The sequence below is a fragment of the Rhagoletis pomonella genome, unplaced genomic scaffold (genome assembly GCF_013731165.1).
Source record: "Rhagoletis pomonella isolate Grant_MI unplaced genomic scaffold, Rhpom_1.0 Rhpom_scaffold_00003, whole genome shotgun sequence".
Lineage (NCBI taxonomy): Eukaryota > Metazoa > Arthropoda > Insecta > Diptera > Tephritidae > Rhagoletis > Rhagoletis pomonella.
Window position 1 is genome coordinate 80,261,799 of NW_023458557.1, and position 72,089 is coordinate 80,333,887.

General features: G+C 39.0%; 3 protein-coding genes across 3 annotated transcripts; all 3 read left to right on the plus strand.

Annotated features, from left to right (window-relative positions):
- Positions 1–1,455: 1,455 nt before the first annotated feature.
- Positions 1,456–1,978, plus strand: LOC118736391 (aspartate and glycine-rich protein-like). Its single transcript, XM_036466485.1, has 2 exons — positions 1,456–1,696; positions 1,791–1,978. Exons 1-2 carry the CDS (start codon positions 1,456–1,458, stop codon positions 1,976–1,978), a joined length of 429 nt encoding a protein of 142 aa, XP_036322378.1.
- Positions 1,979–52,311: 50,333 nt separating this feature from the next.
- Positions 52,312–55,253, plus strand: LOC118735611 (transcription factor SOX-3-like). Its single transcript, XM_036465462.1, has one exon. The coding sequence runs from the start codon at positions 53,510–53,512 to the stop codon at positions 55,226–55,228; it is 1,719 nt and encodes a 572-aa protein (XP_036321355.1). The 5' UTR covers positions 52,312–53,509; the 3' UTR covers positions 55,229–55,253.
- Positions 55,232–56,212, plus strand: LOC118736392 (AT-rich interactive domain-containing protein 1B-like). Its single transcript, XM_036466486.1, has one exon. The coding sequence runs from the start codon at positions 55,232–55,234 to the stop codon at positions 56,210–56,212; it is 981 nt and encodes a 326-aa protein (XP_036322379.1).
- Positions 56,213–72,089: the final 15,877 nt, after the last annotated feature.

Consider the following 72,089-nt stretch of genomic DNA (forward strand, 5'->3'; position numbering starts at 1 on the left):
TTTCAGCTGCAACTGGTGTTGCTTCAAATGCAATGGGAAGCAATTATGGGAAGAGAGCTTACGTAGAACAAGGGAGACAAAGAGCCGGTGCATATTCAGTAGTTAGTAGTGTTCAATTGTCGCTTTACTCATTATAACCCACAGCGAGAAATAACTCGAGGCACCGTGGCATCGCGCAGAAGCTTCTGCAAGGACATGTCCTTGTGCTTCTTGGTGTAGAGCAGTCGCTCTAAAGTCAGCTCTATACTATATTGGAAACACTAGAGTTTTATCTAGGAAAAACATTTGTTTCAGCATTCTAACCTTGTTTATGTGAATCGATGGATTTTTTGGGGGAAGGTAATAATTGGTCTTCCCTATCGACGTGCATCCTTTTGAGTGCGAAACTTATTTTTATGACAAAATTTTATAAAAGGCAACAATTGCTAAACTTTGGAACAAACTGCGAACCTGAAAACTATGTTCGTTGGTTGGAAAGCTTTAGCAAGATCCACGTTGTTCACTAATGGAGGGCTCAGCCCCCCACCTCAACTTGTGAGAGCAGAAACCTTTTAAGAATTATATTCTTGTACTTGGTTTTCTCTTTCCTAAAAAGCACTACAGCAGCCCGTTAGTCGGTTGGAGTCTCTCAATAAGGGTTTAAATATCTATTTAGGAAACCTTTTCGAAATCTAGTCATACATAGACGGTTTCACATACCCAGTCACTTCTCAATAATAGTTTAAAAAAAATTTGTTCTCGTTGGATACCGCAAATTTTAAAAATTTGCCATGTCGATTGGTGTAAAGAAATGTTGAATAAATTTAGCCGCTGCGGTTCAATGCACGTCTATGACATCGTAATAGGTGACGAATCTTGGATCTACTTATGCATATAAGCCGGAAATAAAACAGCAATCGACGGTATGGGTGTTTACAGACGAGCTTAATCCAATAAAAGTTGTTCGCGGACGAATCAGCTCAAGGCAAATGGTCGCCTGTTTTTTTTTTTTTTTTTGGAAAATCTGGTCCTGTCGCAACTGTACCACTAGAGAAACTTAAAACAGTCAATTCTGAGTGGTACGCAACCATTTGTTTGCCAGACGTTTTTGGATAATTAAGGAAAACCAACCGCCGAAGACGAAGCATCCTTCACCAAGCCAATGCCAAGCTCCTACGTATCGGCACACACAAGAGAGTTTTTGAGCACTCAAAATATCGAATTAATGCGTAATCCGCCTTGCAGCCCTTATTTGGCACCTAATGATTTCATTTTGTTCCCGAACATCAAAAATGAAATGCGAGGTCGACGTTTCCAATGCTTGAAGTAGCTGTTGAAGCCTTTATCCACTTCTGAGTGGCAAAAGTGCTTTAAAAATTGGTTCAAGCGAATGCAGAAGTGTAGGCGGTATAATGATAGTTAAAGTGGTAATTGGTATTGGTAATGATGGCAATCTTATTGGTTATGGTAATGAAAATGATTAAGGTAATTATTGGAAATGGCAGGAATAATGATAATGGCAATGGAAATTGTAACAGTAATGGTAATAATGAGGATAATGGTAATAGTATTGATAAAATTAATTACTATGGTAATGGAAATGGTAACGATAATGATGATGATAACAGCAATGGACATCTTAATAGTAATTGTATTAATAATGGTAATGGTAATGGCAATGATAATGATAATGCTATTGTAAATTGTAATAGTAATGGTAATAGTAACCATAATGGTAATGGTAAAGGTAATGGTAATGGCAATGGTAATGGTAATTACACTAATGGTAATGAATAAAGCAATGATAATAGTGATGATAAATGGTAGTGGTAATGATAATTTTAATAGTAATGATGTTGGTAATCGTACTAGTAATGGTAATAAATGTAATACTAATGCTGGCGGGGAGAAAAAGCAATACATTTTGTTGCTTGTTGGCAATCCTGGAAGTTTATATAAATGTATTGCTCCACCACATATGTATACATATACGCCATAAAGCTATCTCGTTGCTTAGCTAAAAGTCCAATTGGTTGACAGCTATGCTGCTTAGACCCTGGCTCATCGCTTTCCTTGGAGAACATATGATGCTTCTGTAATTTCCCATTAATACCTATGTACAAACATACACACGTATGTAAGTACATATATGTGAATAAGTATTTATAAGCATGCAAGTATGCAAAATTGCCGCACTTAATAGCAAACTTTAATACTTTCAGGAAATAAATAACTTTGCAGGGTTTCAACAGCACCAACATCGCACATTCATATGTATAGCGTGCCACATACCCTTACTGCCACCATCAAATACTTAGACCTTTGGTATCAGCACAGTGCTTACTGCTTAATCCAAAGATTCACGCGGTCGTGCACATTCGCATACACATGCCATTCCATATATCTACACCGCCATTGCCTGGATGTGTGACACAAAAGAACACCTTAACTTAGCCGCAGCTGGCAAACATTCCATTCGCCAACCATATTCGAGTAGTGTTAGTGGTGCTTCCATGGCAATACAAACATACATACATATGTATGTACTAAATGTTGAAGTGAGCTAGAGGCAGTGCCACATAGCGGCTGGGCGGAGGACGGACCACAGCTGAAGTAGCAAACGAGTTTGACACGAAATAAGAAACCTTAATTCGCTGTAAGGCTGAATGAATAAAAGGACGGCAGCAAGAGAAGAAGGCAAACTAACACGAGGCAGACGCTGGACTGGACTGGGCAGTTGGCAGTTGGCAGTTGCTAGTCAACCCAAAGCATTTAGGTACAAAAATATCTAGTGTTGGCAACGATGTACATGTGTATGTGTAACATGGCCGGCTCATTCGCGCCGCATCCAACTTGCCGCTAGTAGGCGAACTTTTACAGCTTTTGGCGTTTGTTGGCACATACTCTAACAAGCGCGCCAATGACTGTGGCTTACGTGGATCTATTTATATACCCATATACGTGTATTTGCAGCGGTGTTTATGTCTGTTTGTTGGCGGCATAATCAACTTCGCGTGTGCATTAGAGGATTAGATAAGCTTAACCACATTCGTTCGCTGTGGTATTCACGAGCATAGATGCCACCGCAGCCGCCGGCATAGCTCTCATTGCCACCGCTGACTAAGCCGCCATCTGACCGGCTTAACGTGTGGCATATGCGAAAATGAGTTTGAAACCAGCCGCCACATGACTCCTACAACCACTGCTGTCGCCATCGCAGTAAGAACGGACATTCGTGAGCGCCATCATCGCTGTGGCTAACACAAACACACACACACACACACACACACACACACACACACACGCCCACACTCACCAGCCATGCGACTTGCCAACAACTCGCCTACCTCGACTTTTCCATAATTTATTTTCACTTTTTTTTTGCGCGCAACTCGCCGTTTTGCTTCATTCGTTGCTGCCCTTTGCAAGTTTTTTCTTTTTCTTATCCTCCTTTTTAGCTGCTGGCGCTTAGCAAAGCGAGTGTCCATGCCGCCAATCCTATTTGTTAAATGTTTTTGTTTTTGTTTTTGTTGTTTTCACGTACATATTTTGTTGGCGCGACCACTTGCTGTTGCTGTTGTTGTTGTCACTGTGCTTATTTTTCGTTATCGTGTTTTTTTTTTTTTTGTGTTTGTTAATGCCTTTACGCGAACTTCAGCTTTTCTGCTCCTCCTTCTCAGCTGGTGCTACTCCCAAGCTTTAGCATACGACGTTGGCGCTTTGCTTTTGTTTCGGCATTCGCTGGCATAATGAGTAACGCCATGTTGTTGCCACGACACAAGCGCATGCCACTACACAGACGCACACACGCACATTCACTTAAGAACTTATAAAATATGGGAGCCGTCGTCATTTTACTTTTGGGTGTTGTTGCATGCGGCTTTTTTCATTTAGCGTATTTGTTGCTGCTATGTCTGAGGTTTTCACATTTTGCGGTGTTTTAAGAGCTGCAACGCTGGGCGTTGGAATTATATAACGCATATTAATTTAGATTTTAGTAATTTAGTGAATTTCAAAAATTTACGCCGTGCAGTTTATATTAAAAAGAGATAAAGCAGACTACTGACTTTTTTTGGAATTGTAAAGTTAAAGGTTTTTTGGTAATAGTAATGAAATGTGGTGGTAATGGTAATTGTAATGGCAATTAAAGGTAATCGTATCTCATTGCTATGTTCAATGTAATGGTAGCGGTAATAGTATCTAATGGTAGTGGTATAGTAATGGTAAAAGTAATGGTAATGGTAGTGTTTAAAGTAATGGTAATGGTAATAATGATAATGGTAATGGCAGCGGTAAAAGTAACTAATAGTAGTAGTATAGTAATGGTAATGGTAAAAGTAAAAGTATTGGTAATGGTAATGGTAATAGTAATGGTAAATGACAATTATAATTGTTATGATAGTCGTAATGGTAATGGCACTGGTAATGGTAATGATAGTCGTTATGGTAATGGCAATGGTAATAGTAATGCAAACGGCAATGGTTTAAATAATGGTAATGATAATGGTAATCAAAATAGATTGTAACGGTTATGGTATTGGCAATGCCATTGGTAATGGTTATGTTTACACTAGTAATAATATTAATGGTGCTAGTCACACTGGACGTCAATAACGCCTTCAACTGGGCAAGATGGGACGACATGCTGGAGGCCTTGGAACGGTCATTTAAAGTCCCAACAGACTTCCTAAATATGATTCGGGACTACCTCAGAGACCGTTGGCTTTTGTACGACAAGGTCAAAAAAAAAGGAGGCGGGGCGGGTACTTGGCCTAGACCTCTGGAACGCCACACATGACAGTCTGTTGTGCACGGAAATGCCGGAGAGCGCCTGCTTTGTCGCTTTCGTGGACGACGTGGCCGTCGTCATAACAGCAAGAAACATCAGCAGCTCAAGCTGAACCAGGTTGCGCGGAGCGTCAGTGGATGGATGAGCGATCACGGTCTGCAATTGGCTACAGCCAAAACATCTCCTAGCCAAAAACGAATCACAACAATTACAAGTTATGGTCGGACCTCAGCCCGTGGCAACTTTTATATCTACAAAATACCTACGGGTGAAGCTTGACAACAAACTCACATTCTGGGAACACATTCGAGGAGTATTTGAAAAAGCTGCGCGGTGGCTCTAAGATGGCTGATGGCGAACGTGGGCGACCCGAAGCCATGACGTAGGAAACTTTTGATGACAGCAGTTCAGTCGGTGATCCTGTACAGGGCAGAAATATGGGCCGACGCAATGGAAAGTCAAAAAATACCAGACTCAAATGTCTTCGGTCCAGCGCAGAGGGGCACTACGCATTGCTTCTGCATACCGTACAGTGTCCGCGGATACGGTTCTAGTTATGTTTGGCGTCATGCCAATTGAGCTACTTGCTTACGAGTGCCGATATAGGCCGAGCAGCTGCCGCGAGCAACTAACCCTGCAATGGCAACAAAACTGGGACGCGGCCACAAAAGGTCGATGGAAGCACAACCTGAATGCCGACCTTTAAACATGGATGAACAGACCACACGGGGAAGTCGATTTCTACCTGACGCAATTCCTCACCGTTCGTGGTTACTTCCGAGAATATCTTCATAAAATGGGCAGGGTAGACTCACCGTTCTGTCACTACGGTGGAAACGTCGAAGATAACGTACACCATACATTCTTCACTTGCGAGCACTTCTTGGTTTCACGCAGAATATTGGAAGAAAGATACGGAGACGTAACCCCCGAACAACGTAATTGGGGTAATGATCTCCAGTGCAGACGAGTGAGAAAAACAGTTTCGAGATACGTGAAATTCGTACCCCGTTGCAAACGAGAAGGCGGATGTCTACTGAGGACACCCAAATGAAACGCCCCTACAAACGAGCAGGCTTGAGGCTGAAGTAGCGCGCTCCTGCATCTGAAGACATACAGAATTGTGGTGCCAGATGTGGCATTCTTGCGCGGGCGGTGGGAGTTTGGGTATTAGTGGGAAGGTAGTATAGAGAATAGCTCTTCCGGCCGGTGCATAAAGAATTTCCCAACGAAATGAGATCAGTTATTCACTAGACCGCTTTGATATAAAATCTTAAATTGTTCAACTACCGAGAGTACCTGCTAATCTGCGCGTCGACAGAATTCACCAAACTGCTAGACTTCCAACCAGCTACTATGTAACTCCATTCCGCACAGTTTACCTGGCGTTCCTGGGTAGCCGTACGGCAAAGGTTCTTCCATTGGCTAATCTTCATATTGAAGCCTCTGAGCATTTGGCAAGCTACATGCTAGTCTGTGGTGCCTTGAAGCATTCGTTGTTGAAAATTCTGCTTTTATATCGTCGGAACTTGTTTTCACTTGGTGTTTATGGTAGCGTTGTGCAAAGCTGACAGCCGCTATTTGTTGACGGATATCGATCATTATTCGAGATCGAAGCACTTTTTGAAGCAGTAGCAAAATTTTTAGCAGCTTGCTTGGCTGTTGCTATGCAACTATTGAATACGAGTACCATGATCCGAGGAGAAGCGTCGGTTAACTGCCACTAATTGTAGCTTTGAGCGGGCAGGTTTCTGTTCGGTAACCATTTTGTTGGTAATGAACCGGTGTTTGTAGAGAAACGCAGATTCCAAGCCGACACACCTCGAGAAAGCCTTACGGATAGCAGACAAGCAGTACATCGTATGGGAAGCTTCTCACAACTTTTCACTTTTTGATTTCAGTGATTGAATACTTTTGGATTAGAATTCACGCAGCCCACCTACGGGTCTGGATTTCAGCATGATTCGCACTTCTATGAAACAGATCTGTGGAAGGAAGTAATGTCAGACTTTACTTCCATGGACCAAATAAATGGTAGTAATTTGATAACATAACTTCCGTTGCACTTATGTAGAAGTTATGTCGAAACCCGCCTATCTTGCGCTGAAAGTTTTCGTACAGTGTCGAAGAACCTTTTCTGATCTGAGACCAGCTAAGATATTCTGGATGTACATAGTTTTAGTCAGACCAATCATCACATACATTGTTATAGTATAGGGGCGCAGAACCGTCGTCAAAACCATGGTTTCGTTGTTAAACAGGCTACAAAGAGCATTTGTGCAGTTAGGTATTACGGGCTTCCTGAGTATGTACAACGTTAGGACCGGCTTTTAATGCTTTGTTGGATTTGGCACCTCTGGATTTAGTGATCCAAGAGGAGGCAATGAAAGCAATGTGTCGACTGCACTCTTTTGGTCTATCACACAACTATCGGAATTCTGGGTACATAGAGTTGTTAAGAAGGTTGTCACAGCAATACCCTAATGGCACCTAATGACAAGCTCATACCTGGAATCTCCTTGGGAAGAACGTATGTCGTTAGATTTCCTACAACAGCTCGGTGAAAACTTTCTATACCGACGACTCACATACTGAAAACGGTACTGGAGCTGTATGGCATCCGGACGGTAACTTCAGATGCTTTACTGCTTTGGGTGGTGAAATGGCAACGGCCTTTCAATCGGAAGTCTTTGCAATACAGAAAGTGGCAGACTGGATACTTGGCGAAAAGTGGCGCGGATAGTCCAGGAATGTAAGTTGGGGCTGAAGTCCGTTGCAAGGTGGAATGTGCTCGAACTTCTGTGGGTTCCAGGGCACTATTTACGGTGTTTAAGGCAATGAACTGGCTGAAGAATTGGCGAACTGCGGTTCTCTGGAGCGTCCAATTGAACCGGAGTCAATTTTACGGCCAAGCATAGCAAGAAAGATTGGGTACATCAAGCATCTCATAAACAAAACACATGCAATATAATCAAGTGCCTCCTGAAATGGTCTAACAGGGTGGTAGCAAAATTCCTTCTCAAACAATGAAGCGGTGATCTACGAGCCCTGATAGGACTAATTACGGGGCACATTACATAGGGGCGACATGTGGTCACCATAGGCATCATCGACTATCCACTGTGTACAAGATTTTCCCTGCCACTGTCCGGCCTTCGCCAGACTCAGATGGTACATTTTAGGGTCGGATGTACTATGAATCAACGATATACATTCTCTTTTCCTCAACAAACTGCTAAGATGCATAAAGAAGACTGGTAAGTTTGCAGAGGAGCAATGAATTCCCACCCCAGTTATATATCGCTATCCTCCAACTACTGTCTCTAGGCCTTAAGTACAATGGGCAATACTGCCTGAGTGCATCGAAAAATTTGTTTTGGGTTTTTTCGGTCACCCAAAACTCCGTTCCATTCCATTAAATTCCATTAAGATTATGATTTAGATTACGATTACGATTGTGATTAAAATTAAGGCTAAGAGCAAGACAATTTTGCAGAAAAATAGTCATTTATTCAGTCAGTCGCGCGTGGAAACTACACATAGTTCTCTCATTTTATATGGGTAATGAATTTGCAATTACCTCTAAAATAAATAAATATATAAGTGCTATCTTTATCTTTTAAAATTTTTTCTTTACATCAGTAAATATAGTAAGTTGTTATTACCAACGTAGCATTGTAATTACATTTACATAAATGCCAATTGTTTGCATAATTCACAGCATTATCACATAAATTGCCAGTTGATTCCCTATAATTCAACACTACCCCAATTCTCAAAAATTCAAAAAGAAAACCAAATTGTACGAATGCAAATTTTTACGCCCATTCAGGAATGCCGACGAAAACCATAAATGCACACGTATATATGTATATATAAATTAGGGTGGTCCTAAAAAAATTAAATGAACGTTTTTTTTTTCAGTCTCACGCCCACAATCGGTAATAGCACGGTCACAGACTCTTCTTCTTCTTATTTGGCGCTGTAACCGCCTAAGCGATTTTGGCCGAGTCCAAAACAGCACGCCAGTCATTTCTCTTCTGTGCTAACTGACGCCAATTGAAAATGCCAAGTGAAGCCAAGTCCTTCTCCACCTGGTCTTTCCAACGCAGAGGAGGCCTTCCTCTTCCTCTGTTCCCAGCATCGCGGCCCGCGTTGAATATTTTCAGAGCAGGAGCGTTTCTGTCCATCCGAACGACATGGCCAAGCCAGCGGAGCCGCTGAATTTTAATTCGCTGCACTATGTCTATATCGTTGTAAAGCTCATACAGCTCATCGTTAGATCGTCTGCGATATTCGCCATCACCAACGCGTAAAGGTCCGTAAATCTTTCGCAGAATCTTTCTCTCGAAAACTCCAAGAGCCGCCTCATCAGATGCTTTCATTGTCCATGCTTCCGCGCCATACACCAGCACAGGCATGATGAGTGACTTATAGAGTGTGATCTTTGTACGACGAGAGAGGACTTTACTTCTCAATTGCCTACTCAGCCCAAAGTAGCACTTGTTGGCAAGAGTGATTCTCCGTTGGATTTCAAGGCTGACATTATTATTGGTGTTAATGCTGGTTCCCAAATAAACGAAGTCGCCTACTTTTTCAAACTTGTAACTGTCAACAGTGACGTGGGTGCCAAGACGCGTATGCTCTGACTGTTTGTGTGCTGACAGGAGATACTTCGTTTTGTCCTCGTTCACCACCAGACCCATTCGCTTTGCTTCTCTATCCAATCCCGAGAAGGCAGAACAGACGTAGCCCTTGTTTTTACCGATAATATCGATGTCGTCGGCATACGCCAGCAATTGTACGCTCTTATAAAGTATTGTGCCTGAGCGGTTCAGTTCTGCGGCTCTTATTATCTTCTCCAACATAAGATTAAAGAAATCACACGAAAGGGGGTCCCCTTGTCTGAAACCTCGTTTGGTATCAAACGGCTCGGAGAGGTCCTTCCCTATTCTGACGGAGCTGGTGGTATTGCTCAACGTCATTTTACACAGCCGTATTAGTTTCGCGGGGATACCAAATTCAGACATCGCGGCATAAAGGCAACTTCTCTTCGTGCTGTCGAAAGCGGCTTTGAAATCGACAAATAGATGGTGTGTGTCGATCCTATTCTCGCGGGTCTTTTCCAAGATTTGGCGTATTGTGAATACCTGATCTATGGTGGATTTTCCAGGCCTAAAGCCACACTGATAAGGTCCAATCAGCTCGTTGACGGTGGGCTTCAGTCTTTCGCACAATACGCTCGATAAGACCTTGTAACCTATGCTTAGAAGGCTAATTCCGCGGTAGTTGGCGCGTATGGCGGGGTCGCCTTTCTTGTGGATTGGGCAGAGCACACTTAAATTCCAGTCGTCGGGCATGCGTTCATCTGACCATATTCTGCATACGAGCTGATGCATGCACCTCATCAGCTCCTCGCCGCCGTACTTGAATAGCTCGGCTGGCAGGCCGTCAGCTCCAGCAGCTTTGTTGTTTTTCAGCCGCGTAATCGCTATTCGTACCTCGTCATAGTCAGGCGGTGGGACAGCTACTCCATCATCATCGACTGGGGACTCGGGTTCGTCTTCCTCACTACTTTCAGCGCTGCTACCATTCAGTAGGTTATAAAAGTGTTCCCTCCATAATTTAAGTATATTCTGGACATCGGTCACTAGGTCGCCATTGTTGTTCTTACAGGAGTTCGCCCCGGTCTTGAAACCTTCCGTAAGTCGCCTAACCCTCTGGTAGAATTTTCGGGCGTTCTTCCTGTCGGCCAGCATCTCAAGCTCTTCGCACTCACGTATTTCGGCCGCTCTCTTCTTATTGCGGCAAATACGTCTCGCTTCCTTCTTCAGTTCCCTATAATGGTCCCACATGGCTCGCGTTGCGCCCGATCGCAGCGTGGCCCTGTAGGCGGCATCTTTTTTCTCTGCGGCTTCTTGACATTCCTCATCGTACCAGTTGTTCTTTCGGGCTCGCTGAAATCCAACTACTTCTTCGGCGGCGGTACTTAATGATCGGGAAATGTGGTTCCACTGCTCGCGTACGTCGGATTGTTGAAGAGTGCTCTCAGAGAGCAGGTGTGTGAGTCGAGTGGCGAATAAATTGGCCGTCTGTTGTGATTGCAGCTTTTCGACGTTAAGCTTTCCTTGCATTGTTGGGCGCACATTTTTTGCTGCACAGAGGCGGGTGCGTATCTTGGCTACAACAAGATAGTGGTCCGAGTCGATGTTTGGCCCTCGGAGTGTACGTACGTCCAAAACGCTTGAAGCATGCCTTCCGTCTATCACAACATGATCGATTTGGTTTCTCGTTTTTCGATCTGGAGACAGCCATGTAGCTTGGTGGATGTTCTTATGCTGGAACCTAGTACTACATATTACCATATTTCGGGCCCCGGCGAAGTCGATCAGCCTCAGTCCGTTATCGGACGTTTCGTCGTGGAGGCTGAATTTTCCGACAGTGGCGCCAAAGATGCCTTCCTTGCCCACCTTGGCATTAAAATCGCCAAGCACGATTTTGACATCGTGTCGGGGGCAGCGCTCATATGTACGTTCCAAGCGCTCATAGAAGAGATCCTTGGACGCCTCATCCTTCTCTTCCGTCGGGGCATGGGCGCAGATGAGCGAGATGTTGAAGAATCTAGCTTTGATGCGGTCACAGACATCACATATAAATTTTGCTCCCGATTGGAGTCGGTTAAGACATCTTCATATGGGTATGGTGAGATGTAAAAAAATTATTTGAATTTTTCGAGTCCCCATTAAGAATCTGAACTTAGCCCTTTGTGCGACACGCCTTAACCGTCACCAATCGGGATCAAAATATTTATGTGATATCTTCGATTATAGTAGCATGGATGTAGGTGTTGAGGCCAAGGAAATCTGAGGCAAAAATTTGCTTCAAACATTTTTTTAAGGACCACCCTAATGTAGATAGATGTATGTCGAAAGGCGTACAACCCGCACGACAATCGAAACTTCGGTTTACAATTTCACCAAACGCCCATCTAAATATGCATAAATATGCGAAGAATACCAAGAATTATGGGAACAGAACGCCCAATTGTGCGGCTGCGCGATCGAGATTATTTGTAGCGCTGCCCAAGTAAGCTGCTGTTGTGATCTAGTGATCTACGAACGATCTGCAGTTATCCTGATCGACCGCCTTGCGATACAACAAAAATCTGCATGCGTACGCCCAGTCGAAGCTAGGGTTGTTGTTATTGTTGTTATCCTGTTGCCTCTGTTATTGTTATTCAAATGACGCAGGTTCCCACGAGTGATGCGAATGAAATGCGAATGGCAAGCAAAGGATCCTCATTTTTTTTTTTAATTGTTATTTTTTGCATGCATAGGTATGCCGGCATTCGTATACAGTTCTTTATTTTCGAAATTTTCTTTTCAAGGATAATTACAGTTTTCGATTTGCACGCAGATACGCAAAGCGGTCGGAACAACCAACAACAACAACAACAACAACAACAACAACAACAACAACAAAAACGTGCGCTGAAGGACAGCAACAGTACAGTAAATGATTAGTAGCGCATATCTTACGATCGCTCCAATTTGGTAAGGATCGAGTTGCGAACGACGGACATACATAGATGCGGCTTACTGCTGCGGCCGGAGCTGGGCTGAGCGGAGGCTGTCGCTGAAATGCTAGCTGACTTACGTTTTTGCGCACGAAAACTTCCCCAAATGTGCTCGGCTGTCACAACCAGCGCTACTACGCCGGTTTTGATGGATCTAATTGCAAGCAAACAGCAACAGCAACAACAACAATAACGATAACATTTATAACAAAAGCAATAACCAGAAATTAATCGACCCTTTTTTCCGGCAAAATTTCGCATTTGTGCTGGCAGGCGGCGAAGAAGAGGAGGATGAAAAAAGAAGGCGAAAAGGAGCTGATAAACTAAAAAAAAAAAATAAATAAGTATGAAAAAACATCGAAGAACGAAACGCAGTAGCACCAGTAGCCGCTGCTAGAGCAGACGAAATTATAGAACTCACTTACATACATATATGTACATATGTATATTAGACCGCACCAGAAAAAAGATCGCCATACCACCCTAATGTCAGTAAAGTAAACCTTGTAAAAATTATTCAAATTTTGCGAAGGAAGTATTTTGAATTTTTCCACCGAAAGTAGGGGTCTCCTTTTGTCATTTTTCGTCATAGCTTCGGCATTTACAGTCGGATCTTAAATATTGATATATCGATGTTTTTGTCTTGTGAAAAAAAAATTTTTGCTCCAGGTTCACTGATCTCAAGAACTCCGTTCCACTACTTGCACACCATATCGCAGTGTTTATCACTCTAACGTACCACCCTAATGTCAGAAATTTAAATCTCTCCAAAAATCATTAAACTTTTGCTAAGCAAGTATTTCGATTCGAAGGCAATATCGAATTTTTAAATCCTAAAGTAGGGATCGCCTTTTGCCATTTTACGTAATATCTTCGGCATTTACAGTCGGATTTTAAAATATGATAATCGATGTTCGAGTAGAATTTTTTGTTCCAGGTTCATTGATCTCAAGTTGGTACCCCGTTCTAGTACTTACCCACCAGTATCACTTATCATTACCCTAACGTACCACCCTAATATCAGTAAATTTAAACTATCTCAAATTCATTAAACTTTTGCTAAAAAATATTTTGTTTATTTCAGTAGACCTATTAAAAAAATTATTTGCGAATTTTTTTTTCCAAACTGCGTTGCAAAAATATTTTCCATTCAGGGGTGTACGGCGAACTTTTTTTGTTTGCCTTTAAGGTGGTACGGTCTAATGTATATACACAATGTACTTATGCCTGCCTGTCCGTAAGTATGTATGTTTTCACTTGTAATTAGACTATGAGGCACGCACCGCAAGATTTTGTGGGTATTTTACAGCAATTAAGACGCTCGTCGCCACAACGGCCGTCATCAGACGGTGCATCAGGGTCTGCACCGGAAAACGCTTCTCAAATTACATACAGCCAGGCGCAGTGCCAACCAACGAACCAGCTCGTCAATCCCGCCAGCCATCGAGCGAACCACCAAGCCTGCGAACAGAGCAAAGGAACGCATGCGGCATATTTAGAGGCAATGCGAAATTTATTTAACGCCAATATAAAACTTTGTGAGGGTTCGTACGTTCATCTACCCTCGTTTGCGTCTGCATAAGATTGAGTATAGAAGAAAAGAAAGAGGGCAGATAGAAGGAAGACATCAGCAACATTGGCGGCTAAGTATGTATAGCTGATCGCTTGGAGCGCAAAATGTGGGTAGTTCAACGGAATTCAGCATCCTCAGCAGCGTCTTCGAGATTTTTTTTACGATATCACCGACGCATAGGAATGCTGCTGCTTCAGGTGTTCGCGCGGCTCATCCGCTTTATAGTCGTAAACGCCGCTAAATTTTTGCTCCATAATTATAGTTTTCCGTTCGCAATGGCGTGGTGTCAGTTTCATGTACCGCATGCGATTTAACGGATTTGATATTTTAGGCTTTGCTTTAAATATTAAATTTCTGAAATGTATAGTTTTTGGATTTATACTCGTAAGACTAAGGCAGGCAGCGATATGAAAAAATATTTTAATGTCTCTACGCTGCGAGTAGGTGATCGCTTAGCTGGCCTCAGATCCTTGGTTGTAGCTTAAAAGGTTTTTGAAATTCGCGCCATTATAGTACTCATAATGACAGCATTTCCTGCTAGCCAATTGACCTATTACTGCATGCCCGATTTCCTTCTTAATACGCATGCTAGCATCCACACTCATGAATGCACTAATGCACGCTCAAATACGTTGTTTCGCCCAACCATATCCTTTTTGTTTTGTTGTTTTGTTATTCGTTCCATTTCATGCAACAGCAACAGCTTTCCGCAGCATCTCATCAGCTGTCCGCCACCCGTCTCCTGCTTCCTTCAGCCTACCGTGTGTGTGCTGCCAGCTGAGCTTTCTCCATTCATTGCATTTGTCCATATCCGCAACGGAAGTGCATTTTGACAGCCGGACATTTCAATGGACACGTGGCATTGTGCAGCGCGCGCTGTCATTGTAACGGTTACGGAGTGTGTTTGTGTGTGTGTCGTCACAGGGTTAGAGCCTCGCCTGGCCTAGTTGGGCTACTTTCCTTACGAACAGCACCGCCGCGGCAGTGGCAAAATTTACGTATTATTGGTCGCGAGCGCCAGAAGTTGCAACCAAGCACGATTTATTAATAAAATTCCAAGATGTTTAAACTCTTAGATGAGTTTGCCTAGAAACTACACTCTGGTTCTAGTAGGCTCAGGAAATGCCCGACGGTTTCTTCTATCTTTTGTTCCAGGCCTTGTGGTGCAGCATTAGTACCCCGGGTCCAATGTCCTGTCGAGACAGGTCCTTCCTGTCCCCTTTGCTGCGCACTGAAGTACGATTTGCGCAGTAGGTGGGCCACGAAATCCTCCTGTAGATTATTGGGACTATTCACGCAAGATCTATGGCCCCACTCGCGTGCGCGACGAGTACCGAAGAAAATTGAATGACGAACTGTACGCGCTTTTTAACTACACGGACGATTGCGCTGACTTGGACATGTTGTACGCATGGATGACGATGCTCGAGTGAAAGGAACCTTCGACTCCGCACCCATAGGTGGACAACGAAATCAAGGGCGCCCACGAACACAGTGGAAAGACCAAGTGCAGTTGAGGCTACCCGCGCTTTGGATGAACAACTGGCACAAATCCGCAAAGGAAAGAGGAAACTGGCGAACTTGTTTGGTCTCGGCCAAAACCGACAAATGGTTGTAGTGCTAAATAATAAGAAGAAAAAGGAAATGGGATCAAGACCGGCGTAGCTGGTTGCTTTAAGGGCGGATTTGGAAATCGTTTAGGCGACGTTCTTAGAACATTGGTTATATGGAGGAAACACTTCTCAGCGCTTCTGTATGGTGCCGAAACCATTATTTATGGACGAATACAAAGCATATCTACTCAATCAAGATGAGGTGAACACAAAAACTACAGATTAACGGAGGCGGTGGGCTAAATGTATCAGCTCTTAAGGGAAATTTGGTTTTATGGACGTATAAGGACTTACGACGAGTTAGTTATATCGTTATATAGGACCTTAAATAGTATGGAGAAATCAACCCTCGATCGTATGTACTACGCCATCTCTATTGTCGATAAAACAGCTGCTCTCTAGCTCCCCGAGCAGGCCGTTTGCGCCCAAATTTCAACAAAGAGATAAGCGCACTCCTTTAAGCGAGTGACTTTGCTAACCTAAGAGAGATAGAGCCAATAGGAATTTATTACCTAAATCTGATTAAGTTTATTTCAACTCCAACCCTATACAGGTAGCTACGTATTTCCTTCGGAAGGACGTAGTCGAAAGCGCCATCGATTCTGTGTAGGTTGGTCTCAATCCACATACCCTTACAGTAAGCGTTATGAGATTATGGTAAGCGATCTTAAGGGATCCGGATGTATGGAGGGAAGTCAATCATCTGACAGGTTTTTTTTGCAAAAACGACAGGAGATTGATTGCTATTGAAATACTCGGTATGAAACAACGACAAATAACAGCCAGGAAACAAATCTAACAGGGCTCGCAAAGTGATGCAGCGTTCGCCAAAACGGAGCCTTAGCTTTAGGCTCGATTGCCTAGAAAATGGGCATCGAAAGGAAAAGTAAAAAATTCCTCGCTGTTCATAGTCCTACTCTTTGTGTTGTACTTTAGAGAATAGAATTTACAGATGTGGAAACCTGCCGAGGGTTTGACATATTAATAGATTACTTGCCTAATTTATAAAGCTCCAAATTCAAGCGCGTGTTGTTTCTCGGGATCTTTTAAAGCGTCTTCTGGTTGTTAGCCTGAGGTCAGATAGCTGTGCTGTCCAACTGCGGCGTTATGAAATCTTAACGAATTTGAGCTCACGAGCACCTTGGATAGGGACAAGTACTATTTCTAGCAACGTGCTTCGAACGGAGTGAGCGCTTAAAATGGTTCTCATGAAAATTTTGATGAAAAGGGTCCCCCTACTTTTTCATCGCAAGTTTTTCAATGCAATGCGGATTTGAGAGCCAATAATTGAGCTGGTTTTAATGTTTCCAACTCTTGTATTAATTTTTTATGAGCTCTAGGCACTCCCTAAAAGATTTGACTATGTATTGTAAGAGAAGACGGCTTTCTTCAGTCACTTAAATGTACAAATATTTTCGAGACTAACATAACTCTTCTCACTCGCACACACTATGCAGCAAAATCATAAATGATAAATGCTAAATTAAATTCTCTTTAAATGTAAACTTAGTGCCAGTAGTTCTAAGATTTTAATCTTTCAAAAACTTTGACTTGCAAGTTTAGCTACAGAGAGCGAAAGAAATTAAATAAAATGCCGCAAGTGAAATACGCACAAGGAGTGCGCTGCCAAAGTAGGTACGAGCCCACTACCACACATACCAGCAGAGCAAAACTTCTATTTAGTTTGGCCGGCAACGGCTGGACACTCAACTGACACTTGCGAGACAACTTGACAAGACCAACAGCGAACACTGGACGCGCACCAAGCAAAAGCAGGAACGGCAAGGAAGACATGTCAACCGGGCAGCCAGTGCGCCATTAGATTTGCAATTACTGGACAATAGTCGTCGTCGTTGTCGCCATATAATGTTTGCAGTCGTCGGGACACAAATCTTCAAAGGAAGTACAGTGCTGTCCAAGTGAGGCTTAAAGGCGCCCAAGCATGCTTAACTACAGTGCTAGCGCCAGCGCGAGTAGACGGATTTTGTTTTATATGGATGTATGTGTATGTATATGCGTAATCATCTTGCACTGGAATGCACTTTGGCGCTTGAGGTTGCCAACGCTTCACCGTCCGGCAGAGGACAAAGTTTCACCTTTGCTGCGAGGTGTCCAAAAGCATTTGCGAGGCGTCAGTCTGTTGCTGCCGCATTGCTGTTGCTAACTATTGCTTGCATTAGCGCTGGCGCTGTCTTAACCCGGTACACTTCAGTTTGAGTTATAGCTTTGCTACGCCTTTGAATTAAGTTTTTGGGGGAAATTGTCACTTGCAAGTTCGTTAATGAGCTGCCATCTGTGTGCCCTTAACACGATGACACGGTGTAAATGGGCTGAGATTGCTGAGCAGTACACGGCGAAAATTGTGGAACACAATAATATTTTGAAGTGAAATACATATGAAATTTCTTTTTATTAGTCCAGCTTCGAAAGGCAGGTATGCTGTGCTCATAACTCTTCCTACCAAGAGGTGCACCAGGAAGCCAGCTAAAATAATGTTTAAATTGCTACTTTCATACATGCCTCTGATCTCAGTCCTTTCATCATCAACTTTGTGGTCCCATTCTCTGGTCAGCGAATTCCAGCTATTCAAATAAAAAGTTCAGGATTTCGAATGGAGTCTACTGCGATCGGTTAGCCAACCTCGGTTAGTTTAAGTAAATACCTTTTTTGCTAAATTGTTTACTGGGTATTTTACTACTTTATACTAAGCTCAGCAACATTGCCCATTAAACTCCACATACACTAAATTGCAGCGAACTCTTCAACTTCAGACTCAAAGAGGCAGCCAGTTGGAACATACAAGGAGCAGGAACCTAGGCGTTTAATTGACAAGACCGAATTGGAGTAGAGTCAGGATAAGTGGGAACGAAGGTTTCACGCAACGATTGAGGAGGAGGGTAGGCGTAATGGATTGAAACCTAGCCACAGATCCCTCGAATTTTTGAACGTCAATCGGGCTTTCGCTTTGAGGATAGCATCTGCTGCTACCTACGCTCACCTACGCAGAAACGAGAACCAACTCTAAAATAAACCTTGACGTAGACGGTCAGGCCGCAACTAAGGCAGTTGCAGTTACCTCAGCTATTATTTTTTTCTAAAATTGAAATTACTATTTACTAAAATTTGCATAAAGCATTAACATCCTTTGTGATGTCTACTTTAACGCCTTAAATCGAACTCTAGCCGACAACGCTAAAGACTTACCGGTCTATGTGTGGCTCAACGCTGCAGTAATTTAAGTGTAACAGATAGTCCAAGGGGTCTACTCTCGATTCGAAAGGTGGCACGAATGATTTGCTTTTTGAATTGCAGAACAGAGTAGACCCCCAAGCTTGGATATGTCTTTATATAGCCTTCAATATGTTTCTATATAGCGATATGGTTGGAGCGACTCTAGACATGCCTATTAACATGATATAAGACCTTTTCCCGAGAAAAATGCCACCAGTACTATTTAAAGGTCACTCGATGTCGGTGTTGCATAAATCGTTTTTTTTTTTACGAAAAAAAAACTCGAATGGGCACTTGCTGTACTCAACATTGGTAAGTGGATAATCGGTTTTTGTTGTACTAACATATTTATTTTCATTTTTAATGCCAAGTTCAATGGTATACAAGGGTTGCCCCATAAAGGAGTTTCGTTCGTTTTTCCTAGTCCTTTCAGAGTTGAAAACATCTATATGATTTAAAGATTGTTCAATGACTTTATGAAGAGCGTAAGTACCTAGTGCCCAGGAGCTATTGGGACAACGTTCATTAAAGTCTAGATTAGCTATTGAAACAATAGCCAGCTGCCAGAGCTTGTTAGCCATGTTTTTATCTTTCATATACTGGACGTTTCACATTGGCAGATCACCATATAAGCTGTAGCAAAAAAAATAGTAATTGAGATCCGATTTTACCTAAATTTGCGTTTGCATAGGAACAAAATATATTTTAGAGTGACGAGTTTCCTCGCCTACCACATTAAGGAGCACATATGGTAGATGCTACATTTACTCAAATAGTAAAGCAGTTCTTCAGGCTCTAACATCGCCAATAAAAAACTCTAAAGTATTCAAGATTTCAAACACGACCGCCGATTCAATAGCTTTGAATCGCACTCTTCTCGAATCCGTGTTTAGAAATATGTAGATAACGGACAACCTTTAGCGGAGTGAAGCAAAATTGTGGTGAACATTCTGCTAAAATGGACTACTTTACAACTACAAGTGTCGTAGCTGTAATTTCGAAGAGAGTAGGAAAACAGTCTTCCCACCGCTGGCACGTAAAAGACTACTTACTACACAAGTTCTTCATGCAAAATCTTATAGAGATTTCTAAATGCCTCATTACCAACATAAGTGAATAAATCGCCAAATCCAAGTAATTTGAGGATACCAACGAGAAGTGACAGCTGATAATGCGAGAAGTTCCAGAAAACGCTGAATAGAATGGGAGTTACAACTCTAATTGGGCCCTCGGCCAATGTTCGGGCAATGCTACTACCGGCCAACCAATCACGCAAAGGCAGGGTTCACTTAGAGAGCAAGGGCCTTCCCTGATAAAATCGTCGAAGGCCAGAAACCACTCAAGCATCATTCAGTTGTTCGTTTAGGGCTTTAGAGTGTTCGCAAATGTGAGATTTATGGCAGCCTGGGCTCTTTATAAGATCAATTTATTAAGTGAAACCTCGATAAGTAAAAGAAGAGCGACAAATATTCTATGAAGGAGAGTTTCACTGGTTCCTTACCGATCATAACAGCATTTACTACAAATGTATGGTAATTTTTTTTTTCTTGTGTAATACTCTTTCATAAGCTGTCTACAGCAATTAACAAAAGTTTGCTATTTGAAGTCGCCAATTTTGAGCGATTTTTTTTTTTACTTTAATTTTTTTGTACACTTTTCTTGAAGTTTGCGCTTTTATTTACTACATCTTTTCATTATTTTTAAAATCAACACAGCAGCAGTTTAATTATGCGAAAGTAATTTATGTGGCTATAACTGCAAAGAGTTCTGCGTATGCGGCAGCTTTACTTTTCAAGTTGCTGACGTGTCAAGCAGAAAATTACTGGCAATTACAAATGGACAGAAGACGTGCAACATTGGACAGAGAGGAACTAATCAGCAGGAGTGAATGGAGGAGTACAGCGCTATTGCGAATGCGGAGCAAGTACGAAGAAATGAAATGCATCACCTACTACAGCAACAACAAGAGCAAAGCACAGAACAAAAGGAGTTGAAGAAATGTGAGGCGAATAACCAAGCGGATAAGCTAATCTAGTGATCGGTTACTGAAGGCAGTGCAAAGGGGTTATTGAGAAGTTGGATATACTATACACATAAATAATGTGTCGTATTTGTTGCTGAAACAGTGATTTTTCTATATTTCGCAGCTTTTTGAAATGAAAAGAAGCTAAGGCTAAATATGAATTTCTTAAATGCACTTAATCCACCATCAATTCACGAAGTCAGTCAAATTTTAATGTCTGTTGACGATTTTTTGCAAGCACAAAATATAGAAATTTTTCCATCGCTTAAGCGAAATAAGTAATTGCGGCAAAAAATTTTTCAGTTTTTCTTGATTGCAACGCCTTAAATAATCAACAGGAAATTAAAAAAAAGCAAATATTTATCTACATACATACCTTTCGATTAAAAATATTTATATGTATTAATTTTTGGGTGTATGAGGTTTTTATCACAGAGATGCCACTTACCTGAAATAAATTAAAAAAAGATATAATTAAAAATTTTTTAAATTATATAAACTTAATAAAAATCTGCCAAAACCAATAAAAGTAAATACATATGTATGTATAAAATAGTTTTTTAATCTATTTTTTTTCAAAGTTCGGCAGAGTTGCCACCTGCACATTAAAGCGTGTTTTTTTCAAAATTGTTTTTAAAATATGAAAGCAAAATAAGGTGAATGAATGGCATTTAAACCATGTAATATGCTTTCGGAACTTATTTCAAATTACATTTTTAATATAATTTCAATAAATATTCAATTCGTCACCAGAAACTTGAATAAAAATGCCGAATGAAAATTGATCAGAAGCTGGTGCATTTAAGGATCACTGACGCCATATTTTAGGGTTGCCATTTGATATTTTTTTATTTAAAAAAATTTTATTCGTATTATCAAAATTGCCCCATTAAATATTAAAAATAAAAATTGTTATGCAACATGAATTAAGTGTACAAAGCCATCATATATCGTTTCAAAAGGTCCTGATAAAAAATTTTACATTCACGTTTAAAACAGAAAAACTTTAGAATTGCAGATTCAGTTTTAGCATAAGTTTCATTTTTATGCATCCTACACTATCCTTATAAACTTTCAAATATGTACATAAAAAAAATTATTTTCGTGTTATTAAAACCTTTAATCTTCTTTGAGAGAAAAAAATAGCTTCTAAATACAATGTATTACATCCTTGCTCCTTTTTGATTTTTTCCCCAAAAATGCATTTTTCCCCTTGTCTTTATGTTGTCGTTGTTGTAGCGGCGCTACTAAGCTCCATCTAGTTCCGTTTGCCCATCAATCTTTGCCATAACCACGACAGCCGGCTCTACTTATCGGAATGACTCGGGTTTTTCCCGACCAAGGGCTGTTGTTTCGGCGACCCAACCCCGTTTAGATCGGAGAACCTCTCATCGACCCTCATCTTCCTCCTTTTCTTCTGTTGCCATCCTCTGTTTTTTCTTTTCTTGTGACGCTGCAGTGTGAGGGAATGCTGTACCTGTACGAATTTTACTGATGTTTCAAGACGTAGCCGCGGAACACCCTCTTACCACTTGTAATGCAAGAAGTACACTTGTAATTTCGTTTCTTTGTCTGTTAGCTCGATAATTTACAAAAAGCACACCGCCAGCAAGTTTTCTTCTGCATTTAATTCACACGCAGCCACTACGTCCCCCATCCATTGCCGCTAGTTTTTGCTTATTCCGCGCTCAATCCACCAATCACCACTGTCACCAGCAACAATTTCAATCTCACGCGCTTATCCGGTCAAAGAAACGTGCTATCACTGGTAGCCTCTCTGCAATCGCAGCGCTTTTCGCCACTTGCGCGCACACTGTTCCCTTTCCCCACCATCTCTTTTCACACAAATTTTTCATTTCAATTCAAACCAATTCGATTTAATTTTCGTGCAACTTTGAATGTGAACTGCTGATGATGCATTTCCTTTCAGCAAAGTGATATATGCTAGCTCCGCTACAATACGTCGTGAAATTAAAGAGGCTAAATGTTTGGCTGACGAGAGATAGACAAGTGCGAAAGGCGAAGGTGTAAATAAATGCCGCTGACCGCTCTCAAGTGTGGATTACACAGGCAATAATTGGTCGTTATCGTTCGACGCTGTTGTTGTTGCTGTCCCCTCGCTTAATTGGATGAATTTAATGTGCGGCATTTTCATTTTAATGCCAAGACCTCCGCCGCACCTCACCGCCCCCAACACCACAGCACCTCAGCTCATTTGCGTTGACCACTCCGTTCATTCATTCCCAACACACACTCCATATACTCGCAATAAATGCCATTTCTCTTCAATTGCTTTCGTTTCGCAAATGGCATTCCTCTGCTGGCAATAAAAGATTTACTTGCTTCGTCTTCTCGTCGCAAGCCATTTGAAGGAAGCGTTCTTCTTTATTGTCGTTCATGCGGCTACATACACTTCTTATTGTTGTTAAGCTGCAATTGTTTTTGTTGCTAGTGAGCGCTGGGGATGCTGCTACTAATGCTGTTGTTGTTGCTGCTGTAATTGTTGCAGCTGACAAATTGGTTGCTTTCAAGTAGCGCAATTGCTGATAATGGCCACACATATTAATGTCAGGCCAACACTACCGCGCACACACTCACACACATTCACATTTATATTGCTTTACCCTGTAGGGAAACCGCGGACTAGTGAATCAAATTTCTAGTTCCGTACTAGGTCTTCATCGCCAAAAAGGAACTAGTCTGATAGGAACTAGATCCCCACCAGTCAAAAATCGGCGAAAAGTCGTACTTTTAAAAAACAAATTTTTTCAGTTTTTTTCACTAGAAATCTATATCTAAAGTGACGAATTTAGAAATGGTTCGGAACTATAGAAAAAGGGATGCAGAACGAACTAGATCCTATTTGTCGAATTTAGAACTAGTTCGGAACTATCGAATAACGGATGCAGTGGGGGGGCTTGTTTACTTTACATAGATATGTGTTCGGCGGCTTTTTCGTTCAAATACGCTTCTATTCTGTGCTTCGCAGATGCTTTTTCATAGCTTGGTAATACAAAACTAAAATTTGTGTTAACATTTCAACATCTTGGGACAGTCTGGAATCTAAGAAATAACAGCGGGCACCTCTGCAAACTCAGCTACAGCTAAAGGTATGTAAACGTACATTTCTTACAATTATTCAAACAAATTTAATTTCAAATTAAAAACATTTTTCTTCCAAAATAACTTAAATTGCACACACGGAAGAACCAAAAAGATTGAAAAATCATGATACTTTATTCTTTCGTCTGTCGATTTTAGAACTGGTTCGGAACTAGAGAATTTAGGACTAGTTCAGAACTATCGAAAAAGGTATGCAGCGGGGGGCAATTGACACTTCCTAGGACATCGCCATGTTAAATTCGCCAGTTGCTTGCATGCAAAAGAGATTTATCGCGAACCAGTACTGGGTCTAAATGTACTAGAAGCGCACCAGTTCAGAACTAGAGATTTTCCCCACAGGGTACCCACACACATCCATACATGCATAGATTCATACACCCCCTCGATTACAAACATAAGTATGTATGTGAGCTAATAAAATCTCTTCCATATGCCCGTTGACATCCTCCATTGCCGCTATGTGACTCTTCTACACTGCCATCATCGGTCGCTTTGTTCGTTCGCCATTGTCATTTGCTTGCTTGCGTCTTTGCAACAGTTTTTCTTTTCTTTTTTTTTTTTTAATTGAGGAGAAAAACTCATTGGCAGCAGCAATAAATGAAATCACACGCGCTCACACACATACATTCGCGTATGCATGTATTTATTGCGTGGCACTCGAGCTTGTTGGCGCAGTCGTTGCCCAGAAATTTGTCGTGGTCAGCATTTGCTTTGTTGCAAGAAAAGACTGAGTGCGACGAGAGCTAAGCGTACGGGTATTCAGAATTATTTTAATGAAGGCAATTTTAGGAGCTTTATATGAAAGTAAAAACTGAACATAAATTTACATGTCATTCAAAAATTGGCCATATATTTTTTTAAATAAAAACTATACATAAATTGTTAGTAGATTAAAAACTGAGCATAGTTTTTTTTTGGTAAAAAAAATTGAATTATAGTATGTAGTTTGAAAAGCCAACAGAATTTTTTGGTTAGATTAAAATCGGACGTAATTCTGGTAGTTTAAAAACCGGACATAATTTTTTGGTAATTAAAAACTGGACATAAATTTTTGATAACTTAAAAACTGTGTATAATTTTTTGGTGGTTAGCAAACTTTGCATAAAAATTAGGTCCTTTCAAAATAGGACATAATTTTTTGGTAGATAACTGGAGGGAATTTTACGGTACTTAATACATTATTACGCCTTTGTTCACTTAGAAAATGTGTATAATATCTTGGGATGTTAAGGAGTGGATATAACTTGTTTGCTTATTATTACACCGGACACAATTTTTTGCTTATTATTAAACTGGACACAATTTTTTGGTTGTTAAAAACTGGACATAATTTGCGGTATTTTAAAACCTGGACATATTTTTTAGTAGTTAAAAATTCAGCATCAATTTCTGGTAACTTTGAAACTGGACATAACTTATTAGTAATTTAAAAACTGGACATAATTTTTGATAATCAATTGGACATACATTTTTGGTTGTTTAAAATCTGTATATAATTTTCCGGTAGTTAGCAAACCGAGCACAAAAATTACGTACTTTTAAAATTTGGCATCATTTTTTAGTAGATACATACTTAATTAATTGGACTTAATTTTTTGGTACTTAATACATTAGTACATTTTTAGTCACTTAAAAACTGGGCATAATAACTTGGGATATTAAAACGTGGACATAACTTTGTCCTTGTTACAAAATGGGACATAATTTTTTTGATTGTTAAAAACTGAACATAAATTTGCGGTAGTTTATTAGTTCCTAGTTAAAAATTGAACATAAATTTTTGGTCACTTAGAAATTGAACATAACTTATTGGTATTTTAAATACTGGACATCATTTTTTGGTAACTAACAACTGGATATAAATTTTTGCTCGCTTCAAAACTGTATATAAATTCTTGGTAGTTAGGAAACTGAGCATCATTGGTCCCCTTAAAACTAGTCATACTATTTTGGTAGACCAAACTTTTGTGAATATTCATAAAAACACAGCAATACTCTTTGGGAAAAATTTTTTAGCAATTCAAAAAATGGGAATATAGTGTTTTTGGTGGTTAAAAACTGGACTTACGTTTATAGTAATTTAAAAGGCTATATTTTTATAAAAAAGTGAAAACGGATATGTAGTTTTGGTAACATAGAAACTGGTCAAAATTTTTTTGTAAATTTATAATTGGACATAAATTTTTCGCCACTAAATCTTATGATTTTTCGAAAATTGATATAAAATGCGAACGGTATCAAGTAGACAACGACTATTGAATAATATGAATTAAACAAAAATCTGGACGGCCTTTCTAGAGTTAAATAGAAATTATATCAGATTGTAAATCTATTGCATTTTTGAACAAAAAACTCTCTCCAAATGATATTCTCCGCCTGCATGATTTTGGTCCTTACACACTAAGCAGAGAGTGCCATTGCACTCTTACGAACATTGCACTGCAGTGCATAACATTAGTACTGTCACATATCGAATCTGTTTAATGGGTTTTTCATACAAGGGATTACCCGACGCAGCGCATGACATGGTGATAGTTTCAAAGAGAGATGCCACTCTCATTTCTTGTGAGTATTCGCCCTTAGTCTGTTTCAGTGCGTATCAGATTTACGGAGAGGTCGTTCGGATACATACATTGTGGGATATCTATAGTCGAAATAATGTCGATTATAAAATTAGTTCCATCCAAAAAAAAAGCAGCAACAAACTTCATTCAGGCTTTGAATACGCATTCTTCAGTTATATTTTCCTAACTAGATCCTGGTGTACTGGAACCGACTAACTGATTTTACTGAACAGCTGACTCTGAGATTATGCGCTCTATGCGGAGTATAATTACACCCCTGCTTCACATGCGCTGCTTGTCTATGCCTTGCACTGCAATGTCAGTATAACTAATAGGACTCTACTAAAGACTAACCACACAATCGCTATCAAGAATCGGAAGTGATTTGTACTTTACGGATTATACATAAGGCCTAGATAGACCATTCACGACCGAAATCGAAATCGGTAGAAGCTTTTCAAAGCTTTATGTATGTTTATAACGGGGATTGGCCCCACCTTGCCCGCGGACAAAGCTCTTTCAAGCTTTCTATATATTTTTTATAGACACGTGCAGAGTAAAAGCTCTGTCTACCAATCGCTGGTTTATACAATACCTAACCGTTATCAGGTCATTAAATCAAGTGACAGCGGGAAAATATGGAATGTCCAAAAGGGGCTTTATCTCGCCGCTGTCCTGAAATCTTAACCTTTTGTAACGCTCCGATATAAGTGGGTAGTACCTCGGCTATTTACCGGGGTAAATTTAATCTTATATAGGGCGCTTGGCTAGTACTAGAACATCTAATACTAATACAACCATAACTGTCTTTCATTGATCCAGCAAATTGTCATATAGGTAGGTAGGAAATAAGTATCAAACCACTGACTGGATATTTGTATACCGCGGTTTTGCGACCGAACATTCTCTTTTCCGTGGGATGGACGGCCAAATTCAATAGCAAAATGGTAAGAGTGCCATGTACTGTCTCCTTTTTCGTCACGGGAACACTGAAAGTATGTTGTCTACGAAAATCGATGAATCGAATTTGGATAGACAAATCACAGATCGGCCAGTTCGGCTTCCAATCAATCGACACGATCAGGTTAAAGTCAACTTACTTACGGTTCGCAAGCAGACAATATCTTTTGTAACTTTTCGCTGGAAATATCCCAAAATAAAAGGCTGACTGGTTCGAGTACTTGGTCGGGTACTTGGCATTTATTTATTTGGCTTGGTTCATATAGGTTTACAGAAAAGCTCCAACTAAAGGGGCTTTCTATTGTAGCTCTTTGAACGAAGTCGGCTGTTGCACCCAATCCATTCACTCCTGAATCTCCTTTCAATAAACCTCATTAGAAAACGTCCTACTAGCTGCATTAAGTCAGATCGAATGCAACTTATCCATAGTGATATTGAAAATTTTGTTCACATAAAATTTCTGAGAATGATCTTTAACTGATAGATTAAGTAGACCAATTCACTAAATTATCTTGAACCACGACAAGGGTTTAAGTTCGTGGAAACCATCAAAAGCTATAATACCCGAGAGCTTTAAAATGAAAACACTATTTAAATTACTAAAGAATTATTTAAACTATTTTTGTGCATATGTCCCTAGTTACGTATGTATGTAGATGAATATCTCAAACTACTGCTGACATCCACGTTCACTATATGCCAACGTTCACTATTTGCTGCTGCCTTTCTCTTCATTGCAGTCACTTAAAATTTTAAATTAAATTAACTGCAATTTGCGTGTTGCTGCTGGCTGCCTGTCAATTTACGACATACAAAAAATATTCCGCCAGCCATGTTGCACGCAGTCACCTCCACAGCATCGCCTCTTACATACATACATACATACATACATACATACCTATGTATGTTAAGCACCCAGCTCCCGACGACAAAATTAGTTTTGCCTAACCTCCACCAAATGCTGGTTGGTGGCATCTGTCGTCGTTGCAGCGGATGAGACGTTGAGATACTAAATTACGCGTACGTCTTCATATTAAATTAAGAATATCCGTTTTAAAAATGGCGGCTAGAGTGTGTACTTAGTGACTGTTTTATGTATGTACATATGTAGTTATAGCGGCATCTTAAATTCTTTCCATAGCCAGCAAAACGATGTGGTGCAGTGACAGGCAAGGCATCTAACTACATTAGGGTGGTCCTTAAAAAGTCAAATGAACGATTTTTTCAGTTGCATCCCCTCAATCGGTAATACCACGGTCCCAGATGTCACATATAAATTTTGGTACCGATTGGAGACTCAATGAACTCAAAAATTTCAAAATATATTTTTTCATTTAATGCCCAAAATCGATACTACCATAGTCGAAGATATCACATATAAATTTTGGTTTCGATTAGAGTCGGTTAAGAGGTCTTCAGTGTGCGACACGCCTTAACCGTCTCCAATCGCGACCAAAACTTATATGTGATATCTTCGACTATAGTAGCATCGACGTAGGGGTTCTACATTTAAGTAACACCCTAAACTACATACATATGTACATATGATTTTTATATAGCAAGTGCGGGTATCATTTTTTTGCTGCCTGCCGGTGTCACACATTTTGTGTGGGGGTTGTTGCATACCTAAAATGGCGTTGACATTTTTAAATTGAACTTAAAGTCGTTTTCGTTCTTCTCTGTTTATTTTTCTGCTTCTTTTCTACAGTATAATAGTCGCAATTTATTAATTTAAGTAGTTAAGTGTAAATATTTTATTGTTGATAAATCATTTAATAGCCATTTCCATCTGAGAGATTGTTTGCTTTGCTTTGGAGGAGTTTAAGAAAGAGATTATAAAGTGAGTCATGTATGTTGACTTGGATCTTCTAGTTTTCACATTAAAAATATGAAACGATATGCCTTCAAAGGATATTTTTAGATTTTTAATATGCCGCCACCGGCTTGCCACCTTTCTTAAAATACTTAATCAATGATTCAGGCTAAGCAAAATATTTTAGTGCAGGTAAGTGGAAAACTAATTAAGCACGCCTTATTCCAAAAATTATCTCTTTTAAAAAACGTTGCCACCTAGCTAAAAAAATCAATAAATTGGTGTTATAAAACTTAACATATAAAAAAAAAAATTCCAGATTTTTTCAAAAGTCTTTACCCTATCTGAATTTTTCATAATCTTAACGAATTGAAATTTTAATTTTTTTGTAAATTTAAAATATCTAAATATTAATCTGAAAAGTATTATTCAAAAAATATTTTGAAATTGACTTACCTATGAATAAAAATATTAAAACTTGTAAAACTTAACTACCAGGGTCTCGCTAATCCGGATAGCGCAAAAGTATATTTGGCAAACAAAATTAACCGACTTTTTATGATAATATTTAAGTTAATATTCCATTACTTTATACTTTTAACGTTTATATTCAATTGATTGTTATAGTTTTTTTTTTTATCACAAAAAATTAACAAACAATTTTCAGTGTTTTTCATCAGAAATTTGAATGCCTTTGATAATCCAGATTCCCGTATAGTCCGAATTAAGCTGGTTTTAATTAATCTGAATCAACGAAGCTCTTCTGTAGTTAAAAAAAAAAAATTACGAAACAAAAATATTTCTATGGCGCTGCCATTTAGTTATCTACATGTTAAAAAAAATATTATAATGCGATATAATTTTAACCCGAAAAATGATGTCTTCGTAAAAAAAATGTTTTTTTCAAAATAAAAATGCAGTGGTATCTGGCTGGAGTGAACTCCCGATGCTACGAACACCCAGATAATCCCTTCGCCAGACCGATCCCGTAAATCCCCGTATAAGGGGTTCTCAACTCGGAGATTCGGCAGCTAGTGAAGTGGGAAGACCATCTGAAGACCTGAAACTTCGCCTCTGGTGTGAGCAAGCTGTGGTCAACCGTGAGGTCATTGTCCAATCCGACGAAGCATGACGACAGAGTTGAAATATCTTTTGGCGACCACGCTTCGTCCAACCCGGAGCGATACGCGAGCTATTTTAGCCGACAGTTCATACTGCATCCTCCGGTGGACAAAGCCGACCAGATGGCTGCACAAACTGCCAGCACCAAGTGCGCCTCTTTTTTTCGGCAGCGACGAGGAAAGGATAGCCATCGGGAAGGCGAAAGTCTCCAAAGCCATTGAACCCGACGGAATTCGCATGCTGATGCTCAAAAATTTGAGTCCTGCGGGAGTGCACTATCTAACCAAGGTCCTCAACCTTTCTATGGCGACTCTCATCGTACCAGACATCTGGAAAACGGGGAGAGTCTTCTCGCCCGATAGCTCTCCTTTCTCCGGTTGCGAAGACACTTGAGGCCTTGCTGCTCCCGCACTACACAAATTCCTGAACCCCAGCGAAGCATCAACATGGGTTCCGAAAAGTGCACAGCGCAACAATAGCACTTGACGCCATAAACACCCAGATAACTCGTGGCCTTAACCCAAACTCCCCTGTGAGAGAACTATTCAAGTAACGCTACTAGAAGACAAACGGTGTGCGGCGAATTACTTGAGTGCTCGAAACTCGTCAGTGATCTTTAGAGAAAAAGCGAGCAAACCTAGGAAAATAAAACAGGGAGTTCAACAAAGTGGTGTCCTTTCCCCACTACTGTTTAACTTTTACAATTCTAAGCTCCCTCAATCACCAGAGGTAGTCTCGATTATCTCTTATGCTGACGATTGCTCAATAATGGTTATCTCGCCGAGCTTCTCGCTTCTTCACTGCACGGAGCCTAACCCTCTCCCCTACAAAATCTTAAGCAACGCTTTTCACCACTTGGACGAAGGAGGTGAGACTGCAACTGGGTATTCTCGTCGATGACGAACCAATTCCGACGTTGAATAACCCAAAAGTCCTCAGAGTAACCTTCGAAGGTCTGTTCTCCTTCTCGGCGCAGCAACCGCAATTGTCAATAAAGTACAAAGCCCCAACAAAGTCCTCAAGTCGCTAGCCGGCAGCACCTGGGGCAAAGACAAAGAAACGTTGTTGGCAAGGTACAAGGCAATTGGCCGGCCGGTTCTGAACTATGCAGCGCCTGTGTGGTTACCGGGGACTAGTAGGACGCAGGGATGAAGCTGCAGACCTGTCAAAACAAGGCACTCAGACAGCGACAGGATTCCTTCTGATGTTAACGCAACACCCCCTGCGCGACGAGGCACATATGCTCCCGATTAAGGAGCATAACACAATGCTCTGCAAGAAATTCCTAGTAGGATGTCATCGTGTTATTACCCAAACAGACATCTGCTTGCGGAAGAAGCCTCGCCACGGCACGTCAGAAGGCATCTATATGAACTGACGGACGAAGTCCGGGGTTCATAAAACTACCTCTGAACCCAACAACTTACCGACAGGCCTTTAACGAAATTCAAATAGAGCCAGTCCCGAGTTATATAGACTCTCGATCTGTGAATGCCGTTCTGGGCACGCAACCACCTGACGTGGGCGAGACAGAACTTCGTCTGCCTCGGGAGACGCGGACCATATAGCCCAACTTCGATCGAGCTACTGCAGCAGGTTGAACTCATACCTGAACAGAATAAATGCAGAAATGCCCACTGAACCCCACCCTGCTAAGGTCTCTGGCCTTATGGACAGACCCCATCGAGGCTACACGCTTCCTGGGTGTACCGCTATAGAGCTTGACGACAACGATACAACAACAACAGGAAACATGTGTTGGCATTAGATGTGGGAAAAGACGACAGTTCAGAGTTCTTAAAAATTTAACTTTAAAAGACGCACTGCGCAATAAAATTGATTTTAAAGAACAAAAAGCTCAATCTGGATATAGTGAGCAATCTGTTTACTATGAACTGGTCTTGCATTAATTAGCTCACTCGACCCAAATAGCACTGTATTTTGTTTTTGTATGGTGTTGCCATCTAGTTAATTATATTAATATTACAGTAATAAAGGAAATGAAAAACAAATGAATAAAATTAAATAAATAAATATAAGCTAAATTTATTTTTTCATTAGCGTCGTCCAAAAATCCATGAGAAAAAGTAAAGTAGGAATTTTAATGCTCTGAAACAGGGGGCATTTTTTTGTGATGAAACCAAAAAAAAATAAAATTTTAGAATTCTTGAAAATTAATATTTTTCGATCAGAAAACGTTTCTTATCTTCAGGAGATTTCCAATAATAACACCCAGTTGTTTGTTTTACCATTTTTTAATACAAGCGATGTTTTATGGGTCCTTCGCCGGCTGGTTGGTGTCATCGGGAATACAAAGGCTGACATCCCCGCCATCTAACAAATGCGAAGCACGGGGCAAGGCAATTCCCAACATCTCGCTCATCTGCGCCCATGGCCGACGAAAGAGAAGGACGAGGCGTCCAAGCATCTCTTTTATGAGCGCTTGGAGCGGTACATATGAATGCAAGGAAAGCTAAACGTCGAAATGCAATCACAACAGACGGTCAATTTATTCGCCACTCGACTCACACACCTGCTCTCTGAGAGCACTCTTCAACAAACCGACAAACGCGAGCAGTGGAATCACGTTTCCCGCTCATTAGGTAGTGCCGGCGAAGAAGTAGTTGGATTTTAACAAGAAAGAACTACTGGTGCGATGAAGAGCGTCAAGAATCTGCTGTCATTTGGTGTAACGCGAACCATGTGGGACCGTTATAGAGAACTGAAGAGGCAAGCGAGACGTATTTGCTGCATTTAGAAGAGATAAGCCAAAATACGTGAGTGTGAAGAGCTTGAAATGCTGGCCGAGAAGAAAACCGCCCGAAAATTTTATCAGAGAGTTTGGTGACTTACGGAAGGTTTGTAGTCCAGGGCGAACTCCAGTAATAATAATTATGGCGACCTAGAGACCGATGTCCAGAAAGTACTTAAATTATGGAGGGAACACTTTTCCACCCCATTGAATGGTAACAGCACTGAAAGTAGTGGAAAAGACGAACCCGATCCCCCAGTTGATGACGATATAAAATACCCGCGATAGTAGAATCGACACACACTATCTACACGAAAAGAAATTGTCTTTATGTCTATGGCTGAATTTGGTATACCTACGAAACTAATACGGCTGTGTAAAATGACGTTGAGCAACACCATCAGCTTCATCAGAATTAAGAATGACCTCTCAGAGGCATGGACAATGAAAATATCTAATGAAGCGGCTCTTCGCGTTTTCGAGAGTATGATTCTGCGAAAGATTTACGGGCGTTTACGCGTTGGCGATGCCGAATACCGCAGACGATGGCACGTTGAGCTGTATGAGCTTTACAAAGACACGAACATAGTGCAGCGAATTAAAATTCAGCGGCTGCGCTGCCTTGGCCGTGTCGTTCGAATGGACAGAAAGGCGCCTGCTCTGAAAGTGTTCAACGTGGGCCGCAATGCTGGTAACAGAAAAATAGGAAGGCCTCCTCTGTGTAGAAAGACCAGGTAAAGAGCTTGTTTCCTACGAAATATAAGAATTTTTACATTTGTATTTGAAACAAGTAATTTTTAAGCAAAAAAAAAAACCGCCTTCAATTCTCATATAAAAATTTTAGGTTATCGTTAATCTCTTCATGATCCATTGATCGGATTTAAACCAAATTAGAATGGGACCATCTGTGAAAATTATAGAAATCGGTTAATTGTTTTGCTTTTATGTGGCAAGCACAATAAAAATACCGGGTTTGGTACAAATTGGTAGAATTGGTAACCGATATACATATATGTGATCATAATTGGGCGGGGCCACGCTCATTTTCCAAAATTTTACCATAAACGTATTTTTTGGTAAAGAAATGTTGCAAGCATCAATTTTGAATAAATTAGCTTTAATATTTACTGATTTATCGAAGATTTTATTATTGTCCGATTTCAAAAATTTTCGGCCATTTCGTATCTTATACCAAGGGCAATAAGTGTGCCAAGTCTTTTTTTATTTATTCGGAACGTTGCGGAAATCCGTCTACTGCTAGAAACACAAAACAAAAAACAGAACTTTTGCAACGATTCGTATGAATAAAAAAAAAGATCTTCCGTACGTTTCCAAGGCAGTTAAAAAATGCGTATAATTTTCGTCACGAAATTGATACCATAAATTTTGTGTTTCTAGTTCAGCTTTCGTCACTCGACAATTTTACCTCAAAGAGGTGTTTTATTTGATATGTTAATGACTCTGAATGACGTAACTGTGTGTAGTCGGAAGGCGAGTCAACACATACACAGCCGCACCGTCTATGAAGCCTATAAGTTTCTTTTTAACCGACTTCCAAAAAAGGAGGAGGTTATCAGTTCGTCGGAATATTTTTTTTTTTTTTTTTTTTTATGTATGTTACCGCATAACTTTGGACCACGTCAACCGATTTCGATAATTTTGCATCGGAAAGGTAGTGTCTCAGGGGTGGTCCCATACTAATCTGGTTGAGATCCGATCAGTGGATCATGAGATATATATATATATATTTTTTTTTATATGGGAGTTGAAGTCAGTTTTTTTTTTGCTAAAAGTTACTTGTTGTACATATCGCTAGCTTGGAATGCATACCATTTTTTTAATTTTACAGGATAGGAAAATAACTTCATACATCCATTTTCTTCAAGTATTTTGCGATTCTTTGAATAAAACATTTTGCGTTCTTAAAGCAAAGCATAACTCCATACGAATAAACGCCGGTCCACATAGGCATCGGCGTTGGCGTTGGTTTGACAGAAAGCACCTTAAAAGTACGCTTGCTGCAATGAACGCTTGACAGCGAATGCTTGGGCCAATAAATTAAATTAACATACTAAGGGCCGTTTTCTGAAGTAACCTTTAACTTTAAAGCTCACTTTAAATAAAATACAGCTATGTCTACAGTTAAGCATTTATATTATCAGTTTTTTTCAAGGATGTATCCTTCTAGGTTGTAAACCAATTTAAAACCGATAATAAAATGCTTTACTTTAGACACAATCATACATTTTAATGCAACCTTTAAATATAAAGTGTGCTTTAAAATTACAGGTTACGTGATCAAACGGCACTAACGACAGATAAATTAATATTTCATATCAATAATTGCATGAAAAACGGAATTTCTTACCAGCATTTGATTAAAAAGTGAAAATATTTCATATAGTTTTATTTATTTGCAGCAGCTGACGAGCGACGCACGCAAAACGTTGAGAGTTGGCAATCTTCCTGCTTTGTATGTATTGGCGTTAGCGTTGCCAAATTTTGGCTATGTAGAACGACTGCATTTGAATTCATGTATTCATAGTGAGCTGCAGTGTTGCCGTTATGCGCCTAAAGGGGCCCTTTTTAAGCGCAAATACCATTTGACCCGAGTTTTTGAAAATTTTGATTTTTTGATCCTCTTCCAAAATTATGTGACTTTTGCCCCTTTTCAGAGATTTTGTTTTAGGAGATGTTTACAGAACCATGCTATTAAAAAATATTTCCTCCTGTAAGTATGAAAAAAATCACCACGATTCCAAGTTTTGTTTAAAGCTTGTCCCGCTATTTTCTTCCTAAATTTAACAGCGGACCGTTCCAGCAGCGAAAAGACACGTAATTTTGACTTGGACTTGGGGTCTCAGATTTATTTTTTATTTTTATTACTAGTTAAGATAAGCAAAAATTATATGCTGACCCTTTTTTTCGTCAATTACCCCTTTTTAGCGACTTTCTGAAAATTTTCAACAGCAACACTGGTGGGCTGTTGAAGCGACGCCAACGCAAAAGTTCTATGTGGACGTGCCTTAAGAAGGATTCGGTCTTTATTTAAAGATTACGTAATATTATAGTTTCGTCGGATTTTCGGTGCCTCTTTTTGACTTAGCAAATTTTCTTCTCATTGATTATAAACCGAGACAACATGAAACAAGTGCCTTAATCCTTTTCAAAACGATGCATTTTAAATATTAATTTGCGTCCTACCCATATCAAAATGTGAGTTTTCATTAAAAGTGGACTTAGCAACTTTTCACTCTAACTTTGGACATTACTCATTGGGGGTTTGATTTACTATGTTCCATTAATTCTTGCTAATTTGAATAGTTTTTACAGCAATTGTGTGGGTTATTGAACTTTTACGAAAATTTTGAGACATCATACGATTTTCATAGAATCCATGCTCAAGTCAAGGTCATCGGAAAATACTTACCTATTCAAATTTATAACATATATTTCTTGCATTAGGTTTTACTTTTAATGGCACTCCGTACATACATACATACACATATGTATATACATTCAAATGTACATAAGTATGTGTGTATGCAAAACATTAACTTTTGATTTTATTTTGGTTCTTTTATTTAATTTATTTTCTTACTTTTTTTCCTTTTTATTTATTCATTTTTTATATAATTTTTTCCTGGAAAAAAAAACTCACGTGCAAACCCTCCAGACTCAGCCACATTTTCACTTGATTGTTCACTCCCAAAAGCCTTTTGTAATTTTGAGGCCATTGTGTCGGGCGAGTATGTTTGCAAATGTGTGTTTGGAAGTTATTGAAACGCTTTTGACCTACATTTTTCGGCTTTTGTCAATATACGAGTATGAATCTGTGGGTAGACAGACGACTATGACAACAAGGAATACGGAATATACTCGTAGTATAACTTTTTTTTTCTTCAACATTATTATTATTTTTTTTTTGCAAAACCAAAAGTATTTTAAAAACCCCATACGAACTTCATTGATAATTGCACCGAGTGTCTCTGTCGAGTCTGGTAGTCGAATACAAAGGCTGTATGTCTGTCTGTCTGTCATAAATGGCTTGTGACTAAAGAAATTTGCCTATGAACAGCCAGCAAGCAGCAAGTAGCCGCCAAGTATGAAGGGATGTATGTATGTTTGTTTGCTCGTATTTGTATGTCCTTCTGTATGCATGTTTGTTTGTATAGACGCCATTGCCATTTGTGTGAAATGAATGAAAAATGAAAATTCATGCAAAAAATTGTGTTTTTGTTATAACAAAAAAAAAGTGAGGAGTTGGCTGTTGAAGAGAGCGTAAGAGAGCGCAAGAGCAATATATGTACATACACCGCCAAAAAGCATTGGCATAGAGAATTTTTCACAATATATAAAACAGTTTTTATTCAAATTTTTTCCGCAATTTTTTTTTATAAAAATATATAATACATAAAACATATAATTTCTAAACTTTCAGCAAAATTCGCGAAAATTCAATAAATTCAATGAATTTCCACATTTTCAAATTTTTAATCAGATTTTTTGGAATTTTTCTAAGTATGCAGTTTTGTAGCTCATTTAATTCTAGTAAAAAATGCTTTAAAGTTAGTCAAAAATCGAGTTGATTTTTGAGATTTTTTGTTGAAGATGTTTCGCAATTTTCCATACAACGTATTATAAAATTTTTTTTTAATGGAAGAAACTCCATTCCACAAATTAATAGTGAATCCTAGCAACCTCACACTTGCACTTCATTATAATAAAGTTTATTGGGCTACAAAACTACATTCTACTCAAAAAAATCTAAAAAATCTGATATTAAAAAGTTGAAAATTTGCATGAAAATTTATTGAATTTTCGCTAGTTTTGCACAAAGTTTAGAAATTATATTTTTATGATTTTTGTTGTAACTTATAAAAAAAAAAACTTACCGTAATATAATTATAAAATTGTTGCTTATATTGTAAAAAATTCTCTGTGCCAATAGTTTTCTCCGGCAGTGTAGTTCAATAGAAAGAGAGCGCGTCAAGGCAACAAGCGGCAAGCAGCACGTGTGAAAGGAGCCTTCGGCATTCACTTATCACAGGGCCATTGTCTCAAGCTCGGAGCTGCCGCTGCTGCTCCTTTACGAGGAGCATTAGAAGCATTGGACCTGCCTCACTGTTTTGTGGCTTTTATTGCTGCATTGTTGATACATATTGCTATTTTTGTGCCTGTTGTTGTATGTACGTTGCTGCAACAATAGCAACTAAACAATAGACTAAAAATTTGTGTCATTGAACTTTGCAATTCTAGCAGCGGCAGCGTTGTTGTTGTCCGGTTTATTGTTGTTTGGTTTCGGTTTTGCTTCGGTTCGGTTTGGTTGGCTTTTTCCTTTGCTTCCGCTTTTGTAGAGGTTTGCCATTGTTGTTTATGTCGTCGTTTTTGTTGTTATTGGTGTTTTTGTTTTCGCTACTGTTGCTATTTGTTGCCACTGGCAGTGTTTTGTGTTTGCACGCCAACAATAATAACGCAACAACAACAACAACAACAATAGTCATCGAAACAACGACCGCAACAAAAGTTAAGAGGTGCGCTAGCCAGCTAGCCAGCTAGCCAGCTAGCCAGCTAGCCAGCTAGCATCCGCCATCATTGGCGCTTTACCAGCAATATAAATACAAACAAAATATGTCTGTATATATATGTATGTATGTATTAAACAACAGCAAAAGTTAATAGAACAGCAACTATAATAAAATAACAATAAGCGCAGGAACAACAACAGTAGCTACCTACCTAAAAGCTATCGATTATTAAGTACTATTTAACAGCTGCTAGCTACTCGCTTGCTTGCTAGCTGACTGGCAATCGAAGTGCCACACCTCTATGAGCGCTCGGTAAGTCAACAGTCAGAGAGTAACCTTCGTAACTCTGGTGTTTTAAGCACCAGCAACGACAACAACGACAAGTGGTTGCGCCATTTAACGGCTGGAGTTGAGAATGCGTGCGTTAAAAACTCGTAGAGAAAGTTTGGAAGTGGTTTAGGAAACTTTGCGACCCTTACTTAAGCCAAGGTCCAAGAGTTTTTTGTATGCCAAGCGATGTTTCCTTCGACTTCCACGTCTATTCTGACTCGCCTCAATTAGGTTCTGCTGTCTAGAGCAGTTAGGCATGCTACTTGCTGTCTAAGTTCAGGGTCAATAATAGCTGGTGGAGTAAAAAATCAGACGAAAAGAAAAAGGTATCTATATGCTACACTTCTGACGTATCCAAGGCATTATAGCAGACAGAAGGTGTTGTCGTCCAATGTCATCCGATTTAGAACACATCCCTTATGTCCTTCTTCCCCATCAGAATAAACTAGGAGGACGAATCACCGGCGAGGGGAATGACAATACTGTCTGACATATCAATGCCCGCTCAGATAGCCGAGTGGGCTCCCCGCCTTAAAAGCACACAAGAGCACCGCGACCTTTAAAGTGGTATATTGTGTCTGTGCTCCCGCCCTATATGGGAAGGCTTTTATTGTAGCCTATCACCTCCAAGGGCATTTTGTTCCAAATTTCAAATGGATTAAGGGTAGTGCCACCAATGTGAGCAAGTCTGCGTCTAGCAGGAGCGTCACACTCACAGAGAACGTGTTGTGGCGTTTCTTCGTTCAGCTCACTAAAGCGGCAGACGTTTGTTTCTGAGATATGGATTTTACTGAGGTGGTAACAAAGCGAGCAGTGTTCCGTGTAGTACCCAGTGAGAGTTTTGAGGTTCTCCCCGCCTAAATTTAATAGTTTCTTTGAAACTTCTTTTGAAGCACAGATAAATGGTATGGCTTGTTTTTGCCCTGGACATTCCATTTCCATTTGCATTCCAGTTGAGTGTTTTATCAAGAGTTACCCCCAGATATTTAGCTTCACTGGAAAATTCTATTTCTGTGCCGCTCAAAGTGAGTTTAATCGTAGATAATTTCCTCCTTCGAGTAAATGGAACAATAATAGTCTCTGAAGGATTAATAGTTAGTCCACATGCATTTACTTGCAAGCTGACATGGAGCGGCCTTAAACTATTAATAGTCATAGCATCCGTTAACAGTGTCTTCCTGATTTGGGTCCCCTCATTTGAGTCCCTAATCATAGTGAAATGAAATGGCTAATATTCTGACCAGAAACGTGACAACCCAGTCCCGGTCCGAGACTACTGTAGTTGCATGAAAAAGGAGGCACATAATAATCGTATTAACTCTGAAGGTAATAGTTAGGCCAAAGTCTACTCTAATCTAATCTATATATAGTCTAACCTAACTTAACCACAGCTGATCTACTCCAACCTAATTTAGTCTAATCAAATCTAATATAATATAATATTTTCTAAGCTAAGCTAATCTAACCTAACCTTATCTGATCTAATCTAATCAAATCTATTATTATATAATCTTTTCTAATATAATTTAATATAATGTAATCTAATGTTATCTAACCCGACCTAGCTTAACATAATCTAATCTAGTCTAATCTAATCTTATCCAACCCAACCTAACATAATCTACCTAAATCTAGTATAATAATATCGAATCTAACTTAAGTCCGGGTAATAAATGTGTAATATTTAGGTGTTCCATATTTGTCTAGTAATTTTTGTCTATTCATGTCCACCGCGTGGGACACACAGACTTAGCGCAGTCCTTATGTACTGCCACGCATTTTAGGAAATTAACCCGAAATTGTGGCCGTCTCAGTACACCTCGTGCTTTCGATATGTGCACGAGGTACGAAGCTCCAACACGAATATGTCCTATACACCTTTTTAGAGAACTTTGTCTGCGACATTACGAATACTTACTACCAATGACATTTGTTAAGAAAATACTAGGGTACTCGGTAATACTTTGTGTATGGGATGAATGCGAATTCGTGTGGTATTGCGGTCCTATTGAGTAATTGCGCCCTAAACGAGGAGGAGAGAGAGTGCTGAAATTTCCGCCTGGCAATTTGAGAGGATATTCGCTTTTGTTCTCCTGGGGGTATGGCGTTCTATATACATACTTTACCATCATCTTAATTATAAACGTTTCAACTAGGAAAGCACAGAAATCTACAAGATTTAAATTGAATTTTTAGTGAACTTTTGGTTAGCCCAGGCCTTTTGTATGATCTCGACAGAAGGCAATTTCTTTTTTTTTCATTGTACCCGAATCGCCTTTTTCCTAGTAATCTAAAGCTCGCAATATAACTGCCCTAATATCTCCTGAATCTGACGGTACTCAGTAGAGTAGAAAACGTTTAGAGCCTTCGCTGGGCAGGATTATCTCATTGAAGCCGTTGCGCCAATAGCAGCTATCACCATCTGTTCGCTGGCATTCGTTTGACTGTATACTAGAGCAGCACTGAGACCTTCTTACTTGCCTTTGTATCTTCAGGCTCTAATTAAGTTAACGATTTCGAGCATCTCACAAGGAATGGGGTCCAAAGCAATTCTCAAGCATTTGCGCGCTGTGTCTAAAATCACATTTTGTACCCCTGAATTTTTTTAAAAGCACTATCAATGTCCTTGTTAAACGCCATAGTAAACTGTGGTAAATCAAAAACTTAGGTTCCAAAAAGCTTCGCCGGCGGCAGATGTTAGCCCCAGAGAGGTCCTTCGCACTAATCATTAAGTACGAACCCAAGCGCCTAAGCCGCAATCTGACAAATGCTGGGCAGTCTAAGAGGAATTGCTAAGATATTTCCAGCGCATTGTCCTTCATGCAGTTGCGACAGAAGGGGTCTTATGTGCTTTTTAATCCCACTGCGTGAACCTCGATAGGATAGTAACCTGCTATACACCCCCCATAATCGACAAGTCCGGATTTGCGAACCTAAAGGATATGCCATGATGGTCACCAGTCCACCCGCGGTCAGAATGACCTAGCTCAATTGACCCGAGGCCCATATTTCCAAGAAAAGTTCACAATTAGTGAAGAGAATTTTCACTAGGAGTTCCCTTGCAGATTTTTTATTTCTCGATGTGCATATACCACAGAGAACTTCTAAAGGGCCTACCTATTTATGTACATACATACATATATGCCTTTTATCCGACTGCATTCTCTTACATTTCACTGCCAACCACAGCCTACTGTTGCACGCTTATTTTTAGTTTCCTTTTCACTCTCAACGTTTTCATAAATATTTTGCAGTTCATTGTTTTTAAATGTTTTTTCTTTTCAATTCGTTTATGTATTGTTATTTAATTGTTTGATGTTTAATACACACACCTTTACATGCATACATACATACATACAAATGTACATACACTTTCGCTTTTTCAAAGGCAAAACTGCTGGCTGCTGGATGCTAACTGCTGGGTGGCGCCAGTGACGCTGCATTGAGCTGCCAAGGCAATACATTGCAATTGATAGAGACGCATTGCCGCCGACGACGTCACTCAGCCTCCTACTTAGTGCGACACAAAAGCATTGAGGATAGGCTGGTGTCAAAGCGTAGCATGACGGGGATGTCGGGGCTGTGGAGTCCACTTGTTTGTCAGCAAGCAGCACCTGTTGGCGCGACGCGTTTTTTCCCCTTTATTTTTGTGTTTTAATGTTGCCACTCGCATGTCGTTCAATTGCATTTCGTTCGTTCGAATTCAGCCATTCAAATCCCATTCAAATTTTCTCATTCAATTTTGGTTTTTGTGCCAGTTGCAGCAAAGAAGGGCGCTGACTGCTGCTGCTGCGCCGCTGCGCCGCTGCGCTGCTGCTATTTTGCTGAATTCTTTTGATGTGTTTTACTTTTTTTTTGTTGGCTCAATGGCTGACTTGCAAATTGACTGTTTGACTAAGTGTGCGACTAGCTAGCTGGCTGGCTGACTGGTTGGCTGTTGAACTAGCTGACTGACTGTCTCTTTTATTGTTTAGTTGGCAGCCTTGCCGGGCGAAAGCTCCCTGTTATACATATGTATTAGTGTGTGTGTATGTGTGTGTGTGTGTGTGTCGTTAACACAGTTCTTTCTTTATAATGGCTGCCAATGCGTTGCGTTGCGCTGCTCTGTGTTGTTGTAGCTGTATTTGTTATTGCTTCCGCTGCTGCAATTGCTGCGTAGTCATGCCTGCCACACGTTGCTTACTTGTTCCGGGTTTCTTTGCTGCCATTGCCGCCATTGCCGCTGCTGCGGCCGCCGTTGCTGCTCTACTGCCATTGTTATTGCTGTTGTTGCTGCTGCTCCATTTTCTTCTTTTTGTTGGCCTTTATAATTTTTTCTATTTAATCTTACCTTTTGTTAATTCGCCATTGTTTGTCGTTGTTGCTGCTGCTGCTGCTGCTGCTGCTGCTCCGCCGTTATGCTTTTGTGCTGCATATAACGGTATTGCTTGCTGGCCGTTATTCGCATTTTTTTAGCGTCTCGCGCCCTTCCACCTCATGCCAACAAGCTTCTCGTTGATGGCCCTGTTTGCTCTTCAAAGCTGGAGTTGATTTCATTTCATAAGCTGTTTTGTGTTGTTGTTGTTGCACATTTGTGCATGTGTGTGTCCATTCACACTTTCTTTTTGTTGTTGTTGTTGTTTTTCTTTCTTTCTTGTCACTTGGCCACTTTTTGTGGCACATAGCGTGTTTTGTGCCACATAATAATGCAACATGCCACATGCGTCGTGCCCTGCTTGCTGCTACCCCCACCAGCACAATGAACCTCTGCGCCACCAGCCGCCTCACCGCCTTCTGCTGCCAGCCAGCGCTTGACCCCCATTTCCAATTTCAATTCAGCTGCCATTCAGCTTTTTTGTGGCATTTATAGCAGTTGCGGCTGCGCTGCCACGCCTCCGCTGCAGTCGCCTTTTTGTTTAACACTTTTGCTTGTTGTTATTGTTGTAATTGTTGTTTCTGCTGTTGTTGTTGTTGTTGACGCTATTTTTATTTTCGGTTTAGATACTCTCTCGTCGTATTTTTATTCATTATTATTTTCATTGTGCGTTGTTGTTGCCACAGCCGCCACATTTCCTCTTTTCACTCGCCTCCTTTTATGTATCTACTCGCCTCCCTTTCCTTTTTCCTTTACAGCTTTCCTTTCATTTTGCATTTTTTTTTTTTTTTGTTATTGCCGCCGCTTTGTTTTTCTGTTCTGCTTTTGTGCAATTTTTTTGTTTTTGTTTGTTTGTTTTTATTTGTCTATCTATGTGTGGATGTATGTGTGTATGTGTGTAAGTTTTTTTTATGTTGTTGCAAACAATTAAACTCTTCGCAATGACCTTGACTTTGTTTCTTTTCAATTGGAGTTGAACTGAAAGGCGGCGGCGGCGACGGCAGCAGCAGCAACGGCGCCGTTTGTTGGCTGACTGACTGACTGACTGCTTTTGCTAGCTGCCTTGAATAGCGAATTGTGTTTTGAAAAGAGAAGGTCTTGAGCCATTCGAGTACACAATGCGTAAGCAAATGTTGAACAAAAAAAGGAAAAAAAAAATGGCACAAAATACAATATTCCCATTGTTTTTTGCCATGGACTACAGTTTTGAAAATCAAATTGGCAAGTGTCGGCGGCATGGCGCTTTGTTTGCCAATGCTGTGGAGAGAGGCGCCACAAATCAGTTTTAAATGTGAATACCTCCTTTGTATGCATGTCGGTTTGTATTTGTTTACTTTCTGCAATGTGGCAGGTCAATGGACGCGGCCCGGCGGCAAATTGCGAGTCAATGGTAATTATCAGTCGTTCAACTAAATATTAATTTTACAGCTAAAAACTGCAGCAATGGTCATTTATTTAGGAATATTGATCATGATTCTTATGAGAATGAAATGTTTAAATAGATTCTATGTGCATTAGGGCGGATCAATTTTTTTATTAAGGGCGTATAAAATATTAGGATTCCTCGTGTAAGTCTAAGCAAATTTGTCGAAGAAATCATTAGTCTAAAATAAATTGGAATTTGCCAAATTGCAAAAATAAATTTCGCAAAAAAAAAATGTGAAAATTTTCACTTTTGCGTCCTTTAATAAATCCCTGTTTAGGGATGAAACGACACCATACAGATATCGATACCTTTACTTGGAAGTAGTTGAATTTCGGATGTTTGGGAAGTCCAGTTTGATTTTCGATCTTAAGCAGGTATATTTTACTTTGGCTTATAAGTTGACAAAATTCCAGGTGTATATCTCTTATAGCAAAAATTAACGAATTTTATACGGTACGTTCTTAGAAAGCTTGAATTTCGATACAAAATTTCTGGGCTAGGCTACGTTGAATATTTTAGCACAGTATATGCAGTAATAAACCTTTTCGCAGTTTTTCACCAATTGGTCCGCGAGGAGTAGATACTTTTGTGTTGTGTGCAGCGTTTTCGTTTTTCGCGCATGGCAACACTTACTGTGGGGAATTTCGCCTCATGATTAGAAAAAGTTCTTTTCGAGGATAAAATATATACATATATATAATTGTATTATTTATGAACAAAATGTAGGTTAAATATAATATATGAATGGAGTTTTCATAAATGTTAGTTAAAAATCAATAAAATATCTATTGTAAGATTATATTTTTATGAAAAGCGTGAATTTTGTAAATTTATCAAGGAAAATTCTAACTTTCCGAATATATTTAAGTCTTTATTCCAAAACAAAACAAGGTTTGCATAGTTATAGAGACAAAAATTCCTTTGACAGCCACACGAAATAATGGCAATTTTTTTCCTTACCGTTTCCATGAGAGCTGCTTACTGGCCTTAAGGCTGGACATTTGAAAAATAAAACTAATGTTTCCTGTTCGTCTTTGTTTCCGCTACTAGTCTCATAATGTAAGCTTTGGGTTTTACTAACAAATTCTTGCGGTAAGCGGCAAATATGACCCGATTTTTATTTTTTAAATCTAAAAGCAACCATTTTTGAGTGTGAGATCCGGTCCTCGTTCTGAATTGAGGTCAATGTGGGACCCGCTTTAGCAAATTTATCAGCAGCTGAAAGGGCTGTGGAACTCTATTTCAGGTTGTATGTAAACGGTGTGCTTTGCCTACTTGGATGACAATCATGTGGAGGCATCTGTAGCACCCCATTTTTTCTCTTCTGGACCAACTGACGCCAAATGGAAATGCCAGTTGAAGCCAAGCTCTTCTCCACCTCGTGTTCCTATTGGATGGAAGACCTTCAAATCACTCTGCTAACAGACTCGTGATCTGCGCTGTATATTTTCAGAGCTGGAGCGTTTCTGTTCATGCACACGACATGACAAAGCCAGCGCAACCTGTATTTGTATCCCACGCCTATCATTTGTAAAGCTCATATAGCTCGTCGTTCTATCGTCTGCGGTATTCGCCATTGTGTAATTTTTGTACGTCGAAAGAGGATTTCACTTCTCAATTGCCTACTCAGTCCAAAATAAATAGCACTTGTTGGCAAGTGTGAGTCTCTATTGGATTTCACGGCTGGCATTATTATTGGTGTTAGTGCTGGTTCCTAAATAAACGAAGTCGTCCACTTTTTCGAAATTATAACTGTCAACACTGACGTGGCTATCGAGACTCGTAAATTCTGACAGTTTGTCTGATGACAGCAGGCGCATGCGCTTTGCTTCTCCATCTAATTCCGAGAAAGCAGAACAATGCTAGCCACAACTTAAAAACACCAACTCGGCAAATTGGCAGCAAATGATGGCTCCTCTCATTTTAGACTATCGGCGAATTATTGCAAAGGATCAAAATGCTTTGTAAAAGGCTAAAAGGCAACGAAAACATACAAAATCACTGGTACAGTGGCACAAATTGTTTCTCGATTCTGCTGGAAAGCGTTTCTTAACACAAAAAATGTGCTGAAGAGGGCCGAAAAAATAGAGCATAAAAAACCGAGAGAGCTGCAAATTTCTGCTGGCGAAATTTCTGCCAACAGAAATTTGCAGTCATACGTTCAAGAAGCAGCTGTTCATTTTAATTTTAATTGCCCCAGAAATTTGGTTTTAGGGCCTAGCTCTTTTTTTGGCCCTTTTAATTTTGAAGCAGCCCATTGAGGCTCTAAAAATCGCAACTTAATTTTAAACATTAAAATATAACATTTCTGCTGTTTGCGTGAAAAAAAACACATATTCAACTGAAAGAGTGATTGTAGCCGAAATTGAAGTTGGCCGCTTTTATTGACCTTTTTTATTTATTTTTTTTTTGTAACAAATTTTATCAACTGCAAAGAATGAATAAAAATGAAAAATTTTCGAAAAGGTTTGAAAATGTCCTTCTCTCTTTGTCTTTCGAATTTAAACGCCTGAAACTCAATAAGTACTATTCCGATTGACACAAAAAATATATCAACGCAATGAGGCTAAATATATCCTTCGAAAGGTATCAAAGAAGATTAGTTGCATTGCTATCTACTCTGAAGTTTTTTTGGCAATAACTGCAAAAGACCCAAAAACAGGTTTTTGCCTATAGCTTAAAAACGCTTTTTTGGGAAAATAAATTAGACTTATTTTCACGTTTAGCGCCCCTAAATTAGTCTAAAAAACATTTTTAGCGAAGTAATTTTTTCGTGTAAACTAGTGTAATTAATGAATTCGTAATGTACCTATCTAATTTTTTGTTTGTTTTCTTTTTACGAGTTTTAAGCTCAGAATGTTTGTTTAGAATGAAAACTTTATGTGCATAAATATGTACCTAAACAAAAGTAATATTTTAGAAAATCGTTCTAAAAAAAAAAAAAAAAAAAAGTTCAATCAATGAAACTAGCCCTTTTCTTAGCTCTAAAATTTTTTACTTAGCCCTTTCTAGCCCTTTTTTCTGGAGATTCTAGCCCCAAATGAATATTGATTTCTGGCAACACTGAAGCAGGTAACCTTAGTCTTGTGCAAGTGATATTCTTAACGTAGATAAACACATGCAAAAAATTCAATGCCGTTTAGGTGTTAAGGCGGCCGTCGCGACGCATCGTAGCCTAGCGGTTAGACTTGCGAACTTCCACCTAGGTTCGTTCCCTAGTCAGAACAACATAAACAAGTATTTCTAATAGCGGTCGCCCCTCTGTCCGTATTTATTCCGGCGATTCGGAAATCGTCAAAATGAAGACCCAGTGGAGTGAGTGTAAAAAACAGATGAAAATGTCTTGAATCGGCGCAGTCATTAGTGTTAAATACCTTAAGATTTTGACGCGGTTAAAAAATGGTTTCAAAATGTTTCGATAAGCATAAAATTTATAAACTACATGAGCTAAATTCTCTCACAAAATGTATTTTTTTGAGAATGTATATGTATTATTTAGTAGATACTTAAACGCAAACAATAAAGAAAAAAATAATATATATATATATATATTGGAAAAATTCTTTAAATATAAATTGGCAATGAGAATGACAGAAGGTCAGTTTTAGGATCTATTACGCAGGCCTGTTTTTATTATTTTTTTTAATACCTTCATAGTTATGTTATATTAAAATACAACTTTGTGTTTATTTTTCAAGCACATAGAGATTGATTTTATTGAAGAAATACATATTTTAGAATTTATAACGATTTTCATGTAACCCTTACATACATAAATAAGCGAAATTTTCATACGAAAGAATAAAATTGTGCACAAGAAAATTAGCAAACTCAATTTGATTAGGAATTTAACTTGCATAGGGTATTTTGGTCGGTTAATACATGAAGCGCCCGTTCTAAAATTTTTAAAAAGTAAAAAAAAAAAATAAATTCAAACTGGTTAGTTATCTACATAAAGAACAAAACTGTGTTACCCGACAAAATAGTCGAAGCATAAAGCGGCTTTAAATTAGTTTAAATTTAAACTGAGTTTAAACTAGCACTGAACAACTGGTATTAAATACTTAATTTATTGCTTTAAATCATAGAGTCTAGCGACACGGGGGTTTTAGGTATTCTACATACATACCTATATAGTTCATTCTTTAACAAAACCCGCATCAATTAATCAAAATAATACCATTCATTAATTGTGATTTCGTATTTAAAATCAGGGTTGCATTTTCCATACTTAAATAGTCGACGTTCGACGTTTAAGTAGAGTTTTAATTTTTGAACTGAAAATTAATAGATATATTTTAGTCATCAATCAAGCACTAAAATTGCTACGCTGCTGAAATGAATCCTAAGTAAGTCAGAACGACTTATCTAGATACGATGTTAACGCTAGTAAAACACGATTATACTATGGAAAATTAAAAAGAAATTGTCTCCGAAAATCTAGCCAAATTTGCTACATAATTACCTCTTTATGTAGGAAATCATTGAAGGACTGACTGTGCTATCATTGCCCCCTTTACGGTCGCTTCAGCCGATTGGTTAGAGGTTCGTACTACCACTCCGTAGGTCCGCTTAAAATCCATTTGCCTTTCGGCGGCCACCAAATGCGTAGCAAAATTAACCTATTTCCCGTCTTCAAAAGAGTCACAACTCAAAATAATACGTTCGTCAAAAGATGCGAAAAACTACATACAAATTTTGTAACAAATTATAACAAAAATTTTCTTCAGCGCATAATTTCAAAAATGCCAAATTTTGAGTTGTGAATCTTTTGAAGACGGTGGTGTGCGATATATATATATTTCCGAGAACAACTTTTGCTTGCAATGACATTTATTTTAAGATACATATGTACATTTTCAAGAGTTTAAATGAACTTAAGGATAGAAATGTAAGGCATGCAAACGAAATGCCTCCCCGCAATACATACATATGTACGTACAAGCTTCCAGCATATTTTTCGCCTACTTCCAACAAATTTTAGGCCAAATTTGCATAAAACTCTGTATGGGAATGCAACGATTTTGCATATTTAAATACATACATATCTACATATGCAGTATGTAAATGCAAGTAAATATGTCACTACAGGCATAAGAATGGCGGCGGATATGTAGGTTTTGGTGCGATGTTATCCGAAAATTTTGAATGACGTTTTTCGTCTGCCAAGCGACGACTGCGCTGCCCGCTGCCCGCTGCTCGCTGCTGCCATGCTGTTGTTGCAAGTAAATACACATGCACTTATATATACTTTCCTATACTCATGCAACGCTATGTATGTACATATGTATGTATGTAGTGTGTAGCTAACACTCCGCCCCCATACAGCGCAACAACAACAATGCCGACAATTCAATGTCTGCCATTGCGTCTGGTCGTGCTGCGTCGAACAATATGCACAGACAACGCATTGTATGCTGCTGCTGCTGCTGCTGCTGCTGTTCTTGTTGTTTTTTGGCCCCTTGCCTTTTGCTGTTACTTTTCCTATTGTTGTTGTTGTTCTTGTTGCCTTTGCATGCGTAATTGTTGCATCAAGCACAGCGCACAGAGTTTTACAAACAAACAAATAGACACATGTGCGCGCACACACATACATATGTATGTATGAACATTCATTCATGAGGTTGCATGCAACAGACAGTCAGCATGGAGAACAATAAAAGCCAATCTGGTAGCAGCGCCGCACACAGCAAATGAAAGCTGCGAATGGTAGGCGCTCGCGCAAGGGAAGGGGCAGGAGCGGTCGGACGCGCGCTGGTAGATAGCAAAAGCCAGCGCGACGACACAGTTTGATATTTCAGCTGAGTTTTTTTTTTTTTTTTGTTGTGCAAATTTGTAAATGTACATAAGTATGTATGCAAATTGTATGGTGGGCGGAAGGTCACTGTAAGGTCAACAACAGCGCGTATACAAATAGACTTTAAAATATTTATGAATTTTAAGTTTTCCGTTAAGCGTGAAGCAACAGCAGTACGCTGGCATTTTTGGTAGCTGGAATACAGAGTAAGGAGCTGCAGTTAAACATTTTTAAAGAGTTTAGAATTCACGTATTACTACAAAAGTATGCGCGCGTTCCATATTTATAGCTACGCGCTCGCCTAAGAAAGTAAAATTTGAATGCGGCGCTTTTAGTTAAATGCTCAGCGCTTAAGGAAAAATTTTATAAAATCCATTTTTGGACCAGTGCGCTAGAAAACGTTGGGAAAATCCATAGGATTTCCGCACATACCGCTGCTGGTTTACAAGTGCTACGCCACCACCACATGCCGCCACATTACATACATTGGCTAACTAATGTAGCAAGTTTTTCCACAGCGCGCATCAGATTTTCAGCTTACTGTCTACCGTTCAATAATCAACCCGGCAGCACGAAGCGTCAGCATCTTCCGCAGTCGGCTATGACGAGCGCGCGCGAGCACTTTCACACGAACGCGTATACTACGCAAGCTTGAAATGTGGCAACAGTGTTTGCTATAAACCGAGGCACGAAGCAGCCCAACCAATACGCGTTGATTTTTATAGCACACTACGTAGCGGTGCAGCCAACGTCAACAGCGCGCCGCGGCATACGCTTCAAACTTCAGCAATGTATATTACGCGTAGTTTCGAGTAATCGATTTCATAGCCGGCACTGGGAAAGTTGTAGATGTCAGTGAAGTGACAACGGTGGCGAAGGCGGCGGCGGATAGCCGCAAAGACACATTTAGCCCGACGACGTCCAGTCTGCCGCAACAACGTCCGCCGTAGATTCCACCGAGAAAACATGCCACAAGCAATCGAGTTAAGCGCGCTTGCTAGTCAGGTACCACGCGCGAAAGTGGTAGAAAGAGTCAGCGCGCGGTAGTATGCTGTTCACCCGGTAAAGCCACTAGTGCGCGCAGTATAGCACCATTGCCAACCGCCATAACCCCTCCCTACCATGGCGCGTTGGCATGCCGATTGGCCAGCTGGTTGGGTGCGAGCTATGCTATGTCGCATGAGCTGCGCATAATCCAACCCACTGACGGGGGAGCCAGCCGCAGCATACAACGCAACGTCAGTTGACTGTCACGGAAATTTGATTTATTTGCCATGCAACGCACGGCAGCACGGAGCATACTAACACCAGCGCAGCCAACATGCGCTTAAGCGCTGGGTAAGCGCATGCATACACATATACATACACGCGCGCTATAAACATATTAGCTCTCCTGCCAACCATCTCCTTCCTATGCACAGGCGCGCTACTGAATGCCGACGGCGCGTGAGTGAAAACACTTGCTCGTATGTTTGTGGTAAGCTAGCGCTGTGCGGCGCGCGTGTGAGCAGGCTAGCTAGCGATGCTCTAGGGGTGGCTAATGCGAAGCGTTTACCTAGCGTGCGCGTGTACACACACAAGTGCATGTGGATGTATGTCATACACAGCCACGACTGCATTTCTCAGCGCGCATACACACTCACATTTATATGTGAGTTTTTCGTTTATGCCGAGAGCCACAGCCACAACTGAGAGCATTTGTGTGCGAACAAATGCTCGTGCATGCGGCTGCTGCTGACTTCGTGTAATCTATTCGTGTGCGAGCGCACAGCAGCCTCGCACAGTCAGCACCTCGAACAGGTTTCATGCTCGTCAATCGAAAACAGAAAGGTGCTCAATTCAGTGCAGTGTGGAGGTATTCGCGCGTTGATGCTCCGCGGAAATTATAAAAATTTATTTCACATATTTTATGGTGTATAGGGAAAAGACAACTCACTCAATAAAAGAATAATGAAAACAATTTTGCTGTTCAAGTGAAAAATTCTAAGAAACAAAAACGCGCACGAAAACAAACGAATTCTTTGGTTGGAAACCAAAAAGAATATAAAGCAGCCAGCTACGGATGTTAAAAGTGAACTTCCAAAAAAAAAATAAAAATTCTGAAAAAAATAAAATTTTTGCAAAAAAAAAAATTATTTGAAAAAACTTCATTTGCAAGTCAAAAAAGCTGTTAATAAGCAAACAGCAATAGAACTAAGCATAAATTTAAGTTTCCTGCGCGATTAGTGAAAAATCTGTATTCGCATAACGGCATGCAACGGCATAACGGCGACTGACGTAAAGCGACGCGTTTTCGAAGTTGCTGAACGCAAAAATCGTAACAACACTTTCTACCTGCTAAACTGTCTAGAAAGTAGCGAGTGATTGAACAAAGGCACAAAATAGAAAATAAAAACAAAAATTTTGTTAAAAAAAAACATACGAAATAACAGCGTTGCAAAAAAGAGTTGTGAAAAACGGAGTTGGCTATTAAAACACAAAAAAGTGGTGTCAGTTGAAATTTGTTGAAATTCGCAGTGCAAAAAATACTTGAAAAAAATTAATAGCAGCACTCGAACAAGTGCAACAACAACACAAACAATCCCTAACGCCACCACGCTGACGTAGCGGAACTTGAACAAAAAAAAAAAAAACAATTAAAACAAATCTAACACCTCAAATGTCACATAAATAATGGTTTCATATAAGTGCAAATTAATTAAAAACGCCTTGCTACAGTGTGCCACAAAAGTGCGCGTCCTAAGCACCTAGGTGCGGAAAAGAGCAAAACTTGAAAAAAAAACCGCAAACGAATCCGTTGAAATCACTCAAAACAGAAACTCTTTTCGCGAAAACCTACAACTTTCTGACGCGCGCTCGCGCCTTCCCTTCCACGCCCCCCTTTTTAACTCCAGCAACCGTGTTCGCCATACCGCCACATCCGCACCACCACCAGCTGCAGCAGCACCACGCAGACATGCTGACCATGGAGTCGGATATGAAAGGCGGCATCCTGCATGCAACCATGCCGCCGCATCACGCCTCCGCCGCTCTACACGGCCATGCCGCTTCGCCCTATAGCGCCCTCGGACCGCTCATGAATCTCGGCCAGTCGCACTTGGCGCAGTCACATCTAACGCAGCATCATCATCATCACATGGCCTCGCACTTGGCCAGTAGTGGCGGTGGCGGCGGCGGCGGTCAGCAAAGCGCACTTGTCGGCAATGGGGGCAGCCTATCTAGCAATCCGCTTAGCTCACTCCAGTCTAGCATGGCAAATACGTTGAATGGCAATGGCGGAAGCTTACAGCAGCATCAACAACAACAGCAGCAGCAGCAACAGCATGGCGGCTCACCGCTACACAGCTCACACAGCGACTTGAGTCCCACACAATCGAGCATTGGCAGCCATCATATGACCTCGCCGGGTGGCGGTGGCGGCCAGCAAACGCATCAACACAGCGGCGCCGGTAGCGGTGGTCATCATCACAGCGGCATGGGTGGCGGCACGCCTATTGGCAGTCAAGGCGCTGGCGGTGCGCCAATGGGTGGCAGTCACAATGTGAATAACAACAACTCAGCGACCGCCAATAAAAATCAACTAAATGCGGAGCGCGTGAAACGTCCCATGAACGCTTTCATGGTGTGGTCGCGCGGTCAACGCCGCAAAATGGCTTCGGATAATCCTAAAATGCATAACTCAGAGATTTCAAAGCGCTTAGGCGCGCAATGGAAGGATTTGTCGGAGGCGGAGAAGCGCCCTTTCATCGACGAGGCGAAACGCTTGCGCGCCGTGCACATGAAGGAGCATCCCGACTACAAGTATCGCCCGCGTCGCAAGACAAAGACCCTAACCAAGTCGAAGGAGAAGTATCCGCTGGGCGTTGGTTCACTGTTGCAGCCCACCGAATCGAATGCGCCCAACGTCGGGCGCAACTCAAGCGCCTCGTCGATTTCGGCCGCTCAGCAAGCGGCCGCCGTCAATCGTGATATGTATCAAATGAGCGCGCCAAATGGTTACATGCCCAACGGCTACATGATGCACGACCCCTCCGCTGCGGCGTATCAAAGTCAACATAGCGCCTACATGGGCAACTACCACCGCTACGATATGGGTCAAATGCACCAGGCGGCCGCTGCGGCCGGTTCACTAAACTACATGAGCCCGGCGGCGAGTAGCGGCTACAGCATGTATGGCACCGTTTCGGGCGGTCAGACCTCACCGTATGCCAGCATTCAGCAACCCGGCTCACCATACAGCAATGTCCAGCAACAGCCCGGCTCGCCGTATGGCCTCGGTGGTGGCGGCGGCGGCGGCGGCGGTCAGCCTGGCTCACAAGTGTCCTGCCAAAGCCACAGCCCCAGCGATTCCAGCATTAAATCCGAACCCGTGTCACCCAGTCCGATGCACAGTCAAGCGCAACAAAACTCAGCTGCCGTACTCGCCGCCAACAACAACAACAATCACATAATGAAGCGCGAATATGGCGCGACGCAGCAAACGTCTGATCTGAATCACCTGATGAATATGTATCATTTACCGGATGGCATGCAGGCATCAGCAGCTGCTGCAGCCGCCGCCGCGGAGCATCAGCGCAATCTGATGCACTACCAGAATAGCTCGCCAGATTTGCAGCAACAACACGCGCAACATCAACAATCGATGCGCGCGATGGCGCCACTCGCTCACATGTGAGAAATGGCCAGTGCCTATGGTCAGTCAGCGCTCGCAATCGCCCCAGCCGCATCATCCACCAATGCCTCCGCCGCCAATGCCATTGCCACAGTTGCCGCAGCCGCTGGTACGCCGTCCGTTACGGAGATGTCGGCGGCCGCGTCGGTTGAGATGGAGAATGGTTTGGCGGTGCCCCCAGCAGCCACGAGCACATCACCCACCCCGCCGCCGCCGCCCACAACGCTGATGCATCACTCGCATCATTTATCGCACATGCATACGCAACTACAGTTGGCGCATCAACGCCACCAACAGCAACAGCAACAACAACAACACCAGCACATGCAACAACAGCAATTGGAACTGGAGCCGCCGCCGCTTTCATCAGCAGTAAGCGCTTCAAGTTTGTCACTGGCGCACCATCTGCACGCGCAGCAGCAAGCCGAAAATGGCGGCGGCGGCGGCAATTTGCACAACGGCAACGGCTCTCTGCATGGGCAGTCGCTTGATGGCAGCAACAGCAACGGCGGCGTCAGCATGCTGCACAGCTATGTGAATGGGCTGAATGGCGGCCGGCCAAGCCCCACGGCCTCAGGCTCCTCGGGTGGCAGCCGCAGCTCGGCGCACTCAATGCCGCTGCCCTCGCACTCGCCAGCGCTGCAACATCACACAAACGGCGGTTACCTGCAGGCGGCCAGCTGCGCCTCCGCACTAACAGCCACCGCAACGGCGGTAGTGTCGACCACCATCATGGGGCGGCTGGGCGGCGGCAGTCAGAATGGTGGCCTGGCGGACGTAAACAACAGCAGCAATGGCAGTGGCAGCGGCAGCGACGGTATAGGCTTTGGCGGTCCATTGGCGCTGCTGCACCACCATCACCAGCATCACCACCACTTGGCGCCTCATCATCACCACCACCACCACCACCACCCCCACTCCATAACGCAACAGCATAACCATCCGCACGACGCATCCGTTGGACTGTTGGATATATCCACATTGTAAATTAGACACAAAGTAATCAAGTAAACTAAAGTAAAGTAATTAAATGATTAATAAAATTAAAACAAAAAAAAAAATAAAGTTTTAGCATTAGTTGTAAAGTGCATAAAAATAATTATTATAAATAAATAAATTTAAAACTAAAACAAAAAAACAAACATGACAAGTAATTTTATGAGGAATAAATTGCGCGCGGAAAAAATCTCAGAAAAAAAGGTAAAAAAAAATCTCTCAGAAAATAATGCGTGTAGGTACAGAAGGAGCAAAAAAATTTAATAGAAAAACTGTATAAAAGTAAATCCCAAAATGAGCGCCCCGCGCCCAACACGCCCTCAAATATTTTTTAAGCACCGCCGAAAAATAGAAAAAAAAAAATTAAAAAAAAAACAAATTTATTAAGTAGCGAAGTATAACAGCGTTTGAACAGCATTGCGTGCAGGGTATAACATTTACGCCAGCAGCGAGATACATTCCAGCAATTTTGCACCGAAAATATTTTATTTCGAATTTTTAATTCTTAACAGCAAACAGCAGCATTTAAATGGGAATTTCCCATTAAAGTTGGTAATTAAGTAATTAAAATACATATTTATGTTAAGTTTATTTCTCGTTTTTAGTTACAAAAATATGAACATTCGAAAAGTGTGATAGAGCGTTTAGTATAATAACGGAATGGTAAGCGTACGAGTAAACGTAAACAAGAATTTAATAAAAATTCGTTTATAAGAAAGAAAAAAACTTAAACAAAGTTAATTTTTATGTGGAGCAGAAACACAAAATTAAAAGGAAATAATAACTTTTCTTAAGGGCCGACGGAAGTTTTAAGGCTAGTGGCAGTTTTTTTCTTTTTTGTTGATGGCATATAGTTTTTTGTTTTGGTAGCGAAAAAAATTTGTTTCCGGGAAACAAATGCAAAAACAATAGTTAAATATTTTAAATTTTGTTACAAAAAAATTTTTGGCATAACCCGGATTTCAGTCAACTTTGGGGTTGGAAAAATTACACTCTTTTATTTCTGGAACGCTATAAAAACTAAGGGGCTCAAAAACATTTTGTAAACTTTCAAAATTAAGACAAAACCCTTTCAAAAAGCAACTTCAGGTAATTTTTAACAAAAAATATATATTTTATTTTCAATAGAAAAACGAAATATGCATTTAAACCCAAACAAATCGAATTTAAAAATATTTTGAAATAGCATGTTCGGTATATTTGCGAGTTCAGTCAACGTTAGGGTTGAAATAGTCAGCATTCTCCTTATTTTAGAAAATTTTTTGCATCCAAACAGTTTGCAAAACGAAAACTGTATTTAAATCCAAAATATAAAAACTTGAGATTAGTTGAAGCTCGTTTTTTTTCAATAAATTTTTCGGTATGATCCTGTATATAGTCAACCCTAATGGTGATTTATTTTCTACCGAAAAATGTTGCCTTCTCATTGCACCCTTCGCACAAATACTTATCTATAAGAGGGAAATGAGAAGCTAACATTTTTTTTGTAGGAAAGAAAACCCCATGAGATTCTAACAATCAGCTTTTTTCTATTTTTTAAAACCCAAAAACTGTAAAAATAAGGCTCACATGAAATTTTATTTGCATCTTCAAAATGGCAAAACTCATTTTAAAAAACTGTTGAAACATCAAAAATGGGTTTTAATAAATATACTAATTAAAAAAAAATTCTTAATCATAACTAAGATAAGAAACAAAAATTAAAAAGAAAAATTGTGATTAGCTGTTTGCAATTTTCCCCATGAACGAGATTCAACTTACATTTTAAACCTTAAAAAATTTAATTCACAATTTTGGGCTTAAATTTCTTCTGCATTTAAATAAAATTCTCGGTACAAATTAGAATTAATATGGAAAGCTTAAACTCCAAAAAAATAAAAAAATAAACAAAAATTTATAAAAATCTCCAAACATTAAAAAAAAATTATAATTGCCCGCTTGAAATTTCCCTATGAAAGAAATTCAGTTTAACTTTTAAACATAAAAAAAGTAAATTGAAAACCTTGCTGAAAATTTCCTCTTCTTTCAAATTAAATTTTCGGAACAAATTAGAATGGTTTAAAAAAAAATATAAAGCTAAAACCAAAAAAATAATAATTTGAAAATCTTAAAATTTATAAAATTCTCTAAAAACTTTCAAGAAAAAAATTTCTGATTGGCTGCTGCGAAATTCAATTTAAATTTTAAACCTAAAAGAAGTAAATTAAAGATACAAATTAAAACAAATTAAAAAATGGAAAGCTGGAAACCCCAAAAAAAAACATACAAAAAACTCTAAAATTTATAAAACTCTCCAAAAATGTTCAAAAAAATAATTCTGATTGCATGCTTGCAATTTTCCCATAAACGATATTTAATTTAAATTTTAAACCTTAGAAAATTTAAGTTTAAATCTTGCTGAAAATTTCCTCTTCTTTTGAATAAAATTTTCGGTACAAATTAGAAACGCTTAAAAAAATTTAAAGCTGAAAAAATTTGTAGAAGAAAATCTACTGGTTGCCTACTTACAATTTCCCCATAAACGAAATTCAATTAAAATTATAACCTAAAAAAAATAAATCAAAAGTTTGCTGGAGATCTCTTATTCTTTTAATTAAAATTTTCGGCACAAATTGGGATTAATTTAAAAATTGTAAAGTTGAAACTAAAAAAAAATTAAAAACTTAAAATCTAAAATATTCTTTAAAAATTTATTGTTGTAAATTTTAATATTTTTTTTGCGTTTCCATCTTTCCATTTTTTAATAGATTCTGATTTATATGTACATTTTATATAACATTCAAGTAGTATTATTCCATAAATGTTTTAAATAAATTCCTACATACATATATATTTATGTATGCATGTTTGTATAAAAATTTCTCAAAAAATTTTTACTTGTTTAAATTTCGTTGGCAGCACATGCACATAAATTTTCAGTGAATTAAACTATTAAAGATTTGCTTGCAATGTTTTTTTTTAATTTTTTGGTATAACCAAGACTTCAAGTCCCATTAGCTTGCAAAAAATTATACTCTGTCTAATTTTTATTTATTTATTTTTTTCAAATAAAGATAAAAATAAATACGAAGTCAGCATATATTTGCAAAATTTGGTGATAATACTGCGCAAGATTAAAAAATAATAATCAATAAGCTGCTTGCATGGTGGAAAACTTTTTATCACAAAAAAAAAATTAAATAAAATTTTGGTGTGAGTTAAGTCGAGTCTAACTATTCACTATTTAGTCACAAGAGATACAGAGTACGGCCTCCCGCTGACAAATTGTGAACCACAAAACTATCCTAAAAAGTAACTGAGATTGCTGTGGCGTGGTTTTTGCAATCCTAAGGACCGTCAGTATATCGCTATTTATAGTTTTTTTTGGCTATGCAAAAATTCTAACTATCCATCAAAGGTTTGGTTTTTGTTATCTATCGATGGGTCTTCAATGACTAAGTCTACAGATTACGCGATAATTTACTCGCGAAAATCTCGGTGGTGTCGTCCTACATGCGTAGATAGATCCGTTAAAACAGCCTTGAACGAAGTTTCTGGGCGTATTGGGCACTACACTATAAAGAATTTGCTATGCTACTCTTTCTTCATGTGGAGGGGGCTGTTTCGGGGACTACTACTTCTTTGAGAATGTAAATAGCTTATGAAAACGTCTTAGCAGGTCTACTGGGATGGTTTGAGGATAAGTTAAGTCAGGTCTAGGGAGAACTCCTACTAGGCAGTGCTTTTCCGAGAAGACGTTCTCTTCGGAAGAAGAAAGAAGGCGAAAAAACTTTATAATAATATTTTTTTTTTTATTTGACATAGTTTGTTTAGTAATTCATCAATTAACAAGCAGTTATTTTAAAATTTAGATAAATTTTGAAAAAGAATATATAATGAAATTTTTTAAATTATTAAAAATTTTCAAAATGTATCAAGAAGATTTGAAAAAAATTAATAAGGTTTAAAATTAATATTTTTTTTTTTAATTTTCAAAATTTAACAAGAAACTTTGAAAAACAAAAATTTAATAAGATTTTAAATTTGCTTCAGCAAATAAAAAATTTGCGTGTAAAACTAACTTTTAAAAACATGTTTATTTATTTTGACTTTTTTTGTAGACTCTATGATTTTTATCTGTTTGCATGCTACATTTCAATAAGAATTTTAAAAACGATTTATTTTGGAACGAATTTCCGTCATCCCTTGTCAAGTTTGGTTTTGCAGACAAATCGATTTCGGCGTTGTGCCATCTTCAGTGTCATTTTTAAAATCTTTAAAACGTTTTCTTGCCTGAATTTAGTTTTTGTCCTGTACACGAAAGATTGACTCGATGTTGATTACCAACTTTTTAATATTTATTCCAATCGAAAATTACTAAAAAAAAATAACAAACATTTAATTTTTTCCTTTGACTTAACACATTGCAGGATCTTTTTTTAAACAACTTCTATTAAAAATTTAAAACATTTTTTGCCTACCAAAATCAATGTAAAAAAATCTTATTAAACTTTTTTAAACTTTATTCACTTAAAACTTTTTATACAATTTTTAAAAATTTATTTATAGGCAATGTTTTACTGTTACATTTTTAAACTTTTAAAAACTACAGCTAGGTCTTTTTTCATATTTAGTAAATCAATTAAATTTTTCAAAAACAAACTAAATTTGTTAAATCGATTCTATCAGTGTTTTTTTTGAATTTATATTTCAAATTTATCTATTTTTTTTCATAAATTTTCATTTAGGATTCTTACTCTTTTATTAAATTTTTTTTAATACCTTTATAAAAAAATTGGTACTAATGTAATTCCTAAAAATATGTACATAAATATAATAAAATAAAAAAAAAAAGTTCAGCACATAAATCGCATCAAAAGGGGTTTATGGGCCGCATATGTAAATATCATATTTATGTACACAGAAAATTTTACGCTCTACAAAATAAGAAAAAAATGCCACGCCTTATTTTGCTTTTTTCATTTAACAAAAACTTCCGTCAAACGAAACCTTTAAAAGCACAAAAACGCCTCTAAAATTTGTATACTATTTGAACAAAAAAACTTTTAACCAAAAAAAAAATACAAAAAATAATGTACAAAAAATCAAATTAAAAACAAACTAACAAATGCACACGTAAATATTTCCATTTTGTTTTAGCATGCGTGTTTATAAATTACATTTTTTGTTTATGTAAAATTTTAATTAAGTTTTAATCAATGCTTAGGTTGTCTGTATATTTCATAAATATAAGTTAAAAAAAAAAAAACACAAACAAATAACGAGGGTGTACAAAATTCGCTAAAAAGCATATTTACGTATCGTACGCCCAAATGTATGCAAAAAAGTAATTAAATAAATAAAATTATTATTAAAAAAACATATATTAAAAAAAAAACTATGCAACAAATCGTTAGAAATGATAATTTAGTAAAGTAATGATATTATTATTATTATAATGAAAACCCTCTAACATTATTAAAGTGGCAAAAGACATAAAACCGCTACAAATAAACGGTTTGATAAAAATTATTAAACACAAAAAATGATAATAATAAAAATAAAATTGCAAAATGTTTACACAGAAATACCAAAAAAAAAATATAACCATAGCGTGGGATTTTTTATTTACTGGAGTATGCTGAATTATTTTTCAGGATTATTTTTTTCACTTCTCATTGACAACAGAAAATTTTTGCCGACGGCATTTAATTACAGAACCTTTTAAGTGTCTGCTGCATAAAAAAGGAAGAAGTAACTGCAGTTATGCTTGCTGGAAAAATGAGATTACAACTGAAAAGGGGCAAAGGAACGTATTTAAGCAAATAAACTATTTAAGCAAACTTATACAAATTAGAGACTGTTTGAAGGAAAGTTGACTAACAGGGAAATTCTGGCAATCGTTTTTCAACTCACCACAGTCTTTCGAAAGACATTCCTAAGGCAACTGCCAATTCTGAAAACTAGTATGTTGAAAGCTCTTTTCGAAAGGTTAATTGAAAGACCTGCTAACGAGAAAGTCTTGGCGTTATTCTGATCGTAGTTGAGCAATAAGTTTTCTAAAAATTAAATTAAATAAAAAATATACTTTTCTTTTTAAAAAAATAAAAACTAAAAATTTAAAAGAAAATTAATTAAAAAAAGAAGTAAATAAAATTAGTATCTGAAAATTTAATTAGATAAAAAAATATTTTTCTTTTAAAAAAATATAATATCCAAAACTTAAAAGAAAAATACATTAAAAAAGAAAACAATTTAATTGAAAAAAGTGCCAAAAAATATTTAAATAAAAAAAAATAAATAAATTTAAATCTAAAAATTATAAGAAAAATTGCAAAAAGAAGAAGAAAAAAATACATTCAATAAAAAAAATAGTTTCTAACTAAATGAAATTAAATTTTTTTTTAACAATTAACAAAATTAATACAAAAAGAAAAAATAATAATTGAAAGTAAATACATAAAAAAAATAAAGCAGCTTTAAATATCGTTACAAAGCCACACTTTCAAATACACTATCTACCTATAAAATATTTAAAGTCTTCTTTATATTGTATGAGTTTGGGCGTAAATTTCTAATTATAAAAAAAAATACTTTTTGAAACTATAAAATCAAAAACTTAAAAGAAAATTTAAAAAATATACACTTATATTTTTCTATTTACAGCAACAAAGTCTAAAAATAAAAAATAAAGCAAACAAAGTCAGCTGGGCTAGAATTCGAACCATGGATCTTTCGAATGGCCCACCAGGGCTTTGCTCACTCGGCCATTGCGAATGTGAAACAGTTGGAACATGCTCAAGTGCTTTCTGTCGAATGAGCTTTTCACCATCAAAGTTGGCAATAAAGCTTTTTAGCAAGACCACAATTAACAAGAATTTCACTGTTCTCTTCGAATTCAATTTAAAAGCTTCCTTAGATTAGGTTAGGTTCACGGGGCTGCCGGTTAACTTACCACGACGCGTAGGCGAAATTTCTCGAAAACCCCTACTCTACTTTGAACGAGTTCGTAGAGTCAGAAACTCTCCTTATCAATGAGCTTGCAGGAAGCGAGATGGCCTCTTCCAGGCCATCGAAAATGGTGCGCAAGTACCCTTTCTTGCAAGCGCTCTTAGCTCCCTGGATATCATCTTAGACTGGAAAGTTAACTGACATCGAAGAGCGGCAGCTGTTAATAGATTCACTATACCATATGCATGCATTTATGGCGTATGAGTCTTGTAAACGTTTTTAGAGAAATAAATGATCAGGGAGCACTCAAAAAAGCTCAATTGAAATTGCATCGGAATGCATCAGAAAATCGTTACACTCTCGTAAATTAACGACAAAACTGTCTACCTTTGGCTGATGAACGACTAACAGAAGCAATAAGATACTGGTGACAGATCATTTAAGCACCAGAGGTAATAATTGGTATAGCACGTTTTCAGTATCACCGACGATACATACTTATATGTATGCTTAGATAACAGGACACCACGCTCAGCCTAAGATCGCCCATTGTATTGTTTTCATGTCTTAAAGAGCTCAGGGGTTTATCTCTAAACTCATCGCAGCCTAAAGGGCAAGACAGGAGCATGACAAGGTGGGAGTGACAAATGGGGTTGTCATAAATTACTGTCGATCACAGGTGTTTGTGCTACGAGAAATTACCAGCCAACAGTTCCACAAGTGATCTGCAATGTTATCCGCACAATGTAAGCAAATACCTAGCCAAACCTTCTGAGATTAAGGACAACAAGACTTTTGCCACATACAGATCCTTGAATCCTCCCAGGCATCGCTACGCGAAGGCCTCTCTGGCCAAATGGTGAGATGTCTCATTACCAGGTAAGATTCGCCATTGCGCGAGCCCGCGGCCAGCGTCGCATCATTCAATCTGAGGAAAATCAAAACTATAGAATCTCCTCATCAAAGATAAAGGCGGTGTACAACCCTGGTATTGGTGGTGTACTACCCCAGGGCATTTAAAAGACTTGTGTCAAGATTTCAGCAGAAACTGCCGCCTATTTAAGCCTGCAAGTGGTGTTTAAGACCTACCTTCGTATAGAGATGCAATGTGATGATATGTTTAGGAGTGCATCACGAGCAGCAAGCAGATTTCGCACGCCATCGATGGAGAGTCTGCTTCACTAAACCGCTGACGCAAGCCTGATAAAAAAGATATGGCGGGGATCCTCTTGTTGCCAGGCCTTACATTTTGTCAAAGACTTGATTCTATTTCCAAAATACCGCCAAAGCTTCGAAAATCTTATGCTCAACCTTCGACATCCAGGAATACTCCTGCTTCGGAATAAATCTCCAATGTGACTCATTTAAATATACTGAAGATTAAACCATCCAACATTCATCTAAACAACTTTAGTTGTGCTTGGAAACAACCCTGTGAGAAAAGGAAAAACACACTGTCCTGATCACGGAAGGAGCAGGACGATGATACCGAAGGCTAGGCAAGTCAAACAATCCTTCACCGTTCTCGAACGAACTATCAGGAAGCCAAGATGGCTGCTTGGCTGTCGGAATAGATATTCGGCTTTTAAAAAGGTGTCACACTACTTGGAAAACGCTGTAGTGATCCGTTAGCCCAAATTTCCGCTTGATGGAGAGTTCTTCTCAGAAGATACTTACAATAATTTAACCATTCAGCTTCGATACATCCGTAAATAAGTTAACCTGGCTCCGATTCCAAGTAACTTAATTCGGTAACCTAATAAAAATCGAGAGAATTCCCACTTGATTTCATTGAAAAAATAATCCCACTATTTCAATCCCAGGATTTCTTCTTGGAGAAGAGCCACTAGGTGTTTTTCGCTCGGTGAGATGATTAGATCTTCCAGTAGCCGGTAGTCAGTAACCAGCCAATATTATCGAGTTTACCGCTGCCAAGAGTTTAAGAGTGACGAAGCACTCCTTGACGTGCTTGAAGATGATCATAGTACTGGATAGGATCCTGTTTAGCTGTCTAAATGGAAAACTATAAATGTGTCTTTGAAAGGCTTTTCGATGTTTAATATGGCACATGTTGGGTTTGCTAGCACCTCGGCCGTTTGTGCCAAGTTCAGATGAGAGCAACCATTTTACCAGCACTCTCGGGAAGGAGCACTTGTGTGTATTGTTTTTGGCTAGCAGACTAAGGGGGTGGGTTAACTAACAGTTCAGATCCCATATTCGACCTAAAAGTCTTTTACAAGGCTATATGGCTCGGGTGGCTTTACTTTTTACTTAATGCGAATTTCAGTTTGGTCTCTCATGAAGGCTGATTCTCAATCGAAGTCAGCGTAGGACAGTGGCACTTTAAGTGCTCGATGCTCTCTATCTCCTCCTGGTTCCTGCAGCAAAGACAGAAGGGGGTAGATAGGAGTCCATACCTTTTCTGTGTACACATTTCTATTAGACGGTATCTGATTCTTCTTAATAATTAAGCGCAGTCGATTTAGAAAATGATCTTTTGAAAACAATTTTTCGCAGCATAGTGGCTCATCTTCAAAGTTTTAGTGCGAAAATTCTATACGATTTATTTATTTCATTTTTAATCATATCCTACGAACTTTCCCAATTAATTGTTTTTTATGAAAAATAAAAAAAATACTCTTATGCAATTTTCATAACCGCAAATCATTTGGCACATTACTCATCTTTCGTAAGACTCCTTTTTGCCACTTTATTTGTATATTTCCCACTTTTTTTCGCCAACCATCAATGTGCTTCATCATCTCAAATCCACATTGATCATTTATCCATTAGCCATTTTGTGATTAAGTATACGATTTTTCCATTTTTAGTGTTTTTGCCTTTCTTTTTCATTTTCTGTTGTTGGTTTGTTTTTATATTTTTTTGTTGCTACTTTTTACTATTTATGTTGGTATTAACACCAAATTAAGCATTTTTATGCGCCATTACGGCAGCAACGCCAAACGCCATCAAAATCGTCATAATTAACGACAAAAACAATAACAACAAAGCACAGTGATTATGCTGGTGAAATAAGAAATAAAACTAGTATCCCAGGCAAACTATCAGCGCTGACGGCTACTAGCGAACAATCTCTAATGGGCGAAAAACTATAAAGAAAAAGTTGGCTGTACACATTAAACACACTATGTATGTACATATATGCCGGTACAGAAAATAATTAACTTTTTTCTATGCATTTTTGTTTTTTTTTTTTTTGCAAATCTCTGCTGCTCCTCGGTAGGGGCAAAAAAGCGTAGAAAAAAGCTGCAAAAGGTTAGATGTTCATCTATAGATTGCTGGTAGCTGGTGACTAATGGTTGAATAATGACAGTTTTACAGCTACAGTTGCACAGGATATACTCTAAGAAGAGAATAGGCTAGACAACATCGTGGCAGTCACATGATATATACATACCTGGGCACTTTAACTACAAGGCAACGAAAAGAAATTTCACAATCGATACAATCAAACAATCGTCACCAAAAGTATCGTGAGAATCTATTTGCGCAATCAGAACACATATCAAAGTATCACCACATGCACCGCAAGGGTCCATTATTGATGAGACTCGTTACCAGACTTAAATTTGTGGTGAAAATATACCCCTAGGATGAAAGGTATTGAGGAATAAAAAGCAGGCATGAAGGCAGGAAAGAAATAAAATTGCGTTGCCCTAAGGCGGTGGCTGAAAATCTAGGATAATGAGCTGCGCGGCTGGTGAAAAGCTGAGCCTATGGAACCCTGGGTCAACAGAAGCTTTCGAGAGATAAATTACTATAGCACACATTTGCTCTCGGGCCAAGAGTACCTTAAGGAATACTTTCACAAATAAAGTAAATATAAGGTTGTAGCTGAATAACTGACTATTATAACTAAGAAAATGCAGAAGACACTTTGCTCGAATGCTGCAGGATGGGAGCACTCACTTCAGAACCTCACGGAGAAAATTAGTTTTTGGGTGGTTAGTGGAGCGTACTACCACTCCGGAGGTGCTGGGTTGGATCCATGGTACGAGCAACATCTAAATTAGGAAACGTTTTTCTATAAGCGATTGCCCCTCGGCAGGCAATGGCAAACGTCCGAGTGTATATCTCTTAAAATACATTTGTCGTTAGGAGGTGGCGTAAACCAGTAGATCCCTCCATATCAAGACGCACACCAAAAACCACTTGGCTAAAGTGCATCTAAACGCCAAAATATTATTTTTTATCTATTAACTAGGTACCAATGAGAAAAATGGGTGCCTTGTAAGCAACTTAATGAAAGGTTCCTCCGGAAAAACAGCAAATTCTGAACCAGAGGAAGCTTGCTTGGTGAGAAACATGAGGCGCCACCCTTAATTTAACGCTGTAGTGTTTTTCAGACGGAGGTTGCTGCCATTAAAGAAGCAGTCAATTTGCTGCTATTTTGCGCGTTGCCTGACAGACTGTCGCCTGTCTGTCGCCAGAAGCAATGGGCTCACTCACTTGTGGTACCCTCGAAGCCTTAATTAATTTTCGTTAGCTTCGGATTATTATGGGTGCCAGGCCATGGGGATATTGCAGGAAACTGTAGAGCTAATGAACTGGCTTTAGAAGGAGAGTGGGAGCTCGTTTACTACTTGTGGACCTCGAGAAAACCAGGGCATATGCAAGAGTGACTTCATTCTAGCCGGGAAAGTCTAGGGGTCGCACAGCCGGATTTTTCTCTCTCTCTTAAAAATTCTGTTAAATGGGTGTTGCTTATAATTGAACAGCCGAAACTTAACGTAACTTAATGCCACGTCGAAATCTTTTTTCATTTTGATTCTCTAAGTTCTACGTTCCGTTAAGTTAAGTTGCCATAATCAGGCTTTTAGACGGCGATTTCGGTTAGAGCGATTTTTATTCGCGCGACATCGCTTTGACAGTGAAATGTCTACATTTGGTATGTTATAGTTTCGGTTAGTCACTTATCCAATGCACGCAAATACATTGCAAGTGATGGCGGGGCGAAATCCCGCAAATAAAATTTGCTCATGCCGAAACAGCAGCCTTAGGCACTAGGGTGTTCGATTATTTGCCTTTTTACCAAAACCGGTTTTCGAGTTATTCAAAAATTTCAGTTTAAAAAAACCGGTTCCAGTTTTTAAAACTAAAAAAGCGGATACACCGGTTTTATTTTATATAAGTTTTCATACAGTGAAAATGTTTTATGTTGGTATAAAGTGGTGACCAAAAATTAACATAAAACTATTAATAGTAAATTTGGCAAAGCAAAATAAGTTCAAAGTTTGTTTTGAGACAAAAGTAAAACAGACAAAAAAAAAAACCTGAAAAATTCATGTTTGGTTTTATTTAGTTTATTTTTAACTTTATTGAATTTTTCCGACTGTTTCAGATTTGAGTAGTGTTCCTGTGCCTATTGTCACTCTGGCCCCAGCAACATCAAAAAAAGTTTTTTTCAAATAGAGGTCGCCCCTCGGCAGACAATGGCAAGCCTCCGAGTGTACTTCAGTGTCCATTATATTGGCCTCTAGATTTGTAAACATGTGTATTGGTATCACACAATAATATTTCTTATTTTTTTCTTTTGCGAAACATATTTTTTAAAATTGAGAATAACATTTAACATTTTTTTCGAATCTCAATTCCACCGAAAAATAAATAATTTGTTCATATATATATTCAACTACTCAATATCGATGTTTGTGACACTTTTCACTTTTGTGAAAAAACACGGTCAACTGCATCCCGAAAATACAATAAAAGAAATGCGGCAAATAAGAATAATATACTTTTCTCAAAACAAGTGATATTTTAAAAACATAAGGTCTTATTTAAGAAAAAATCATTTTAAGTACAAAAAACGTTTTTGCAATATATTGGACGATTGTACTGAAAGGGTTAACCTAACCCTAACTCTATTACTGCTTGTACGTTTCCTTTGCATTGCAATATATTTTATTTTATTTTTCTTTATTTTATTTTTTTAATTCGTTTTTATTTTTGCTTGTTCCTTTAACTTCTCTTACTATATCGTATTTATTTTATTTTTTAGCTTTAATTTATTTTATTCTTATATCATATTTGAAACATATTTTACTTTATTTTATTTCCATTAAAATTACCGTCAACAATTTTGCGTTTTGCAAACAAATTACTTAACATATGTTAGGCATTTTTTAAATGACTAGCTTTAATTTATCCAACATTCATGCAAATAAATATTCGATTAAAAATTATTTTCGCTTTTTTTTTTTTTGTTTTCGCTCGTTCGTTGTTGTTGGTCGCTCTGCTCTGATTGCAGTGCTGTGAATTTATTTGCCAATTTCGTTTGTCAGTTTTGTTGCTGCCACCGTTTGACATGCAAATTTTCGCGCTTTGTTTTCGAATCTCCCCAGACCTCACCGAGTGTGTTGTTGTGCAGCGCGTCGTTGTTGTTGTTGTTATTACTGCAGCCAACTCGGTCCACTACCGCACTTTCGCGATCAAGTTCAGTTTTAAGTCAAGCAAAACAAAAAATCAGCTTAAATTTTGTTGTTGTTGCTGTTGTTGCTATTAGAAAATTTGCTGTTTATCCACAGCGAGTGAGGGCGTAGTAATGTCATTGTTGTTATTGCTATTATATTTATTACTGTTATTAGCGATTGTTGGTTATGTTGATGTTGTTGTTACACATCGCAACAGCAATCAGTGAGAAAATTACCTGAAATCGCATTTTTGTGGTATTAACATATGTGTATTTTGCAGCGAAATATTTGTCATTAAATTAAGTTTTAATCTTGTTTAACAAGTAGCATCTAACAGCAAAAGCAACAAAAACCATATTGTTTTGCAAAAAAGGTACAGCAATAACAAATAACACCACACATTCATAAATAGCTGCATTTTAGTGGTCATACAAGTTTTAAATCTGTTTTGCTGATTTAAGTCTCCACACTTTGGTTGACGCTGAGCAGCGATAAGAGAGCGATAACAACAACAATAGCATGGCGCAAAGTACATACATACATACATCCATACATAGAATCTGGCGTCAACGGCGTGAAATTGTATCCATAAAATAAGTCTTTCTTGCACATTCACCAATTCGAAGTGTTACCTCAACTGCAGTTCTTGATCGTCGTCTCCTGTGACTTTAGCTTCAGTTGGTTCTTAACCGCTTACTCATTCATTTGCCGGCTTCATTGACTTTTCACGCCACAAACCAGATCGTTTATTCTTGTAGTGGTCTGTTTACTTTTTTTATATGTATTTCATTGCATTTCTTGTTTGCTTTTCTACGGGTGCTTGAGGTTTACTCATGAAATTAGCATAACGATTTTTAAATGCATAGTAAATTTAGTCTAAAAAAATGTTGACATATGTACATATTCAAAAGTAAAAAAATAAAAAAATAAGACAACACTTTCTCACCCGCAATGACACGCTCTAACGGTTAGATGACCGTAAGATTGTATTCATATGTGTGTGTGAAAGTACACATAAGCACCAAGTTATCAAGTGGTTGAGAAGTGTACATACATATCTATATGCATACATAGATGTACGAAGGTAATGAATGCAAAACAAGCAATATTGGACCTGTCAGCAAGCGCTCTAATATTAGCATTTGAAAAACCAGCGGTGATCGTGGCCCCTAAACACACCCGAACTGAGGGGATTTCTTTAAGGTTACAGAATCAGTAAAAATTGTCCATTAGTGCAAGAATTCAGGCGAAGCTCAATGCCCTGGTATACTCACCGAAGCCTAGTGAAGTTTGCAGGTTGATTTACGAAGATGTTCACAACTCTTCAGTATCTTTTTACTATATAAAGCGGTACACAATTTAATATGCTTAGTTGCCTAAATAAAAAAGGAGTTATATCGAACAAGCTTGTATTTGAACAATCAGTTGTATGGGAGCTATATGTAATAGTGACACGATCTATGTAATTTTCACTGTACGTTTTTTGTTGACAATGGGTGGACCTGGTGCGAAATTTCATGTTTCTGACTGTATAAATGGAAGAGTTATAACGAAAAAATACCATATCTGAAGAATCAGTTGTATGGGAGTTATAGTGGTCCGATTTTTCCAATTCCGACAAATGATTATACACTATAAAAATACATCCACTTTCCAATTTTCATCCGGATATCTCTAAACCTGAGAGACTAGATTGCATACAAACAGACGGACAGACGGGCATGGCAAAATCGACTCAGCTCGAGAGTCTATCTCTTCTTATTCTGGTACTTACAAACATCGAACCAAAGTTATAATACGTTTACATGCTCATGAAAGGTATAAATATGTAGCTTTTCCTCCTGAAAAGAAGACATCATCCAATAAATCACGTAGGAATACATAAATTCGTATGAAAGAACAGTAGACATCCTTCAAGGTTCGGTTTTTGAACATATGCTACGAAATATAAAATATCTATGAGGGAATCCTTAGTTTACAGTTTACTACTGGCATCAATATAAGCACATTTTTCTAGTGGAAAGTAAGGCCAACCCCATAGATTCTAAACTCCAGTGGAGGACTCATGTTGAGACGGCCACCTCCAAGACTACAACACCACATCATGGTGTGCAAACGTCTAGCGGGGCAAATCCTGGTGATACACCCCAAAGATCCTGAGGTGGATTTGCACTATGATAGTATCACCAATAGTAACAAAAGCGGCAGTGGCTTGGGTATCCAAGACGGTGACAGGTAATAAGATCAACGGAAATAAGGTCAATTGACTTTATTTCCCACCCTGGTGCGAAATAAACTCAATGGACATTATAAACCTTTTTAAAAACGAAATTAAATCCATTGACATTATTTCTCTTTCAAACATTAAATTTGCTTAGCTTCGCGGCGACCGACGCGCACACCACGTGCACTTCTTTTTCTCAACTAAAATTTTCTAATTTATAAAGGCTATTCAACTGGTTTATCTTATTTTATCAACGCACTTTTGTTTGGAAAATGTAGCT

Excerpts from the sequence above, each read along its gene's own strand:
- LOC118736391 (XM_036466485.1), top strand. The coding sequence starts at position 1,456 with ATGATTAAGGTAATTATTGGAAATGGCAGGAATAATGATAATGGCAAT. Across the intron at positions 1,697-1,790 it reads TGTAAATTGTAATAGTAATG|TGATGATAAATGGTAGTGGT; the intron begins GTAATAGTAACC and ends CAATGATAATAG.
- LOC118735611 (XM_036465462.1), top strand. The coding sequence starts at position 53,510 with ATGCTGACCATGGAGTCGGATATGAAAGGCGGCATCCTGCATGCAACC.
- LOC118736392 (XM_036466486.1), top strand. The coding sequence starts at position 55,232 with ATGGCCAGTGCCTATGGTCAGTCAGCGCTCGCAATCGCCCCAGCCGCA.